Source organism: Nothobranchius furzeri, chromosome 13, assembly GCF_043380555.1.
Source record: "Nothobranchius furzeri strain GRZ-AD chromosome 13, NfurGRZ-RIMD1, whole genome shotgun sequence".
NCBI classification, from domain to species: Eukaryota; Metazoa; Chordata; class Actinopteri; order Cyprinodontiformes; family Nothobranchiidae; genus Nothobranchius; species Nothobranchius furzeri.
In genome coordinates, this window is record NC_091753.1 from 22,327,210 (window position 1) to 22,399,298 (window position 72,089).

The 72,089-nt window shown below is 43.8% G+C and overlaps 1 protein-coding gene across 1 annotated transcript; it reads right to left on the reverse strand.

Moving 5' to 3' along the window:
• Positions 1–17,069: 17,069 nt before the first annotated feature.
• On the reverse strand, positions 17,070–24,951 carry LOC129152253 (golgin subfamily A member 6-like protein 22). The gene is made up of 6 exons (XM_070543228.1): positions 24,909–24,951; positions 24,780–24,849; positions 23,674–23,881; positions 19,344–19,403; positions 18,925–18,938; positions 17,070–18,807 (listed from the first exon to the last, which is right to left on the reverse strand). Exons 1-6 carry the CDS (start codon positions 24,949–24,951, stop codon positions 17,070–17,072), a joined length of 2,133 nt encoding a protein of 710 aa, XP_070399329.1.
• Positions 24,952–72,089: the final 47,138 nt, after the last annotated feature.

Below are 72,089 nucleotides of genomic sequence, written 5' to 3' on the forward strand. Positions count from 1 at the left end.
CAGGCTGGCACGGCAGACATCGCAGGACAGCTTGGTCATGGCTCGCCGCTGTCATGTTGCGGCGTAGTTGGAGGGGGACCAACTACTGTGGTGGAGCTGGCCAGGAGGCAAAAAGGCAGGCATGGATAAAGAAAAAAGGATTTAATGGTAGATCAGGAACGAACAGCACGAGACAACGATGACAAACAAACCACAATGATCTGACACAGGACATACGAGACGGGAGGTAAAAATACACTGGGGAAAATCAGGAACACATGGCCATGTTAACAAGGGGCAGGTGAAACCAATAGGGACTAATCAAGGGCAGGGGCAGATCATGACAGCCGCACAACAAATCCTTAAATTACAATTACCAATGTAACAGCAGTGTTTCCCCTAGGAATTTTTCCAGCTGTGGTGGTGGTGGTGATGAAGGGGTGTGTAAAATTATGACACATCTCACCTTTATGTTAATATTGTTTTATTTGATGCATTCCACTTTGAACTGCACCAATCCAGCAACTACTGCATTTTAATAACTAGTATTAAAGGTGAATACACCAATATTTGCACAAGAATAATTTCTGTTTTAAACTCTCAGTGACACACTTTGCAGGGGGGATTTGGCATTTAATTTTTCTTGGCATCTGGGAAAAACATCTCCTTTTGCCCCCCTTTATTTGACTTTCTGCCCCCTGTATTTTGGTCCAAGATCATTACTGGGCTGGCCCCATTAAAAACATTCTACACCCCTGCTTAGTAGACTTAATGAAGTATTTTTAAGCCAGTATAAAAATGACTGAAACACAAATTTACATATTTGGCATTATTGACCAATATCTTTGATTTTATTCATTTGTTAAGAACATCAAGATGCATTACAGTGAACATTATAATAAAGTAAACTTTTATAGTGCAGAGAGGAGACAACCCATAGAAGGACTGATTTGATCTCATTTCAGAGAAAAATAGAACAGGTCAGATGCACCTAATAAATAAAATTACTAACAAACTCGGGAATATGTTTCTTTGCTTCATTGTTCTGGTGCTGAAAATATCACTAATGCAGATCAAAGGAGAAACACAAATGAATGCACCTCTTATTTATTATTTGGAAATTAGTGGGTGTGGTTTACATCAATACATTATTTGAAATCTGAAATTGATATGGATTGGTCAGAAGTTGTTTATTTATAGACTATTGTTTATTTGAAAACTATTTACAGAGCAACCTCAGAACTGGGATTAAATATTTTTGATCACAATAGTAAAGGAAGCCTTACAGAACACGCTTTTCAGTAAAATCAGAACATTAATATTTAAGTGCATGAATTAATGCATCTGAACTCGTGCAGTAGGAACTGGGAAATATGAAATACGAGAACCAGACACAACTTTTTTTTATTTGATTAAACTGATTTTTTCCTAACGTTGTTGGCATTTTTCCCCACACACAGTTAAACAAAACAATGTTGACTAAGGTGTGTGTGAGAGAGAGCGATAGAGAGGGAGAGAGAGAGAGAGGGAGAGAGAGTTAAAATAATTTTAAAAAACCCGACCGGAGCGGAGGCAGTGACCGACGCAGCACGAGCCGTTTTCAGCTCTGTCTTGTCAAATGCACCACGTACGTTACAAAAAAAGTAACTTTAAATATTGAACTGAAAAAGAGGCGAGCTGAAGAAAACGTAGGGAGTACCGAAGAAGCGTGGGCTACAGTGAAGCAAGCACAGAGAGATCTGTTACTGTCTGTGTGTGCGCGTGGATGCCTGGGCCGAGCAGACTGAGCTCCCATCCGGGCTGCAGAGTTTCGTGTGTAGGAAGGGGCGGGCGCTCAATGTGACTGGCCAATCACAGAGCGTGAAGACAGTCAGTTACCCAATGAGAATTTTCCTTCAGCACAATTACAGATATTTATGAGTTTTACACTCGTTTCATGTTCGTATTCGTCAAAAATGCTTTATCCGTACGCTCATCACTAGCTGTAACCACCCTGCCCTGGCTCCTCCTCCTTGCTGCCTGCCGGCTGTGATCACAAGCAACAACACAGTAGTTCCCGCTGCTTCTTCGGGAAACGGCGCGAAAAAAAAAAACTAAAGAAAGAAAAAAAAAAACAATAAAACTTGGGATCTTGTAGGCATGGCGGTGGGATTTCAGCCGTGGCGGGCCGCCACGGCTACACCTCTGTAAGGGAAACACTTAGGGCGTTTACATGCAGCCAGTAACCCTTTTAAAACCCGAATATTCACAATAACCCGGTTCCGCAGGTCCTTGTAAACACCGCCAAAAACCCGGCTATGCTCATAACCGGGTTTTCAAAAACCCGGTTACTACACCTGGGGTAACCCTTTTCTAACCCGAATGCTTGGTCGTGTAAACGCATACCGGGATATCCCCATTAAAGAGTGTGTTCTGCGCATGCTCTGTTCAAAAAGAATCTTGGTCTTTTGAGTAGCGAGACGTCTTGTACGCGCCAGAACACCGGAAGTAAACAACAAGTTGAGGGCAAAATGGCGAGTCGCGGCACAGCACCACACTTTGAGTGACGAGGAAACTAAAGCGCAAACAAACGCGGTCACTATCTCTTCCGAACTGGGAAACATGTTGTTGTTTTCACGGATACCAGAACAAGAAGAACCGGAAATGACGCATATTGCGTCTGGATGTAGTCCATACGTCCTGACGCTACCCCAACGTCCGCAGTTAAATCGGGTTATGCACGTTAGAGGTAACTCTTTCTATTTATGCTTGTAAACGAGTTATTCTGATCAACTCAGAAACCCGAATCCCGACCTTAACCCGATCATAACCTGGATATTGGCTGCATGTAAACGTACTGACTGAACTGGAGAGTGTGGTTGCCTTTATACTTTACATAGGCCTATAGAACAACATGATGTAAGGTGAGAAATCAGACAAGAACTATAGTTTGACTACCTAAAGGCAAACAAGTAATCATGATTAGTAAGTGTGGAATTTATTCCTTGCATTTATCAGGGGGATTTGATAAGCCAGCAGTTTTTCAAAAGTCTACAAACATCTGTCACGGTTTGCCTCCATCTACTGGTGAGGTGTTCAGCTCTGTGTTTGCAGGTGGGCGCGGCAGTCTTCACAGCTGTTGGGAGTTCCACTAATTGGAGGTGCAGAGGATTTAAGGAGTGGCGTCAATCAACCCCAGTGCCGTTTGATACTCTCACATGGGTAGCATCTAGCCTTGAATCTGCCTTTGTCTCTGCGATCCTGAACTAATGATTTTTGTATCCTGTCCTAGTATCCTGTTCTGCACCACCTACCTTGCCTGGAGTTGTCTCACGTCTCGCCACTCAAGGATCCTCCGGTCTCCATTCTCCACACCTGCCCGCCTGCCCACGCTCAGAACCATCTCACCCGGTCCAACCACTTCCAGTCTTGTCTCCGTTCAAATCCTGGCTTCAGACCACAAGAACTTTTAGTTAAGGACTCATATTATCCTGGTTCTCTGGTTCTGGCCTCGCTCACCTTCTGTTTTTATCTTCATAGATTCCGGTACCATCCTGTTCCTGTTCATAGAAGCAGCGCCCTTAGTTCTAGTTTTTTTCTGTTCACATTCAAAATAAAAACACTTGTATTTTTATTTACCTCTTCTCTCGTGTGATTCTTCATGTCCTGGGTGAAATACATTACCCACAACATGACAGAATCAACCGGCCACACAAACACCCTCACTGAAGAATCACTCCCTGCAGCTATGGCAGGTATCTTGTCCCAGCATGAAGGTTCCATCCGTTCAGCCCTTGATCAGTTGCCACTCGTTAATCAGCGCTTATTCCAGCTTGACTCTGCCATACGATAGGTAAACGAGAGACTTACACCGCCTCCTGCTGCTACTTCCGTAGCTTCATCTCCGGCTTCACTTCCGGTTCAGCAACACGGTCAGTTTCCGGGTTACGCAATCTCCTCAACCAGAAACATTCTCCGGCGCACCACGTAAATGCCACTGTTTTCTGTTACTCTGTCAGTTGGCTTTTGATAGATCACCTGATACTTTTGTTAACGATGCGGTTAAAATTTCTTACATCATCGGTCTGTTACGTGGTAGAGCCCTACAATGGGCCGAGGCTAGAAGTCGGCAATCTACTTTTCTACAGGGACCATTCTCAACATTCCTAGCCGAATTTAATCAAATCTTTGATCAGTCCGAATCCCCAGCCGAAATAGCTAAACAAATATGGAGTCTCCAGCAGGGTCAGCAATCGGTTTTAGAATTCGCCATCGAATTTCGTACTGTTGCTTCCACTTCTACACTAGATGAGCCTTCCCTTAGGGCCGCTTTTTCTCAGGCACTTAATGAAAAAATCAAGGATCAATTAGCGTTTTGCCGAGAACCGGAGAACCTTGAGCCCCTGGTCCAGCTGGCCGCTAACATTGAGAAACGTCTTAAGGAGAGATACAAGACACATACCTTCAGACCATTCCCTGTTGATGCTCCACAGCAATGACCTCACCACACCCACCAACACTCCCCTCCGGCTCACCTTGAGGAACCTATGCAGATAGGACGAGCGCATTTAACCTCTGAGGAGAAAGCTAGACGTCGTTCCCTAGGCCTCTGCCTTTACTGTGGTCAGCCGGGTCACTTGCTGCAAAATTGTCCGGTTCGGCCAAAAACCAGGGCCCATCAGTAGGACCGGGATTACTGATGGGTGGAATTCCTGGCACCCTGAATTCCCGGTGCAGTTTCACTTGTGCGGTCTCCTTCAACCAACAGACTGTTTCTACTCAGGCGCTAGTGGACTCTGGGTGCGAGAGGAGTGTCCTGGATCAAACCATAGTACAACAGCTCAACATTCCTACTATTCCTCTGTCTACCCCCATCCGCGCTTCCTCGTTGGATGGCTTTTTACTCACAACCATAACGCATTGCACTGTTCCCATTAACCTACAAATCTCTGGTAACCATCATGAGACTTTGAGTTTCTACATTTTTCCTTCTCCCCAGTCGCCAGTTGTGTTGGGCCATGAGTGGTTAGTTTTATACAACCCACAAATTGACTGGAAGACCGGGTTGGTGTCTGTCTGGAGCCCCTACTGTCTGTCTTACTGTCTCCTTTCAGCGCCGCTTCCTGCCCAGACCACCAATAACCCTCCTCAGGAACCACCCGGTCTTACTGGAGTCCCTGCTGAATATCACAACATTCAACAAGTGTTCAGTAAAGACCGAGCGTCCTCTCTACCTCCTCATCGCCCATATGACTGTGGAATTGACCTCGTCCCGGATGATATTCTACCTACCAGTAAGCTGGACAGTCTTTCTAAACCTGAACAGGCCTGTATGTCTGATTACATTTCAGAATTCCTAGCCTCTGGCATCATACGACCATCCACTTCTCCCCTGGGCGCTGGGTTTTTCTTCGTTTCAAAAAAAGATGGTTTGCTCCGCCCCTGCATTGACTACCGTGGCTTAAATCTTATCACCATCAAGAATAAGTATCCTCTGCCTCTACTATCATCCACATTCGAACCCGTTAATGATGCTTCCATTTTCACTAAATTAGATCTGAGCAACGCCTACCACCTGGTCAGAATTCGTGAAGGAGACGAATGGAAGACGGCATTCAAGACTCCTCTCGGACACTTCGAGTATCTTGTGATGCCGTTCGGACTCACCAACGCTCCCGCTGTGTTTCAATCCCTGGTCAACTCCGTGCTGGGTGATTACTTTAACAAATTCATAACAGTCTACCTGGATGACATCCTCATATTTTCAAGAAACCTACCTGAACACCGTCAACATGTCCGTGCTGTGCTCCAATGCCTCCTCGATAACCAGCTTTATGTTAAAGCCAAAAAATGTGAGTTTCACGTTCCCTCTGTTAAATTCCTCGGCTTTGTTTTGGAGAATGGGAAGTTGAGAACTGATCCTGACAAGATCGCTGCCGTCCTGTCCTGGCCCACTCCTACCACACATAAGCAGCTCCAGAGATTCTTAGGTTTTGGTAATTTCTACCGCAGTTTTATTAGAGATTACAGCCGGATTGCAGCACCATTAACCCAGCTCACCTCCATCAAGAGACCGTTTTTATGGACCAAGGAAGCTGACCAAGCATTCCTCACTCTCAAGGAGAGTTTTGCTCATGCACCCATACTTACTCGCCCAGATCCATCAGCTCCATTCACCTTGGAAGATGACGCCTCTGACACCGGAGTTGGGGCAGTCCTGTCCCAAATCTCCTCCTCTGATCAGTGTCTCCATCCCTGCGCCTTCTACTCTTGTCGCCTTTCCCCAGCTGAGCAGAATTACGATGTGGGTGATCGTGAACTGTTGGCAGTAAAGTTGGCTTTGGAGGAATGGCGCCACTGGTTGGAGGGAGCTGAGCATCCAATAACCATCTGGACTGACCATAAAAACTTGTCGTACTTAAGAGGCTAAGAGACTGAATCCCCGCCAATCTCGTTGGTCATTATTCTTCTCTCGATTTAACTTTGTCATATCTTACAGACCCGGCTCAAAGAACGTCAAACCTGACGCCCTCTCTCGACAGTATGCGTCCGACAGAGAGGTGGAGCCTACCACCACTTACCTGCTTCCTGCATAGTCGGCTCCATTGATTGGGATATTACCATCAAGGTCCTGGAAGCTCAGCAGCAGATCCCGATCCAGGTACCGGGCCCCCAAATAAGATCTATGTCCCTACCGGCACCCGTGGAGCTCTCATACGCTGGGCCCACACGGCCAGATTTTCTATTCACCCAGGCCTTGGCAGGACAATTGCTCTCATCAGAAGGACATTCTGGTGGCCCTCCATGTACCGTGATGTTAAAGAATATATCAGCGCCTGTCAGGTATGTGCCAGATGCAAATCCAGTAACCAACCTCCTCAGGGTTTCCTCCAGCCTCTGCATGTTCCCCATCGCCCATGGTCCCATATTGCTCTGGACTTTGTAACTGGTCTTCCCATGTCTAAGGGGTTCACTGTCATTCTCACTATTGTCAACCGTTTTTCGAAAGCATGTCATCTGGTTCCTCTGAAATCCCTTCCGTCATCCACCGAGACTGCCAACCTCCTCATTAAACATCTCTTCCGTCTTCATGGATTGCCCAGCGAGATCCTGTCTGACCGTGGCCCCCAGTTCATCTCTCGTGTGTGGTCTGACTTCGTCCATCACCTGAAGCCAAGGTTTGTCTCACTTCCGGCTTTCACCCACAGACTAACGGGCAGGTGGAATGCATGAATCAGGAACTGGAGGCTATGCTGCGCTGTATCTGTTCTTCCAATCCTGCCGGATGGAGTTTGCAGCTGCCATGGGTGGAATATGCACACAATTCCCACACCTTGTCATCCACAGGTCAGTCCCCATTTGAAGTCTCACTTGGATACCAACCTCCTCTGTTTCCCTCCGACTCTGCTTCCTCCACCTCTGTCCCTCAGTTTTTGCGCCAGGCCCGCCGCACATGGACTCAGACTCAAGCAGCACTCCAACGTACTGCTGAGCACAACCGCCGGATTGCTGACCGTCACAGACGGCCGGCTCCTACCTACACCCCAGGTCAGATGGTCTGGCTCTCCTCCCGGGACATCAAGGTCCGTGGGTCCAACAGGAAATTCTCTCCTCGTTTCCTTGGACCTTTTCCTGTGGCTGAAGTTCTGGGTCCGGTCTCTGTCCGGTTGGCACTGCCTCCATCCATGAAGGCACATTCAGTCTTCCATGTCTCCCTCCTCAAGCCGGTGGCGTCCAGCCCTCTGTGCCCTCCTGACGCTCCGCCTCCACCCATCCGCCTTGCCAACGGGGGTATCGGCTACCGAGTGCATCGCATCCTGGATGTTCGACCGCGTGGTCGCGGCCGGCAGTTCCTGGTGGACTGGGAGGGGTACGGTCCCGAGCACCGGCAGTGGATTCCTGGATCCTGGATTGAGGAAATCTCCCTGATTGAGGACTTCGAGGCCTCCCATGCTTCCTCCTCCTCCGCCTCCTCCTCCTCTGCTGGGCCGCCAGGTGGCATCCCTTGTGGGGGGGTGGGGGGGGGGGGGGGGCTGTCACGGTTTGCCTCCATCTACTGGTGAAGTGTTCAGCTCTGTGTTTGCAGGTGGGTGCGGCAGTCTTCACAGCTGTTGGGAGTTCCACTAATTGGAGGTGCAGAGGATTTAAGGAGTGGCGCGACTCAACCCCAGTGCCGGTTGATACTCTCACATGGGTAGCATCTAGCCTTGAATCTGTCTTGGTCTCTGCAATACTGAACTAATGATTTTTGTATCCTGTCCTAGTATCATGTAGCCTAGTGAACTAGACCAAATTCTTGCTTCGCAAAGATTGGTCTAGGCATGCTCCATTGGAACCTCCGCAGCTCCTACCAGGACTCTGGCTAGCCAATCACTGCTCTCTAGAGGGGTTTCAAACACATAAAGAGCTGTGATTGACCCATAATGGTGGGCCAATCATAGTGCTCTATCTGCTTAGTGAACAGATCACAGAGCTTTATCCGCTTTGTGGGCCATTCAGGGCACTCTATATGCCTGGTGGGTGGGATGGTGCAACAGAGTGAAACAAGAGTATGTCACATTCTTTGTCCAGTGGAATGCAGAGATAATTTGAAAGACAACGGTAGAACCCGCCCCACAACCGAGAGCCGTCAATGGAGCGTGGCCAGACTAAATAATACATTTATTTAGTATGGCTTGCCAGGCTAAGTATCCTGTTCTGCACCACCTACCTTGCCTGGAGTTGTCTCACGTCTCGCCACTCAAGGATCCTCCGGTCTCCATTCTCCACACCTGCCCGCCTGCCCACGCTCAGAACCCTCTCACCCGGTCCAACCACTTCCAGTCTCGTCTCCGTTCAAATCCTGGCTTCGGACCGTAAGAACTTTTAGTTAAGGATTCATATTATCCTGGTTCTCTGGTTCTGGCCTCGCTCACCTTCTGTTTTTATCTTCATAGATTCCGGTACCATCCTGTTCCTATTCATAGAAGCAGTGCCAATTAGTTCTAGTTTTTTTCTGTTCACATTCAACCTCTGTTCAACATTCATACCTCTTCTCTCGGGTGATTCTTCATGTCCTGGGTGAAATACATTACCCACAACATGACAACATCTTTTGTGTTTTTCTTCTGACTGCATTTTTAGGTTCTTTTTGAAACACAGGGAAGGTTTTTTACCTTGCTGACAGTTTTGATCATGACGCCACTGAGCGTCAGCTCTGAGGAAGATCGCAGACACTTCTTAGGGCAACTTCCCACTACCTCCTTCTTTCTCCATCTTTGGGAAATCTTAAACAAGTGACAAGATGTAGGCAGCTTTAAAAATCATTGTAAATAGTTTACAGCCTTTTCCTTTAACAAGAACATAAGACAAACCATAGTTAAACAAAAGGTGTCAAGACAGAAACATGCAATGATTGACTAAACAAGAAATCTTGAATTCAAGCAATGAAACTTTTTAAAATCACAATTAGCTAATAGATCTTAAACTTTACCATCACTGTCATTTTTAAAAAGCAGTTTTCTAATAATAGTTCAAAAGCAAAGCAGATGACAGAGACTTATCAGCCTAACACAGTTGAATGTTTGTTATTGTTAAATCTTACGAGTGAAAGGTGGTCCCACGTTGTTGTGATTGAAGACATTGTCTATTAGAGCATCCATAGGCAGAGAATTTCAGGAGGTTGTCAAAGGTGGTTCCCAGATCTTGTACTCCTCCACTACCTCCACTGGGTTCCCATGGATAATGCTTTCCAGGAAGGCACAGTAAAATGTCATCATGACTGAGGAGCTGACTCCAAAGGAGTTGAGCTTCCTAAGGAGATATAGCCGTTGGTGGCACTTCCTGAGAATCTCCTCTGTGTTAGCAGAGAATTTCAGGAGGTTGTCAAAGGTGGTTGCCAGATACTTGTACTCCTCCACTACCTCCACTGGGTTCCCATGGATAATGGTGGTTACTGAAGCAGCCGGATCCCTCTGCCTCCTGCAGAAGGTCACCACAATGTCTTTGGTTTTGCTCACATTCAGTTCAAGTTTGGAGCTGTCACACCACTCTACAAACTCCTGAAGAGCAGGTCCGTGGTGTTGTGAGCAGCCTGACAGCATTATTTTGGAAGGCAACATCAGACTGAGTTGAAAATTCACAGGGCTTTTACTTTGAAATCCAAAATAAGATGGCCTTGATATTGACAGGCCGCTAATAGTGAATAAGCCTAAATTATATGTTATTATGTTCTTAAAATATCTGTTAATTCACTCGAAGTTTAGTTTTATTTTGAAATCCGGTTTCCACATCCCTTCCCGTAATACTTTGAATAGACGGGGAACCGGCAATAAACTGGAGGCTGGCTTGACACAAGTTCTCTAAGCCAAGTTAGACAGCTAATAAACACTAAAACATCCACCAAGACAACCATTTAGACAAACATTAGGTTTACGTACACTTCTTAGTTCCGTTGAACCATTCAAACCCTATAAAAATATTGACTGTGGTCTCTAAGTACTAATACTTACTACTTACCTTTTTTCCTGCAAATATGACAATGGAGTAGCATTCCCTTTTTGTGTTGTACGCATGCGCACACATGCTCAGTAACAACGGGTAGGACGGTTTAGGGTAGGAGAAATTCCCAGAACACCGGGACACATTGTTCACAAGTATGTCGTGTTTCAAAAGTAAAAGTGGTAATTTCAACATGTGTAAATATCCCGCGTCAAGTCTATGTATCATACGGTTTGTAATAAGGCAAACCGTTTGTAAATCCGTTAATATTTCATCGAGTTCTAAGTATTTTTTTTTAGCCGTGCACTCACCCTCAGCTAGAGAACGGTTAGCGTCCGAAGTAAGATGGCCGCCGTGAGGACGCTGTCGATTGCCACGTCAGGCTTAGGATGATTTGAGATGAAACAGCGCCTCCTGTGGAGGAAGACTGATGCCAGCCCCCCTTTGCTTTAAATGGAGACACTGCTCTCTAGTGGTGGACTACGAGATTGCCTCGTTTTCAACCGGAAACATCAAATTTTTAATTAGAAGTTTTAAATACTGTTTAAATACGTCTCAGACTTAGCACAAAGTGTCCAAAAATTTGCAAATACTGGGCAATTGCTCACCATTGTGTAATGATAGTAATTTACATTTAATTAAGGACCGTGAGACGTTAAGATTTCATATTGAGTATGAAATCCATCTTACGGACCACTGGGTTATTTAATCAGAAGATTGGAACTTTTTAATGCAGGGATTAGATAACACTTTGTATTAACTGAGAGACAAGAGAAGAGAGAGAGTACTTCAAACGTTTAAGATGATTTATTACTAAATAATTTTAAACAATTTAACAATACTAACTCTCTAATGATGGATGTTCTGTTTGAATGAGGTGTGAGATGGATGGTGTGTGTGAATGAGTGTTATTCAGAACTCTCGTATCCGGAGAAGCAAGTCTGAGTGGGATGATGTTTTGCTTCTAACTGATAAGAGTTTGACCGGAGTAGTCAAAAACACGTGAGACGCCATTTTGTCGCATCCACACATACCCTCAGGGAGACCTCCAATGATGGACCCAGAATGTCAGGTTCACGGACCTTCCTTTCGGTACTGGAGCCAGTGGTACAGCGTCACAGCACGACAAACTAGTCCTTGGATTGTCTCCAGGTAAAAAGCGACAGGTGGTTCACAGCGTCAAAAGGGGACCCTCCTTGGGTCAGCGAGTTCAGCTTTAATTCTGAAAGGAACCGTTGCTTGGTTGGTAAAAACAACAGATTTTTCCAGCTTGGTGGTTCTCAGCTTTTAAAGGGAAGTACAGATGGCCGGTCCGATATTTCGCTTAGCATGCGGTGAACTCAGTGAGATCTTGAGAACTGAACTAAGATGGCGTTGGAACTAGTTTTATTAATCTGGATGTTTTGAATTCTGGTTGAATCAAAGCTGGCAGATTTATAAGCACCACAGAGACTATGCCACGCTTCAGACTAGGAAGGTTCTGATTGAATCAGTACCAATGTGTCATGTGTTTTCATTACGTGTGTCAGTGTGACTAGTGAACTAGATTAAGTCATTCACTTATTAAAACATATTTATCATAACATTGTGATTTCACAGATCGGTCACATTGTATTATTGACTAACAGTTGTTTTGATTAGCTTAATTAAAAATAGAGTTCTTTGATTTAATAAAAGAAAAGAGTCTTTTAATCTTCTTTCTTCTCTTGCTGGAAAGTAAAAAGTTTAGAAGCAAATGCATGACCTATACCATACCATACCATACCATACCATACCATGTTTATTTATATAGCACATTTAAAAACAGCATGACAGCTGACCAAAGTGCTGTACAGTAAAAAGGACAAACCCAGACCTTGAGGCTGTCTCATGCACTCTAGCACTGTGTCAGAGGCAACTGTGGAAAGAGGTTAAATCCTTGGTGGAAACAGTTCCTTCATCACGTTAAACATGTGAGTTTCCAGTTCCGGCAAAAGCATCTAAGGAAACATGTCCGAGGGGAGGAGTGAGTGTTCCATGACAGAGTTGCATTCAATACGTAGCCTATTTGCAGATTTGCTATAACAGCTTTAAGATTGCATTATACACCTTTATTTTTATTTACACCTGGCTGCAATATTAGGTATGTGTTCAATATATGTGCAATACCGGATGTACATTATTACGTCTGTGTCCCTTATGCTGCATAGTTCTGGAAATACAAGTTTTCTTTTATTTGTTGTTTTTAGTAGTTGAATGTTACAATAATAGCTTACGTTTGACATAAACATAAAAGCAGGAAGGTATACTAAAGTAAAGACTTTGATACATAATATTTGGATAGATTAAAAAAAATTGTAAATCATCATCTCTCCTAAAAATTAAAACACAACAATATTTTATATCTTTCTAACAAAAACATCTAGTTCTGCAATTTATAAATATTAGATCATTGTATACTTACCAACTAAATGTTCTGAATTCAATGGCTAGAAAAATTAATTAGTTCACTAACCATTTAAAGCAGACTTTAATTAATGGAAGAAGTGTGTTACTTGTTATATTCTACAACAGCCTGCCTGAAGAGAGTCGGCCCACTCACAGCAGCTGCAAACTAACTTAAACTATTTAATATGGACCAGAAATTTTCTACCTGTCAAAACATAAAGCACAAAACATGAAGACGTTTATACTAAAGATCTTAGGTGTCATTTTACATGCATCAGCTTTCAATCTGAAATGTGATTAAATGTAGTAGAATGAAAGGGGCATTTGCTACAAAGAGGAAGGGGTTCCTGGTCAGGCTTCTAAAAGTGGTCCACACCCTTTTACATATGAGCAACACCCTGTTTATCAGCACAAGCGTCTTCCAAAAGGGACAATCAGCAAAAGCTCCTAAAAATACATCCCATTCGAAAAAGAAAGACAATTTTCGCTGGGAAGCACTTTGTGGATGTATTCATGTGTCACCTGTCACATTCGCATCACGGCCGTGGATGGCCACCCACTGCAGCCAATCACCATTAAGGAGCAGACTCAGCCCAGTGTCCATGTGTATCGGCGACCACCAGTGTTAAACTGGACAGCATTAATGTATTTGGATCACAATGAATGAAAATAACTCAAACACATAAAAAATCAATTACCAAAAGTAACCAGTAACTTCTTTTTACCTTTGATCTTTCTTACCTTTGATCTTTGACTAAATTTTAATTGTAATCTGTTTATTTGATTGTATGTACCATTTAGGTCAACTGGATGGAAACACTTCAGGCTGCCACCGCCACCATTTGAGCGTGCTGTCTGTCAAAAACACAATTGCTGAAAAAATAATGTCTAAAAATTAGGGATGCATCAATATCGGCGGATGTTACCTATCGAGATTAAAACTGCTTGAGATGGCTGTGACATCTCGCTTTCAAACAGGTCCTATCATAAAGAATAAGAGAGCAGAGTCGTCACACCCCCATAAACTAAAAATATTCTTGAAAAATGCATCTGAGGACATGTGCAGCCAGCTCCAGTGACTAAATAAACAAAGGGATCAGGATTAGGACCCAGGCACCAGTCTGCGTAAAATACAGATGCGTGTCTCATTGAGACTTTAGATTCACACAACCCAAGAAAAAATACTGTAACGTAATGGTAATGAAATGTGCTTCTTTTGGAAGCAGTTTCTAACGCGATTTGTTTTACCAACTCATTAGTTACGAAATTAGTGATTATTGTCAAATAATTCAAAAGAAAGCAGAGTACTGCACCCCTACATAAGACACACGAAAACAACGTCTCGGTCTTGGAAGTGTGATGTATCACCCCAACGTCACCCCAAGATTCATTTAAGCCCCATTCCCACCTGTACCGGGTCGGCCCGGGCCGGGTAGCCCCAGTCGGCCCCAGCCTGGCCCGGTTGATTCCACACATCCTTGTCTTAAGCCCATGTGGGCTGATTCTACCCACCAATCAGAGGCTTGCTCTAATGGAAGGTGTGAATGGGCTGATTCTACCCACCAATCAGAGGCTTGCTCTAATGGAAGGTGTGAATGGGCTGATTCTACCCACCAATCAGAGGCTTGCTCTAATGGAAGGTGTGAATTTGCTGTCAGCAGTGGGCGTGTTGGCCCTGGTCGGCCTGAAGCAGTACCCCTCGGGAAGAGGGCCGAGAATGAGCCTTGGTTGGCCCGGGAAAATTCCAGGCCACCCAGATATGTAAACAACCTACGCTACCCGGCCCGGGCCGACCCGGTACAGGTGGGAATGGGGCTTTAGTAATGTATTTAGTGAAAAACACAGCAAGAATACCTCTCTAATTGGCCTGCCATTTAATGAATTAGTTAGTTAATTATTCATTCAATTATGTCATCGAAGGGGGTGGGTCGAGGTGCGCTTTAAAACACCACAATAAAATGTCTCAGTGTCAGATGGCAGGTTGCTTTTAAAATATCTTCAGGAATTATCTAGTTATTAGAAATTACAACATGAAAATGATGCCTAAACTATATAATAACCTAGCATTAGTGGCCGTGTGTCATGTAGGGAGCCTAAGTCTCCTCCCTTTCCGGTCGGCTCACGGTTCACCGGAAGAATGAAAAAATGGATGCAAGTCAACGGGGCTAAAAGAGCTATTTTCTAATCCACTTTACCTGAATCGCACATATGTTATATACTGCAATTTAAATGAAAAGTAATGAAGTGTGTTTCGACCACGCCAGTCACGTACTTTGAGAGTAGCTCAATAAAATTCGTCAATAGCATGACTGCAAATCAAATGTCGGTGCGTCGCATGTATGACATCACCACAGAATCTCCTCTCCCCTAGCTTAGCTGCTACTTACCAAATCTCAAGTTTTATGGCATGGTCGAAACACACATCCTACTTTTCATTTAAATTGAAGTATGACGTGTGTGTGACTCAGGGCATTAGGCAAAGCGGATTAGGAAATGTCTTTTAGCCCCGTTCACTTGCTTTCATTCTTCCTGGGAACTCATGAGCCGACTGGAAAGAGAGGACACTCAGGCTCCCTAGAAGAATACTCTCATGTGGGAGACAAAAAGTGTGAAATAAAAACATGTTTTTGTTTTGTGTCACAAATGAAACCCCTCCTCTTTTATCCAGGCTTGGGACTGGCAGACTTGACCCAAAAGGGACACTCTGGCAGAGTTAGTTTTTTTTTTTTATGTATTTTTTTTATTTTATGTCATTTTTATTAATTTATTAATCAAATGTAAATGTTTTCTATCTAAAGCCGGGCGTACACTGTGCGACTTTTTCACTTTTTTGAGCCGATTTTCCACTCGTGCGAGAATCCACGAGATCGGGGCGAGTTTTGCGCTGAGCGTCGTGTAGTGTACAGGGGGTTACGAGAGGCGATTAACACCACGTGACCAGCTACCGATCAACAATCGTGAGCTCGCACGGACTTCTGGCGTGTTTAATATTTTGCTCGTCCCTCATGAGGGTATCTTACTGTTGAAGCGGCGCTGCGAGCAGCTGCGACCCAAAAAGTATCAGAACCGCTCACGGCGCATGCGCAATCCTGCATCAACACCGCTCGCCCGCTATTTCCCTAATAACACACGTTGTTCGTTTTAATTTCTACACGTTTTTTTACTCACAGAGATGGTCAAGAAAGCGTGTTTGTCGTGTTCATGTCAAATTAAACTGATCACAAAACAAAGATTTACTTTCTTTATTTCGTTTTCCTCATCCAACCCCCATAAAACCCTGTGTGTCCTCCTGCAGCACTCCCGAAGGACAACAGGCAAAACAAGACAAAAAAGTCTAACGTGTTGAGTAAAAACTGCTATTTTTAGCATATTTTTAGGTCCGACGTGTTGCTACCAGACGCACTTTTTGACTTGATTTCTTTCAAATTTTATAAATGGTTTATTCTTCCAAAAAAAAAAAGTTCAAAATTCATTCAAAATGTTCTACTTTTCATCCAACGAAAATTAACCTTAAATTAAATTATCAGGTCTAAAAAATGGTCAAAAAATCATTTAACCAAATCCTCCCATCTCCCCTGACACTTGGCAAACGAACATTTTCCACACGCCTCCCCATGTGCTACTAATCAGCTTAATGACTAAGGCGTGTCCAAAAAGTTCACAAATACATCAATTTACCAAAAAATTAAAATTAACACATTTAAATTGCAAACTTAACTTATTAGAAAAGGAATGATAAGAAATTCTAAAAGAAATTTACAACTAACAGATTTATGCTACTTTACTGAAATGGCCACCACAATGCCAGAAGTCCGTGCGAGCTCACGATTGCTGATCGGTAGCTGGTCACGTGGTGTTAATCGCCTCTCGTAACCCCCTGTACGCTACACCACGCTCGGCGCCAAACTCACCCCAATCTTGTGGATTCTCGCACGAGTGGAAAATCGGCTCAAAAGGTGAAAAAGTCGCACAGTGTACGCCCGGCTTAAGGGTTAGGGTAACTTAGACGTAACCTGCTGAACCAAGAGCTGCTGTGTAACGCAGCCTGTGTGCAGCTAAATTAATTCAGTAATTTGCTTTGCATTTCAATTCACTCACCAGCTGCTCTGTCTCCATGAATAGCTCATGTTTCTGATCTACTGCTCAGAGCTTTTCTTTGTCTCGTCGAACACCTTTTTCTGTCCTTCTAGACTTCCCATCATCTGCTACATTTCTGCTTTGTTAGTCTTAAACTTCTGGATGTTTTTCTTCAGTTTAGCTTTACCTTTCAGCAGTTTGTCGTAGACCTGATCCAATTTGATTTTTGTTTCCTCTAGTTTCTTTTTCTCATCGTTTTGTTTAATAGTTTGTTCCTGAAGTTCCTGCTTTTCCTCCTCAAGAGTAGCCTCCTGCTTGTTCACGAGCTGGTATCTGGCTTTCAGCTCGCATATCTCTTCGTTTAGACGTCCAGTACTAAATTCTATATACATTTTCTCCTTACCCAGCATTTGAATGGTGTCTTCTATCTCCCGTTCAGCTTCAGCCTTTTTCTGTTCGAACGCAGTTCTCTGCATATTTAGGTTTTCTTTACTAGCTTCAAGCAGAAGTTTCTCATCATCCAGAGCTTTTCTCATATTTATTAAATCCTGCTCAGAGCTGTTCTTTGTCTCGTCGAACACCTTTTTCTGTCCTTCTAGACTTCCCATCATCTGCTGCATTTCTGCTTTGTTAGTCTTAAACTTTTGGATGTTTTTCTTCAGTTTAGCTTTACCTTTCAGCAGTTTGTCGTAGACCTGATCCAATTTGATTTTTGTTTCCTCTAGTTTCTTTTTCTCATCGTTTTGTTTAATAGTTTGTTCCTGAAGTTCCTGCTTTTTCTCCTCAAGAGTAGCCTCCTGCTTGTTCACGAGCTGGTATCTGGCTTTCAGCTCGCATATCTCTTCGTTTAGACGTCCAGTACTAAATTCTATATACATTTTCTCCTTACCCAGCATTTGAATGGTGTCTTCTATCTCCCGTTCAGCTTCAGCCTTTTTCTGTTCGAACTCAGATTTTTCTTTGTGTAGATGTCCAATTCTAATTTCTAGATCCATTTTCTCATCATTCAGCATTTGAATGGTGTCTCTTATCTCCTGCTGTGATTCAGTCATTGTTTTCTCAAACTCTGTTTTCTCACAGTCAAGCTGACGTTTCTCATCATCCAAAGCTTCTCTCATAGTTACAAACTCCAGCTCGGAGCTTTTCTTCGTCTGTTCAAACAACGTTTTATCTGCTTCGAGTTGAATTTTCATGTTTTCAATCTCTCTATCAGCGTCTGCTTTGGCTCTCTCGATATCCTTTATGTGTGTCTTCAGTTTCTCATTTTCCTCCTGTAGGTTTTCATAAACCGCTTTCATTTGGAGCTTTGCCTGCTCGAGATGATGCCATTCCTCTTGTAAGCTTACTTTTTCTTCCTGCAGGTCGTTGCTCTGAACTGCTAAATTGTATTTCAAATGTTCAATCATTTCTCTTTCATGTTGTTGAAAAGTCTGAATTTCATTGATCTCGTACTCTGATAGAGATCTTTCCTCTTCAAAGTATTTTCTCTGCTCCAGTAGACAATATTTCATACCCTCTATTTCCTCAATTGATCTAACTTTGCTGATTTCAAAATCTTCTCGATCTTTTTGAAGTTTAAACATTTGTTCTTCAAGCCCTTGAATCAGAGCTGCGAGTTTAAACTTTAATCCTTGAATAATAGAATTGTCCTTCATCCTGGCTTCTTGGATTTGCTGTTTAACTGCATCACTGACAGAGGGAAACATGAATTCAGTGTCAAGGCTCTGAGTACTGGGCTCAGATATGACTTGGTGAAACGGGATTTCCTCAAATCCTTCACGCTCCCTACAGATGTTCTCGTTTAAGGCTTGAATTCTAGTGTATTGGTTCATTCTGGATTCCTGGATTGGCTGTTTAACTGAATGGCTGACAGTGGATAAACTGAATTCAGTCACAAGTCTCAGGTTACTGGGCTCCTCAGACATAAAGAACTTTTGAGTTTCTTTAGAAAAAAGCTGAATTTCTGCTTTTAAAAAAACTCACCTGAGGTTAAACTGCTAGTTATCAGAAGTGAAACAATCCAGAAAAACACGAAACTCCTTTGAAAAGTTTGTTTCCCCAGCCGGTATCCGAGGTGCAACGCCGACCAACCACAAGGCTGAAATGAGCCAAAAGGTATAGCAGTGACGTATTAAAGCAGACCCGACGCTTAGGCTTGGTCACGTGATTGACGTGCAGACGCTGGCCGAGCGTTCGTTTATGCACGCACACACACACACACACACACACACACACACACACACACACACACACACACACACACACACACACACACACATATATATATATATATATATATATATATATATATATATATATATATATATATATATATATATATATATATTAGCTAGATCCCCCACCCGCGCTGTTTTTTTATTTTATTATCAATATATGCGTACTACAATTCTCGTGGAGACAACAACACATAATGGAAACATGCGAGGCATCCTTAGTTGGTACTAAGGATAAAAGAAAAACAAATAAGAAACTTAAAAAGAGGCACTTATATCACAAAGTAAAAACAGTGTTTCAATATTAAACAATTTTCTTCAGCATGACAAATGGCTTTTGCAGTTACATTGGAATTTTTTGTACGAATCAAAGTGAATAAGAACATACGGAATTCATTTTTGAAACAGTTCATGTTTGGCAGTTGCTTTTTTACCATTTGCTTTTGTGGATGTGGTATTTACCCATAATAATAATAATATTAACAATGAATTATTCCCATTTAGTTTAGAATTGTATTTAAGAATATCTTCATTTGTAAAACGATCAAGTTCTCTTATTTCATTTCTTAAACAACAATGGACTTCTTCCTAAAACTTCTTACTGACAGGACAGCTGAAAAATAAGTGTTCTATTTCTTCAGGGCTTCCCTTACAGAATTCACAAGGGTCAACTTCAAAACCAAATCTCTTCCTCAGTGTCTCTGCTGATGGATAGTAGTTGTTAAGAATTTTAAATTGCGTTTCTTTTACTTTTGGCATCATAGGCCATTTTAGAAATTTTAATTGTTTTCCTTCAATTATTGGATTTCCTAATATTTTTAGTTTAATCTTTATATCATAATCATGATAGATATTTTTTTAAAGTCTCCATTTAAAATTTATTTTCATATTTTCTTTCTGTGATGTTCAATTCTCCTATTAATAAATTAGGAAGTTTTGTTTGAACATTAGAGAAGAGGATTGTGTTTTTTATCATTTGTATCAAAGTCACTGAATAGTCTTACATACTTTCTCATATTCCTGGAGAGAACATTGAATGTTATTAAATTTGTATTTAAAATTCTGTAGCTGTAATATTTCACCATCTTTATCCATAATATCGTGTACAAAGATAATTCCTTGATCAAACCACTGCTGGTTAAACAAAGACTTTCTGTTTGAAACAATTACTCGATTATTCCACAAGGTGGCACAATGAGGAGTAAAATTATGGGTACATTCATCTTCCTCACCGGCGCTGTTCGTGAGAAGGGGAACTGGTATTTTGGTAATTTAAGAGAACATTTTAGCATCTTTTTATAAATTAAGCTGGAATTAAAACCACAACTCTTGTTTCTGTCCTATGCATTTTAATATCGAAGCAGGTAGAGGAGGAGGAGATGGAGCCATATAAGCCTACAAACTCAGGTAATGGTCTCCCTCTGCTGGCAGAAAATTGGAACTACACATTCGATCTGTTTAAAGTTGCTATCCAGAGTTTTCCCTTTTCAGGAATAATGAATGATTTTACAGAAATCCATAAAACAAATTTGGTATTGTGTATTGCGATATAATGTAGGAAAGATGTCTTTTCCCCTGCTAAGCCCGCCCCTGTCCCATAGAGCTCCATGCCATATGAAGTGAGCGTCGGTCAGCAAGTCTTAGACTTTATGACAAAAATGCATTTTAGTTTTAGTCAGCTTTAGTTGACTAAAATTCAAAAAGGTTTTAGTCAACAAAGATATTTGATTTTAGTTTTAGAGTAATAGTCTCTAACAAATTATTTTGTAGGCCAGACGTGTACTCTGAGCTACTGGAGTGACTTTCATTCCAACATAATTTATTTTAGGCTACGGGACACAATCTTAGCTGCCCCAGGTGTTGTCCAGTAAAACAATAATCCCCAGACTGGCATCTTTTTCAACTTTATTTATAATAAATATAATGTACATAAATTACTGAAGAAGTTCTCTGCATCATTTTCATTTTCACAAAATAAATTTATGATTTTCTTTCCTTAACAGAATGGACTCTTAGGGAGCATACAGAGTTCTCTATGCAATGTTTAAATAAAAATAACACATATTGTTTGTTTAGTTTATAATTTGAGTTATTATACCTCTACCTTACTTTTGTTATGCATATTTTGGCAAAGTCCACCCACTTAAATGCAATAATGTTTTTCCATAACACTGCAGTGTTGTGAGTTTTCATGAGCCTACAGAATTAATTATAAAAATAACCCAATTCTGCTCTTGAGCATCAACAGAGATGCTCATAAACATTTAGTTGGGCTTAAACTGTGATGCTGTTGGGTTAAAAAGCGGGAATGTGACCCGTCATTAGGAACCAGGGAGCAGAGACAATAATCCTGACACACTGACTTTAACCCTCCCACTGTCCTAATGGGTGACCCCGCGAGGAAAGTTGACCATTGAGCAGGATTGATGGTTTATCCCTTGAGGTCCACGTGGCAGGGGTTAGGTGGTGCTCACTCCTCACCCCTGCCACATGGACCTCAAGGGATAAACCATCAATCCTGCTCAATGGTCAACTTTCCACGTGGGGTCACCCATAAAGAGAGTGGGAGGGTTAAAACATTTGTCTTTAACATGTTCAGATAAAACCTGTTACTTATTTGCCCCAAATCAGGCCATTTTCAGGATGCATATGGATAAGAAATATGATAATAAAATTCTATTTAAAGGTTGCAAAGTTGTCGTGTTAGTTCTAATCATTTACTTTTACAATACTCAACAATTATTTATTTATAAAGAAAGAAAGAAAGAAAACAATCTTTTATATAGCAACTCTCAAGACAAATTAATGAGATGCTTCACAAACAGAAATTTAACAAATAAAAAAGATAAAAAAAATATTGACTCAGTAATTCAGTTGTTCACCTTCTTTTGACTCAAACTGACAGACTGTTAGCTGCACTTCTTTCTGTGGGGTATTCCAAGGTTTTCCAGGTAAATAAATTCACCCAATTTTCCAGGTCGTCACTGAATGAGTTTATTGGAAGACCAGTTTACAAACTCCTACATACCTTTTACAGTTCAGCATGTCACACAGTCAAAATTAGTGGTAAAGATACCAATTAAAATAACTGAACACTCCTAAATAACACTTTAATTCATAAACCAAGAAAAAAGCAACAAAAAGTCTTTCTTTTCTTTAGAGCAATGAGGGTTATGTAATAAACAGTACTACTACTACCACCGCTACTCCTGCTGCTACTACAACAGTAACAATAATAATAATCCATCCATCCATTTTCTGACCCCGCTTGTCCATGTGGGGTCGCGGGTGGGTGGTGGTGGTGGTTGGGGGGGGGGGGGGGCTATCTCCAGCGGTCAATGGGCAATCAGGCGGGATACACCCTGGACAGAGAGCTAGTCCATTGCAGGGCAACACAGAGACACACAGGACAGACAATCATGTACACACACATACACCTAAGGACAATTTAGACAGACCAATCAACCTAACAGTCATGTTTTCAGACTGTGGGAGGAAGCCAGAGTACCTGGAGAGAATCCACGCATGCACAGGGAGAACATGCTAACTCCATGCAGAAAGATCCCAGGCCGGTAAGCGAACCCAGGACCTTCTTGCTGCAAGGCAACAGCTCTAACCACTGCGCTACCCTTAATAACAACAACAACAATAATAATAATAATGATAATGTTTATGATAATTATAATAATAATAATTATTATTATTATTATTATTATTAACATAGCCATGGTGATGAGGAAAAGTGAGACCAATGAGTACCAATCTGCTTATATTTCTGACATTTCACTGAATAAAGTTTTTAATTTCACATTTAATAAATCTACTAAATCAGTGCACTGAAATGTTAATACCACATGCTGTTAGAACAATAAAGAAGTTTCACATTCATACATGTACAATTTTAGTCAACATTTCGAATAGCACCAAACGTGACTGCAGTAGACACTAAACACAAAGTAAAACTGGAACTGCATGTATATATTTAGAATAACATGGATTCTACAGGACATTATGCAGCTGAACAGATGTTATGGTGAATCAGATTATAAACATCTTCGGTTGTTTTATTGAGGTACAAACTGCTTGTTTTCTTAAACTTTAGTGTCCAGATTATAAATACATCTTAGGTTTTGTCTTTTTCAACTTTGAGTTAGGAGACACAGTAAATCACATTCATGTAACAGTTATATTTTGTGTCTATAGGGCAGATGTAAACGCATGATTGGTCACACAAAGTACCAAGTAGAAAATTACAAAGTCCCAAACCTCCGACAAATGTCAGCCTAGTGAAGAGAAGCCTGTATGCAGATAAATACTGAATCTGCAGACAACACGCCAACATGAGGTAAGACTGAAGGTGGTGATTTACGACATTACCATATCATGGTCCATACTATCGCAGTTTGCTGGAGGAGCAGAATCAAGATCTGAGTTGTGTAGCAGCAATGAGTGTGATAGACATCCTCAAGGAACGCAAAGCTTATCTCTCAGACTTGACCTTATAGCGGAGGACCAGATAGGTGGCCAGTCGTAGGATGATGAAGAAAACACCCAGAACAATGAAATCGACGTGAAGCTTTGCATCTTCTACATCTAAGAGCTGAAGAACCTCTTCAGGCTTCTGGAACTTACACACCTTCCCTGGACACTCCAGCTCTGAGCGGTTCATCCCGTAGATCGACAGGATCACACCTTCAAAGCTGTACCTGGAAAACAGAAGTCCATCTTCACTCTTAGTCACCGTTCAAATGTTTCCAATTATTTTGACACAGATTTGAGGGTTAATGTTAAACGGTCAGTTTAAAACACTCAGCAGCTTTATTTGTATAGCACATTTCACATACGGGAGAAATTCAGTGTGCTCTCCAGAAGCATGATCAACAGGAACATGAAACATTAAAATCAACGTGACAACATAAAACAGCAGATTTTAAAATCAAGTTTAAATTTAGAATCAACTAAGTACAGAAATAAATTGATATGAGTGTCGGCCCAGGGAGACGAGGGTTCAAATCCTGGTTGGGGTCATACTTTGAAAAAATGGGACCCAATGCCTCTCTGCTTTATATTCAGCATTAAGGGGTTGGATTGGGGGGATAAACCACCACGTGGTTCCCAAGCACTCTCTTAGATCTGGGTATCATCTGCATAACAATGATAGGCAATGCTGTTATAGTGCACAACCTGACCCGAGGACAGCATGTAGAGATTAGCTGTTTTTACAAAACAATGGCGTCAATTTTTCACAACGCTGTGGCAGCACTGGGACCCTTAGGTCATTTATAAGTGGTCAGACCGTGGCGGCAATGTGGTGCAATCGTGTCCTTTTTATAAAAGATTAGGCGATGGCGGCATAAAGGGGGTATGAGGGCGGTCTCTGCGCTGCCGCAGACTTCCGTTGGTCTTGGACATAACTTGCTTTTTATTGCGATTGAACCGCGATTGTTACATTTTTTTAACAAGCCGCTCCTAAAGATGTCTGTCCCCATCAGTCCCTGTGCAGTCTCTGATGATCTGAGCTTCAGCTCTAACAGAGACACTCATGGAGCGCTGCAGCGCTCCTGTTTGCCGTCTAAGCTGATTTTGTTCAAAAGCAAAACCTACGGCCCGTGTTTACTTTCATATTCAATATATTTCTCGGCATTAACTTCCCATGTCATCATGATACCTCTCTCTGTTGCGCCACGGCACAATAGCCGTTTATTAGACAGACCATTACCGCAATATTACTACCAAGCGAGGCGGAACGACTGCTGCAAAATTCATACGTCGTCATGCTGGCATGGCGCGTTTATAAGACACACCGTTTCTGTAATATTACACCAGCACGGTGTGTCTACTCTTGTTAGAAGAGCTATTGAAGAGCAGTGGTCCAAGAATTGAGCCTTGGGGGGCCCCTCATGTTATGCTTGATAGTCCCACCCAGTTTATGAGCCTATCAAGAAGGGAGTTGTGGTCCCCAGTGTCAACAGCTGCTCTGAGATTGAACATCACCAACACAAATGTTTTGCCTGCATCTGCATTGGGTAATGGCGTCAAGGACTTCTCAAGTTTTACAGTTCAAATGATGTAGAAGTGAATAAACATGATTAGTCAGACTTGTTGACATATTTATATGTTCTATAGAAACTGAAGCAGTATGATCACTCAGATGCCATTTTGAGAACAACTGAAGTGTGATGGGTAGCAGGTGAAATCGACATCAAATAGTACACAGAAATGGTCAGAGACCCACATCCTTGACAGCATCTGAGACACCTTTTGCTTGTCTAGTCTGTGACCATGAATGTGTGCGTTGTTCTGTGGATTCGTCTTCAAAATGATTTAACGATACTGAAGTCACCAGTTATGAGAAGATGTTCAAAGTCTGTTGTGATAATAGAGGGAAGGTCAGAGAAGTTTTCTAAGAAATTAGTGCATAACCCCAGAGGCCTATAAACCATTAACACTAAGATCTTAGTGTTAATCGGAGGTCGTAGACTTTATAGGAAGCCTAAGTAAGGCCCATCTACTTCTGGATCACAGGTCCCCGGAAGAATAAAAAAGTAAATGCAAGTCAGTGGGGCTAAAAGAGCAATTCCCTCTAATTCTGTTATGTACCATGGATTTCATATATGATGCCCATGAATTTTAAAGACTCATTTTGATACCAAATGGTAAATGGCCTGTATTTGATATAGCGCCTTCTAAAGTCCTGGAATCCCCCAAGGCACTTTACAACACAATCAGTCATTCACCCATTCACACACACACACATTCACACACTGGTGGGGATGAGCTACAATGTAGCCACAGCTGCCCTGGGGCGCACTGACAGAGGCGAGGCTGCCGAGCACTGGCGTCACCGGTCCCTCCGACCACCACCAGCAGACAATGTGGGTTAAGTGCTTTGCCCAAGGACACAACGACAGCGACAGACTGAGCGGGTCTCGAACCTGCGACCTTCCGATTGCGAGGCGAGCACTTAACTCCTGTGCCACCGTCGTTGAATGGGGGGAAACTTTATTTTAGGTTTTGTGTGAAAATTTGTCCAGGACTACGTCACAAAAGTGACGCAATCAAACCAGACATGGAGACTAAACAGGGAAAATGGCTGTAAGTTCAGCGAACTTCAAATCCTTCCCTCAGGAGGAAAGAACCGCCATAAATCTGGCCATTTGGTAAGTAGCAGCTATGCTAGCGGAGAGGAGATTCTGTGGAGATGTGCTGATGTCTGATTTGAAGTAATGCTAATTTCGATTTTTTAAAAGCTGATAAATCTCACAGTACGCGACTGGCGTGGTCGAAAAACCCATCATTACTTTTCATTTAAATTGAAGTAAAACATATGTGCGATCCAGGGCGTAAGGCAAAGCAGATTAGAAAATAACGCCGGGGACACACCGGCTACGGAAGCGCTGCGAAACGGGGACCGCCTTCATTCGGCGCACTTGTTATCCTATTCTATAGACCACATGGGCCGCCGAAGCGCCGCGCGCCGGTGCTCCAGCCTGCGCTGTGCAACGATTGTTTCGGCGTCTGCTCTATTTTTTTCGCGAGCCGCGGGTGAACCGTGCCAATTCTGGCAGGAAGTCAAACCTAGACATAAGAGGCAGGCTGGTAAATTTAACAAAATAAAGCATTTCAAAATGCAATTCCGCGATAGTCAAATGTGTTCGTAAACAGACACTGCATAAAAACCACACGAACACACACACACACACAAGTTCACTCTGTGTGTGTGTGTGTGTGTGTGACCACGTGAAGGGATGTGGTTTTGGTGTCTTTCAACCGGAGCAAACAGAACAGAGAGGCAGACGTAGGCCAGCTATTAAAACTGGTTCACACACACACACACACGCAGACAAACACACACAAACAGCAAGGGGGAGGGGGTGTAGAGGAAAAGAGCAGAATAAAGGCAGAGAGGAAATGGAGGACACCAAGTGGTTAAAAGAAAAACTACGAGGCGCGCCTCAACTGGAGCGGAGAAACAAGCGTCTGGTCTGAACTGAGGAGCAGCGGCCGAATTTCCTGAGCGCTTCGCCTCCCGGCGCTTCGGCGGCCGGTGTGTCCCCGGGGTAGCTCTTTTAGCCCCGTTGACTTGCATTCATTTTTTTGATCTTCCTGGGGCCCATGAGCCGACTGGAAAGGGAGGAGACTTAAGCCTTGTTTATGCTTCTCCGTCAGCTCCGCAAGGGACAGACACGCACGAATTGACGGAAGCGTTTTGCTTTCATACTTCTCCGTCTCCTGGAGAGTGTTGCAAAGCAATTGCCCGGCAGGACAACAGAGGGCGTAGCGCTGTTCTGTGGTATCCTGTCATGTATCGGTCCAAGATAGTGTGTTTCTATTGTGTTTTTTGTATATATGAGAGACTTTTAACATGGACATATTTGTCTCTCACCCTCCTCCACCTCTTCATGCACTCGCCACCTCTAAACCCATGTTTTCTGTCATTTCCGTCCACAAATAAAACGCTTGCTGCGCATCTTTTCACTCCTCCAGTCACGGGAGAATTAAACATTCATATTTTTAGAGTTTTTTTGCGAGGTATTCTTCAAGCTTCTCCGTGTCTGCCTCTAGTTATCCTCGGCTCTCTTTGCAGTGGCGGCTCTGTAAACAACAGAGGCATCCTGACCAATCACAAGCTTGCGTAATCCGTCTCGGTTGACGGATGTTTAAAAAAGTGGGCTCGACTCCGTACGTACTTGTGTGCCTGCCGGAGCCCTACGCAAGGACGGATAATGGCGTTGCGTGTCTCCGCACTGACGCAGACGGAGAAGAATAAATCAGGCTTTAGGCTTCCTATTCTTTTTAAATCATCCGAATCCTTCACATACCTTTCAACTCAAAACAAAGATGCTCAAAAAAGTCTAAATCACTACACACAAAAAGACTTTATAAAACAGTCATTTACCCATACACACACGCATTCACCACCAGTCTATGTGGGTTAAGTGCCTTGCCCAAAGACACAATGACATTGACCGACTGAGCAAAGCTTGAACCTCCAATGAGGTTGGGTGGACACTTATCCCCTCTGACACTTGTTGCCCTTCTCTCTGTAATTATGGTGCTATAGAATTGGACTGTGTAAGGTTTTGGCCCAGAGAGAGCCTCTGCCTCAGGATGTTACCAGATGTTTGTCAACAGAAGAAAAAGCAAGAGTCCAGGATGTTGCAGAGCTCCAACTTTTTATCCTTTTTTTTAACGCAAACAATCCATGACATTGGGGCATGGATTCCCCTTAACAAGCAATCAACCAACCAACAACAGTGCCGAATCCACCATTTTAAAGCTAACTTAGAACCAACCATTATGACATGGGCAGGGGAAACAATTAGCTTGAAATCCTACAATCAATAAAGCACATCTCAACAAAATATTTCAAACAATCTATTTACATATTTACCTCCTACCTTAACTCAAAAGAACAAAAACAACAACAACTACACTTAAACAAACACAAGATAACCTCCTCTCCCCCCTCTCTCTTCAGTCAGTTAGTTTCTCCCTCAGTGGAGCTGATTAAGCACACCAGGAACTGATCATGGCTGCCTGTGGGCGCGCATCCATGGCAACACTTAAATGACCTCAGAAGGAAAGGAGTGATGATCACCAATAAATCAACTTAACTTAAAGTAATTTATAGATTACCAAGCTTATTTGACCTAAAACACACACAGAAATACAGGATTAAACAGAAACAAGAGACATAACTATTAGTGAGGAGATAAATCCCTCACACTTGCCTCCCTTTCAAATGACTCACTGTGCCCCCAGCGAGACAACAAGTCAGCCACCCCATTCTCCTTCCCTGGAATGTGATAAATCCTGAACCGGTATGGTTGAAGAGACAAGAACCATCTGGTGATACGACTGTTTGTGTCCTTCATCACCTCCAACCATTTGAGTGCCCGATGGTCAGTCTCCAGGGTGAACTCATGTCCCAGTAGGTAATATCTGAAAGAATCAATTGTCCACTTAATGGCCAGGCACTCCAGTTCTACTGCCGAGTATCGGGTCTCACGTGGGAACAACTTCCTGCTGACAAATGCCACCAGTTTCCACTCCTTCTCCCTGCAAGAGGACTCCACCAATCCCTCTAGTGGAGGCATCAGTCTGAACAACAAAAGGCAAGTTAAAGTTGGGGCTCTGAAGTACAACATCCTGACAAAGCACATTTTTCAGATCTTGAAACGCCAACTCTTGTTCTTCTCCCCACACTGTCTTTGTTTTAGACGTACTTGTGAGATCGGTGAGAGGGGCAGCTCTGGCAGAAAAATTCCTTATAAACTGCCGATACCAACCTACCAGGCCCAGAAAGAACTTCACCTGCTTCCTGGTGGTTGGTCTTGCTGCTGCTTTAATTGCATCAACTTTGTCTTTCACGGGCTTAATAACCCCTTGTCCCAGGGTGTGGCCCAAATACTGAAGCTCCTTCTTGGCCAAGCAACATTTCCTGGGATGGATGGTCAGGCCCGCCTCCTTTATCCTCTGCAGGACCTCCTTCAGTTGGATGAGATGTTCTTTCCATGTGTTGCTGTAGATAACCACATCATCAAGGTAAGCTGCAGCAAATGAATCCATACCAGACAGCACCTTGCTCATCAGCCTCTGAAAGGTGGCTGGCGCACCATGGAGTCCGAAAGGCATCTTTGTGAACTGCCACAGTCCTTGAGGGGTCCTAAAAGCAGTGAGAGGCTTAGCAGCATCAGTCAAAGGCACCTGCCAATACCTTTTACAGAGATCCAGAGTACTTATGTATTTGGCTTGGCCCACACACGCTATAAGATCTTCAAGTCTTGGCAATGGGTAAGCATCAAAATCTGACTGCGCATTCACCCTTCTGAAGTCAATACAAAAAGGAATACTCCCATCTTTTTTGATTACCAGAACCACTGGGTTGCTCCATTCGCTATTAGATGGTTCAATCACCCTGAGCTTCAACATGACCTCAGTTTCATCTCTGAGCACAGGAAGCATCTTCTCTGGGACGCGGTACATCTGTTGTCTGATGGGAGTGCTGCTCTTTAGGCGGATGTCATGTCGCACCAGATCTGTAGTTCCTGGTTGCTCTTCTCTTCTGGCACTCACAGAGTACAGTCGCTTCCCCTTTTGCTCCCTTATCTTTTTTCCCCAAGGCTCTTTGTCCTGTCTGCCTACAGAGCGCTTCTCTGCATTTCTTCTGGGATTCCCTATTTTTTTTAGAAATGGATTTAATTAATTGGTCATTCAACGCGATTGATAAGATCTTTTCCACGATGAGTACGGAGGAGGGGGCTCCCACCTGCCCTCAAGGGACACACGCAGCGGGATATGCGCTCGATTCCTGGAAGGTCTGGAGGATCATTTGTCTCTCTCAGCTGTCCATTGAGGACGTCGAAGATATGTGGATATTTGGCTTGATGATCACTGGATTTCTTCTGATTGGAGTGGGAGGATATCTGGTTTTCTGGAAATTTGGAAAATCGGGAGCGATTGGAGTGCGACCCGCACCCATGGCAAGCACCGCCCGGGCAGATGCCTCACAGACTGGGACGTTACTCGAGGTGAACCATAAGCTGGACAATGTCCTTGCTGCGTTACCGGTATTAGTGCGCAAAATGGATGTCATCACGGAGAGGGTCACTGGATGGTGTGGAGATGTTTAATACCTAAATTGGCTTCACTGGAGGACTTGAATGATCAATACAGACTTTAAGGCAGAGAGGAAAATTATCTCTGCCTGACCCAAACAAAGTCCTGTTATCCAATCTGACGCCATAGCAGCCTTGGAGTTGCGTGAAACAACCCCCACGATGGAAGGAATGCAGACAGATGCTGTGAAAACCCAACCTACCCTCCGCCTTCAGATTGTGGTCTCTGCATAGCGAGGTCATCAAAATGGAGGAACTCAATGTGCTCTGTGCTTTCCCATGACCTCCCACCCACCTGTGGGTACAGTTGGCCGAGCGCCACACAGGCTGCTCCCGCTGAGGAAAACAGGATCCCAGCCCCCTGCTGGGTGTAACTCTGCTCTGCCTTTTTTTCCCTCCCCTAATTCTCCTCATGTAATCCCCTCTTCATCTATTGAAATGAGCACCGTTATGGCTGCTCTCGTGGTCTGCCTGTATCTGTTCTATCTACATGTGTGTGTAACCTTGGTCAGGCTGTTCTGTGGAGTCAAGTTCCTATGCTCTGGTTCGCTGGAGCACTGGCAATAAAATTCTCTCTGATTCTGATTCTCTGATGATGGCCACCAGCTCCTGCTGCTGTGTGAGAGAGAGATGGGACAAATCAAGTGAGGCTGGACAGTCATTCACAGGTGGCAATGCTCTCTCCACCTCATCCTCTTCTTCCACCTTCTGAACAAAACATTGCTCACAAAGTGGGGGTTCACGAGATTTCCACTCTTTCAGAAGACTGATGTGGAAAACCTGCTTTGAGTTCCTCCTCTCAGGCATCTCAATCTCATAGGTGGTCCCACCTAGTTTCCTTAACACGGTATACGGACCCTGCCATTTCGCCAGAAGTTTATTATCAGATGTAGGAAGTAGTAAAATAACCTTCTGACCTGAGTTGAAGACTCTCTGCCTGGCTGTCTTGTCATACCCGGTTTGCTGTTGCTGTTGCACCCTTTTCAGTTGGTTCCTCACAAGGGTGGTTGCCTCCTCCATCTTCTCCGCCCCATAGCCATTTCCTGCTCCATCTCCTCCACCGCTTCCGCCTCAACAGCCTTGCTGCTCTTTGACTGCTCCTTTGGACCCATGATTACTCCTACTGGACAGCTCTTGACGTCAGCGCCACATCCCACCTCTGCCACCAACTGTACGGTTTTGGCCCAGAGAGAGCCTCTGCCTCAGGATGTTACCAGATGTTTGTCAACAGAAGAAAAAGCAAGAGTCCAGGATGTTGCAGTGCTCTGACTTTTTATCCTTTTTTTCTGAACACAAACAATCCATGACATTGGGGCATGGATTCCCCTTAACAAGCAATCAACCAACCAACAACAGTGCCAAATCCAACCTTTTAAAGCTAACTTAGAACCAACCATTATGTTATGGGCAGGGGAAACAATTAGCTTGAAATCCTACAATCAATAAAGCACATCTCAACAAATATTTCAAACAATCTATTTACATATTTACCTCCTACCTTAACTCAAAAGAACAAAAACAACAACAACTACACTTAAACAAACACAAGATAACCTCCTCTCCCCCCTCTCTCTTCAGTCAGTTAGTTTCTTCCTCAGTGGAGCTGATTAAGCACATCAGGAACAGATCATGGCTGTCTATGGGCGCGCTTCCAAGGCAACACTTCCTCAGGCCTGACCTCAGAAGGAAAGGAGTGATGATCACCAATAAATCAACTTAACTTAAAGTAATTTATAGATTACCAAGCTTATTTGACCTAAAACACACACAGAAATACAGGATTAAACAGAAACAAGAGACATAACTATTAGTGAGGAGATAAATCCCTCACAGACTGCTGGAGGACTTACTGACCACTTGACGACTCTTGTTGTGAATTGGCGCAATATAAACAAACTTTATTGAAATAAAGCATCAGGTGATGAATTGTTCTACTGAGATTCTACATAATCGTAAACACACCTGACATAAGATACATATGAGCTCCACTGCAGATAGTTGGGTATCGTGTCAAAGCTGACAAAGAATCCAGAGAATAGCAGCACAGGGATAGCTGTGACAGGTCCTATAAATGTAGCGACCTGTGGGACAGAAGACACAACCTGTTGTTCACGGACAGCATGAGACATGAAGTCCAACAGAACTACTACAAACTAGCAATACCTGGAGGGACGTGGAGGCAGCACCAACCAGTAGGCCCAGGGACTGGGCCACCAGGGCGGTGCAGATGGACAGGGCGATGAAGAGCAGGTACCGAGGGGCTTCAGGCGGCTGCTCTGTCATCCAGTACACAATGCTGCAGTACATTATGGGACAAATCACCTGCAACAGCAACTGTATTAGCTGCAGGGTTACCAGTTGGCAAGATGCAGCTAATGAACCTGAACTGACACACAAGGGAGGGCCTGTGCATGAATGTGTTGTTTTATTATGTGCAACGCTTTGGTCGGTTGTAATGCCATGTTAAAAGCACACTATAAATTAAGTGGTAATGTATGATAAATTTATTTACACACAGATCTGTGTATTTCGTGCATAGGAACTATTTTATGCATTGTGTTTTGTACTTGTGCATAGAAATGTTCCTAAATAAAAGAATAGAATAGAACAGAAAGCCTTTATTGTCACTATACACAAATATAATGAGATCATATGCAACAACTTCAGTGCAGCACAATAAACAATAAAAAAAACTAGCAGTACAAAGCTGCTCTATACCAACACATTCTCACTCCCAGCGCATCAAAAACAAACGCTTGGTCAGCCACCCTCCGCGTCAGACCCCTGATGCTAAAAGTGCCCTTTTTCATCACTTATGTGCGAAAGGGGTTTTTCCCTTTTCTGACTGCAGATCCCAATGCAGCGTAAAACTGACGCGATGGGATGTCAGCAGCCAGGGCACCAAACAAGCTCATTGTATCTCACCCTAACCTTATCTTGTTATTTAACCTTCCCCTCACCCCTATTCTAACCTGAACCATCTTATTAGCTAACACGTTAGTGATGTGTCAGTCGCTCTAAAAGCCGGCTCTATGAAGTGAACGGCGGGAGCCGCCTCGTCATTGGTCGGGTTTGGACTGAGGCAATGCGAGGGGGAGGTTTCAACTACCCAGGTGGAGGTTAAAATTAGAGTGTGTTTGTAACCTCCCCCTCGCCAGATGGTGCGGAGGTCACCACTGGCCACTAGGGTGTGCTGTAATCAAACCTCGAGGGAAAAAGGTGTATTCAGGGATGTGCCTGAAGTCACGTACATGTGACTATCCCCTGCAGGGACGTGCCTGAAGTCACGTACATGTGACTATCCCCTGCAGGGACGTGCCTGAAGTCACGTACATGTGACTATCCCCTGCAGGGACGTGCCTGAAGTCACGTACATGTGACTATCCCTGACTGTATATACTGCTGCTTCTCATTTGGATTGCTGCTGCTCAACCATCACATTGCTGTCTATCCATGGTACTGTTCGACTTGTATCTGTAAGTCTTCACCTGCTTCGAGGAGTGTTTTTCTTCATGAAGGAGCCATGGTAGTCGTCAGATGCTCCGTTCCAGCCTGCACGTTCGCCACCGACGATGTGTCCGAGGCTCTCACCGTGGCGCTGCTGGCAAACCATGGCCTGGCCCATCAGAGCTGGACTGAACCTGCTGCGCCCGTTCGGGCCCCGGGCCTGCCTGGCCCTGCGCTGGATCGACCGAGAGTGGATGTCGACATGTCCAACGAGGAATGGAACATTTTTACACGCCGCTGGGACCTCTTACGTGCTGGTTTGGGCAAAGGTGATGCCCAGGCCCCCTTCCAGCTGTTTCAGTGTGCCGGTCCGGAACTTGGGGACAGTTTGTTAAAGGCTAACCCGGATGCTGCAACTGGACCGGTTGAGACTCTGCTGGCTGCCATGCGCTCTCTGGCGGTGATACCGGTTACCACATGTGTTCTGAGGACTGAACTGCTTCAACTACCCCAGGATCGTGACAAGCCCTTTCGTGCATTTGCTGCCAGGGTGCGTGGCAAGGCAGAAACCTGTGCCTACAACGCTGTGTGCGGATGTGGGCAGTCAGTTGACTATTCTGATCATATTATTCATGATGTACTGATTAATGGGATTAATGACTCTGATATACGAAGGGACATGTTGGGGACTCATGATGTTCTGTGTAAGTCTGTGAATAATATTATAGCACTGTTGGAGAACAGAGAAATGGCTCGCAACGCCCTCCCCTCCTCCAGCCTGTCAGCTATGTCCTCGTTCAGGCGCAGACAAGCTATGCCACCATCAGGGCCTGCTTCCTCTCCGGCCCCACCAGACAGGTCTGCTAGGGCTATATGCCCTGATTGTAAAGTGTCTTTCTTTGTTTTTTCTGAGGGTTCTCGGGGTTGGAACACCAAGCCTCATCGAATGTGTGCAGACTGCTTCCGGGCCCGGAAGAGATGGGCACGGCACCAGCCACACATAGATGACAACAGGCTGCTGTAGGCTATGGCGTGATATCGCAGGTATCATCCGTCACGTCGGGCGTCTGCTCTAATGGGTGCCGCAGAGACAGGCACCGACCCCGCACCTTGGGGACGCATAACTGCAGTGATGGGCCCACGCCGATCAGGCTCAGCCATCACATCTTCTCCAAGGGCGAATAGCGGCGCGCAAAGCTCAGGGACCACCCTCGAGTGCCCATCTGCATCCAGGTTGATGATAAGGTGAGGTTCACTAGTGGAGCCGGTGCCAGATGCCCGGCTGTAGAGGCCACCATGTCCGCCATTGCAGACACGGGGGCTCTGTCAGACCTGTGGTCCCTGGAGGAGTTTCTGGCATGCGGTTTCGCACACAGCACCCTCCACCCAGTGGTCCTAAACCTATCAGCGGCAAACAGCTCCCCCATTGACATCGAGGGAGCCTTCTTTGCCAAACTATCCACTGCTGCCCCTGGTGGTGAGGTGGTGTCCTGCCGCGCAATGATATATGTTAGCAGGTCAGTTCACGCGATGTACCTCTCGTGTGACTTCCTGCTCAGCCTCGGCCTTCCGTTGCGGTGGGCTCACCAGAGTCACATGCCTGGGAGAAGTCTGCGACGGAGGCATGGCTTCCCATCATGTGGCTTGTTGCTCATGTCCTCAACACAGCACCCGGCCAGCGCGTCCCACGGATTTGCCATTCCCATGCTCCCCAAAAAATAATCACCGGATGAAGGCGTGGCTGCTTGACAGGTACGCATCTTCAACATTCAACACTTGCCCCCATCGGCCACTACCATGCATGGAAGGTCCACCCATAGAAATACACGTTGACCCGGCGGCAACGCCAAAGACGTGCCACACCGCGGCGGCCTTGCCTTTGCAATGGCATCAGAGGGTGCATGACGACCTACTTCGGGACGAGTCCCTGGGCATCATCGAATGTGTCCCGTATGGCGAACCAGTGACCTGGTGCCACTGGATGGTGGTCACCCGGTAGCACGACGAAACCCCCCGCAGGACCGTCGATATCTCACCTCTTAACAAATTCTGCAAACGTGAGACTTTCGCAACCGAGTCCCCATTGCACCTGGCGCGCCGGATCCCGAAAGGGACCTGGAAGACTGTCACTGATGCCTGGAATGGGTATCACAGCGTGCCCCTGTGAGAGTCAGACCGTCATCTCACTACCTTCATCACTCCCTGCGGCCGCTGGCGTTACACCAGAGCCCCACAGTGTCAGGTACTGGGTTTGTGGGTTCACATTTCCTCTTCACAGGTTGTTGGAGGGCTAGGGAGACTCATAAGGAGACTCCATCCAGCTAATTACCTCGGCTGCAGAGTCACCCTGCTCACCTGCAGCCCATCATGTAATTAGACGGGAGGAATAAAGGAGCCAGTGAACCATCCACTCAGCGCCAGATTGTTTGCCTTAGTGGTAACGTCCAGCCACCTGAATCTGTTCCTGTTATCCAATCTTATTCTAGTCTGTTCCCTGAAACCTCTGTCTGTCATCACAGGATTCCTAGAACCCGTTCTGGATTACACCTTTGCTTGGAAGTCTCATACCAGCCTCTGCAGCTCCCGGATCTCCTGAACCACGGCTGAATCCTCCCTGGCTCTGTTCTCCTCCCGTGCGTCTCCTGTTCACCCTCCAACAACCCGCCTCACTTCTCCGAACCTCCACATCTACCCACAGCCCCGGTACCGGCTCACCTCTCCCACGCTCCGCTACAACCAAATCTCAGTAAGAACTCTCCCCACTATCTACATAAATATCTCCCCGTCCCGATCATCATTTCATGTGTTATTTCTTCCAGTGATCCAATCTCTAGCTCCGGAACCAGCCCATCCCTGCTAGCCTCCGCTCACCTCTAATAAACTATTTTTTACTTCATCTCCTGGTCTCTTGAGAGTCATCTTGTATGTGGGCCAAATATCTAAATAGAGAAAAAACCATGACACACAGGGCTTTCTGTCGTCTGGCGATGGATACAATCGCCGCTTTGATGCGATCCTCTCCGACTTTGAATGGAAGAAAAGGTGCGTGGATGACACCATCCACTATGACACCGACATTAACAGGCATTGGTGGAGAACAATCGACTTCCTGATGCACGTTGGCCGATCTGGCATCGCGTTGAACCCATCTAAGTTTCAATTTGCCGAGAGGGATGTTGATTTTGCCGGTTTCAGGGTCTCCGATGCTACAATCGAGCCCCTCCCAAAGTACCTGATGACCATCAGGGATTTCCCCATGCCTACCTCGACCACGGATATCAGGAGCTGGTTTGGTCTGGTTAATCAGGTGGCGAACTACGCGCAGCTGCGTGATTTAATGGTACCATTTAAGCCCTTTCTGAGCCCTCGATGCAAATTTGTGTGGTCACCCGAGTTAGAGGCAGCATTTCAGGCATCCAAGCTGGCCATCATGGACTCTATCCGGGCAGGCGTAGAGATCTACGACATGGAGAGGCACACTTCTCTCCACCCAGACTGGTCCAGGCGCAGCATTGGATACTTCCTCCTCCAGCAGCACTGCACCTGCAGCTCTGGTGTCCCCGGCTGCTGTCCGGATGGATGGAAAATTACTCTGGCCGGCTCACGCTTTCTCTCCTCCGCTGAGTAGTGATACGCCACTATTGAGGGGGAGGCCTGTAGCATGGGGTCTGGAGCAGACCAGATACATCACGCAGGGATCCTTCTTTTCTCCATCCACAGCTGGAGATCCGATATGGACAATAAGGCATTAGAACCTGATTGTGTGACTCTCTCCATGGAGGAAACCGTCTTCTGTAATGGAGCCAGCCAACCTTTAGCTCTCCCTCAGCTGCCTCAGGACCCATCCTTGTTTGACCACATGAAGAAAGTTGAGAGCCAGATGACTGATGCTCAGTGTTTCTCACACCTACCTAAGCGCTCACCTGTGGACCTGGAGTTTATCAACGTCTCCTATACTATTCAGGAAGGACCTTGCTGGAAGAGAAGAGGTAATGCAAGCGTGGTGCACATGTTACAAACTGTCACAAGTACAGCTCAAAATATTAGAATATCATTTAACAAAGTGTAGCTCATATTAAAGTGCTCAGCATAAACGAGTACACTCCACTACATTTGTCAGAAAATCTTGAGTTTTCTTTCAGAATCAACATTTTTTATGAGACACCAAACTACAAAATACTCCCACAAATGTGGTCCATTGATTGCAAACAAGAAATATTCATTTGCAAACACAAAAAAGTGATTTTCCTAACAAATACTTTCAAGCCCATGTTGCAAAAATGAGTACACCCCAATTAGACGTCTTAGGAGAAAAGCCACACTTAAGACTACAAAATTTGAATGAACAGGCATTCAACCACAGGTGAGTCTGATGATTCATTTAAAGAGGGACTGCACACCATCAGAAAATGTAACTCCACCCCCAGTCAAGATTTGAAAAATACTATGAAAGTGGGCGTTGCCAGGAGGCACGGAGTGGCATGGCCAAGTGTGGGGAATTTCCATCCTGGGAGGGAGGGGGAGTGGGAGGAGACAGTACCGATGATGTCAAATTGTACCGGCACCAGTCGATCACAAGTTTAAAAAGCAGTAGCCACTTTTCTGCCACAGGGGGCAGCACCAAGATGTTTTTAGACCTAGATTCTAGATTTAATCAAGTTTACACCGACATGTCAAAAAAATGCACAGAAACAGAAAGATTGCATTTGTAAAGACCCAGTTATACAGTTTATAAGCAAAATATTATTTTTATTTATTTATTTATTTATTATTTATATAGCATGTTTAAACAGCGACTACGCCAACCAACGTGCTGCACAAGACGATAGGACACCAAACTAGAAGACAGCAGCATAAAATAGATAAAAACACTTAAAAACTAAAGTAACAGATCACCAAACTAGAAAACAGCGTCGTCATTAGATAAAAATAAGTTAAAAAAAAACTAAAATAACAGACAAAATTAAGAGTTAAACAATCTCAGCTGGGTAAGCCAGGGAATAAAAATATGTCTTCAGACGTACTTTAAAAGTTGGAGGGGGGGGGGGGGGGACAAGTTGGACCGTCAGGGGGAGTTGGTTCCAAAGCTTAGATGCACAAACTTAAAAAGCCGTTCGCCACGTGCCCTATAGCGAGCTGGAGGGACGAGCAGAAGGTGCTGGTCAGAGGACCTCAAGGTTCGCACCGGAACATAGGGGCTTAAATGCTGTGCCAAATAAATGGGTGCCATTTCATTCAAAGATTTATTCACCAGCAGTAGAATTGTAAACTTAATCCGAAACTGAACAGGAAGCCAGTGCAAATTTGCTAAAACAGGTGAGATGTGTTGCCATCGGTCTGTGTTTGTTAGAAACCTCACTGCAGCATTCTGTACCAATTGGAGGCGTACCATTAAAGAGGAGGGAACCCCATATAACAGAGCTTTAGCATAGTCCAAACGTGACGTTACAAAAGCATGAACAACCATGTGGAGATCTCTCTTGTAAAGGACCGATTTTAATTTAGTCAGCCGGCGAAGATGAAAGAAACACGACCTGACTATCTGGTTCATCTGTGTATCCATTTTAAAATTGGTGTCCAGTATGACCCCCAAACTTTTAATTGTCGGCTTCAGAAAAACTGACAAAGAATGAGGCAGAGATGGCTCAACAGCAGAGGGGGAGCAGGGGACAAAAAAATTGCCTCCAGTTTGGAGCTGTTTAGATGGAGGAAATTGGCAGAAAGCCATAACTTAATTTAATTCAGGCAGTCAGTCAGTGGTTGCACAGGGTCAGCCGCTTTAAGAGCCACATACAGCTGGCAGTCGTCAGCATAGAGATAATAATTCGCCCCGAATTTTCTGAAAATAGCTGCCAAAAGGTAAAATATATAGATTAAAAAGAAGCGGACCTTTAGTTACTCTTTAAGAGGTGTCCAGCAGACAGGTGGCTATAAAAGAACATTACTTAACAAAGCAAAGCCTTTCCCATTTCATGCTGTCAGCAACGGCTCCACACGGAAGAGAAATGTCACAAAATCTGAAAAAGGAAATTATTTCTGTACACAAAAGGTGAGGGCTGCAAGAAGATCAGAAAAGCTTTAGATATCACTCAGAATACTGTAGCAAAAGTGATCCAAAAGTGTAAGAAAGATGCAAGTGAAACCATCTTACAGAGACATCCATGCCATCCACGGAAGTTAACATCTCAACAGGAGCCTCTTCTGATGAGAAGGGTTGAAGAAAATCGCCATGTAAGTTCACTGCAGTTAGCTAAAGCAGTAGAAAGCCAAACTGGAGTGACTGTTTCCCGAGACATACGGTGCACACTGCAGAGGAATGGCATGCATGAGTGTCGTCCACGTAGGGAGCCTCTCCTAAAGCCCATGCACAAACACACCAAGGATTAGCTTGGGCCCATGCTGAAGGAGATGAAGACTGCTGAGAATCTAGACTCTGGAGTGATGAGACAAAGATCCCTGTTATTGGAACTAAGTGTTTCAAAACTGTATGGCATCTTCAAAGAGAAATGCTTGGTGCACACAATGAAGCATGGTGGTGGCGGTGTCCTTATGTGGGCTGCATGAGTGCTACTGGTGTTGGGGAGCTGCATTCCATTAATGGTAACATGAACTCAACAAAGTACAGCTGTTGTTGTTGTTGTTGTTTATGTGCTTAGCAGACGCTTTTACCCAAAGCGACTTACAATTTTTTTTTTTTTTTTTTTTTTACCTATAGGGCATGTTGTGATCTGTGGGGGAAACCGGAGTACCCGGAGAAAACCCACGCATGCATGGGGAGAACACGCAACTCCACGCAGAAAGGCGAGTTTTTGAACCTGCGACCTTCGTGCTGCGAGGCAACAGTGCTAACCACTGCGCCACCATGCAGCCCAGCTCTATACTGAAGGCAAAGATGCTGCCATCACCCCGTGCACGAGGTTGTCATGCACTTTTCCAACACGACAATGATCCAGAACACACATCTAAAGCTACTGTTGTATCTGAAGAATGGGGTGAAGGTGTTTGAATGGCCAAGAATGTCTCCTGATCTGAACCCAATCCAACAACTGTGGGGAATTCTGAAGCAGCAAGTTGAGCATCACTCTCCATCCAGCATCCAGGCTCTAAAAGAGATTCTTCTTGAAGAATGGAAAAAGATAGATGTTGCAACATGTAGCCGACTTTTTCCTTCCATGTCTAGAAGATTTGGTGCTCACTATCGTCATACAAAATACTAGATGTAGTAGTTTTTGTTGCAGGCTTCAACCAATATTAGTAAAACTGAAGGTTTTGTCCCCTTAGTTATATTAACTTAATTTCATGTTAAGGAGTTAAACAAGTGTTCAATAAAACCAGCTTTGTGAACATTCTGGAAATTGTCCTTTTGTTCATTGAGCTACTGATTAAATTCATACTTTTTAAAAGGGGTGTTCTCATTTATACTGAGCCCTGTATATAGATTCAGTACACAGAGTGACGTATTTCAGGCTTTTATGTGTTTTAATTTGGATGATTATGAATTTTAGATCATGAAAATCCAAAGTTCAGTGTCTCTATAACCCAGAATCTGGGATCTTGATTTCCAAATGACCTGTAGACTTAACTTTCATCTAAAAAGAGGACTTTAGACCACTGAACAACACTCTAGGGCAGGGACTCCCAAAGTGTGTTGCGCGCACCCCTGGAGGTGCGCGAGCTGCCGCTAGGGGGTGCGCGAGGTGAAAAGTGTAATGGCTGCGGAGCTCAGAGAAGTCTGTCATGTGTCACCATTATTGTAGAAACTCATTTGTGGGTGGGCCAAAGAAAAAGTAAGTGGGCCCAATAAATGTAATTGAAAACAAGTATATTTTTACGCGCGTGTCCTCCACATGTGCCCTAGCTTCATAATAACAATGCACCGAGCTTCAGCACTCTGGCCTGCGCACGCCGATATGTTCCGTATTTGATCATTTTTAACGGTGTTGGAGGGATCTGAAGGTGGCGAGTCATTCTGGCAGATTGTAATTAACACCCTGTCTCATGCAGGTGTTCTGACATTGTAAACCTCACACACAAAACATTGTGGATGTAACAAAATAACAAGAAATGATTCCCATTCAGGCTATTGACAGCGCGCTGAAGATCTGAAGTTCAGAGTGCGTCTGTCAGAGATCAGACGTGTTCCAGCGGAACCACTGCTCACGGGTGCACAAGTGAGCACATCTGGGCTGGGCAGAAGTAATTTTACAACACTGGTTTAAATAGCGCGAGACGCGGTGACTTGAGCGGCTGTGCCGCGCACGCGCACACACACAGATTCAATAAGCGCGCACGCTGCTTTAACTCCGGCGCGCCGTCAGACTGAAGGCAGAAATGAACGCTGCCTCCACCGTGATAAAAACTTTTAAGAGGTTATTTTTCATTCAAGGTCAAATTAAGATATTAGCTTCTGGGATGAGCCGGGTCCGCTCCAGCCAGTGACTCCTCATGAACCTGACCACAAGTCCTGTTACTGCAGCATTTGTTATTCCAGTCAGCGTGGCAGCGGATCGCAGATTCAGCCACACCATAAAAAAGCAATAAGTCGGTCTGAGGTAAAAGTGAACATCATGGCTATATCTTGTCCCCTATAGACATTTGATTACGCACAAGTAGGTGATCAGCTCAGGTTTACGCAGAACAGAAGGAAGGAGAGCGCTCTGGCCGCACAGGTTAAACGTTCCTACTTTAAGAAAACCATTAAATTGCATTGTTTATGTGCTACCTGGGCACTCTAAATATTTATTTAAAATGAAATCAAAGGAAGTTGTAATGGTATCGAATGTTTATTAATTACTATTTAAAAAATGAAAGTGATGGGGAATTTTTTTTAACCCTGTCTGTTTAGCTTGACATCTTATATATATATATATATATATATATATAGAGCCATGCCCCGATGTGGGGGGGGGGGGGGGACGTCGACATGGTCGGGACATAGAAGGGGGTGCGCGGCTAAATAAGTTTGGGAACCACTGCTCTAGGGGACTACAACTTGCCCACGCTGTCATGTTGAGAGCAAGGAGGAGGTTGTTAGGACCCAAGATGCAGTTACCCAGGATGACACGAGGCAAGAGTTGGTATAAAGTAAAAATCCTTTATTTAGGAGGAGAACCAAAAATCCAAGGGGGGCGAAGGCAAAAACCAAATAACTAAACTAAGACAAAAATCCAAAAGCTCATATTCTGAGCAGAGAACTAAAAACTGAGACTGGAGACAAAACAACGCTGACCAAGAAATACAATGGACCGACAACAACACAGAGACAAGACAGGGCTTAAAAAGACTGGGAGGAACAATTAGGGAAACAGGAAGCAGGTGTGTGGAGTGAGGGCTGGAGGGAAGACAGGTGACAACAATTATCTAAATGGGGAAGCAGAACCAAAAGGGCAGATGAACACAAAACTGAACTAAAAGACTGAGGGAAGGACTCACACACACACAATCACACCCAAATACATTCACACACACCAAATTGGGGAATGGACACACACACACACACACGCACACACACGCAAACAAACATTCACACACACACACACACACACACTGAGTTGGGGAATGGACACGCACACACCCAAACAGACAGAGCTGGGGACAAAGAGGCTGGAGCTACAACTAGAGGGAATGGGGATGATCGAATGCCCACAAACAGAAAACACAATAAATGAGACGCAGACAAAGGACACATGAGGGAATCTAGAGAGGGATGGAGGACACCAGGAGACACATAAAGGAGGGGGCAGACGCAGACCATGACACACGCAAATAAATAAATAAATAAATAAATAAATAAATAAAAGGGGTCTAAAACTTGTGTAACTTCCTTTGCAGACTTTGTGATAAGGACTTGTGACACCTGTGTATGCATCTCTGACATCCAGTCTAATATTTGCACTTGTATAATTAGGATTATATCATGTGTAATAAGAAAAGGTAAATGGCCTGTGTTTGATTTGGCACCTTCCAGAGTTTTACAACCCCCCAAGGTGCTTTACAACACAACCAGTCACTGACCCATGCACACACACATTCACACGCTGGTAGTGATGAGCTACAGTGTAGCCACACTTGCCCTGGGGCGCGCTGGTGCCACCGGTCCCCCAACCATCACCAGCAGGCAAGGAGGGTGAAGTGTCTTGCCCAAGGATATGACTACAACAGACAGGGCTCGAACCTGCAACCCTCCGTTAATGGGGTGGGCACTTTGCTCCTCTGCCACCACCGCCCTCACAAATGGAAAACAAATCATTTTGATATCTGCAGTAATTTGGTCAGAATAGAAGCTTTTTGATCACAGAACATTTTTTATTTTACATTTTATTAGAAATTGTGCGTCATTTGCTGGTTGAGCACAAATTATGTATCTTCAGTTTGACTAAATTATTTTAAAATACTCTTTATCAATGCAAGTAGTTCACAAATATATTTCAACAGCTCAACAAAAATTGTCAGTCTATGTCTGTGAACCCATCCTGAAATAAGCTTGGGTGCTAGGCTGACGTGAACAGATCCTACTCAGATTACTCAGCTCACCGGGTCACCTCGTCCACATAATCGACGTTTTTCTTTGTTTCATTAAGCAGTTCCATAAATGCACTTTTTAGTTTTGCTTCAGCAAGGAGATAAAAAGTTAAACTAATTAATAATTAATTCTGACATTCCCACATCCATGATCTGATAAAACAGCTCGACTGATGTCAGATATTGTGTACCAAAGGTGAAATGATTAGTAGCAGAGGCGGAGCTAGCCTAAATGGTGACCTGTACGAGACCCCCCCCCCCCCCCCCCCCCCAAGAAAATAAATTACACCTACAACGTTGTTTCAAATTGCGTGGAGTGTATTATATATAACAACGTTTGCTAACTGAATACAGCATCCAGCTCCTGGCCACCTTCTCACCACTTGTCAAAGTTCTACTGAAATAGTGATGATGACATCTGCCATCGCCTTCATTCCTGGGAAATATTAAAGTAGTTGGCACCTTGGTATGTCCTCTTCGAACTAGCTCTGTGCGTATGCTGTCAGTAATTGGTGATGGCCACTTGGCTGGGTCTGAAGAAAGAGGCTCATCATCACCTTCAATGGGACTAATTGGTTGATCGTTCAGGCTTCTCTATTGACAGAAAACAGAAGCATAACTCAACACATTGCTATGTGGACCATTTCACATATTCTATTAAAATACAATATGTGACATTCAAATTTCTCTAATGTTTGCAGGACACAAACACACACACACACACACACACACACACACACTTGTGCAAAACTTACCTGACATATCTTGTTGGGGAGATGTGGCAGCTGGCTGTCCCTCATCAAGTTATTTTTTTTGTGACTTGTACCATTTTGTTTGTTTTAATGTAGGTTTTGTGTTAGATTTAGTAAACAAGTAAAAATTACTTGTATAAAGGGGTAGGGATATATAAGTTTCCACTTCAGCCTACTCCTTTTCAAACACAGAAGAAGGGATGATATGTATTTTTTCTGTTTGTGGTATTTTTTTTAAAAAATGTATGTTTTCTTTGTTTGAAATAAACTAAACTAAAAAAAAATGTTCACATATACTGGTAGGTCTCTATTGACAGAAAATAGAAGCATAACTCACCACATTGCTATATGGAACAATTCCCATATTCTGTGAAAATACTATTTAAATGTCTATGGCTAAATGTTTGCTGGACACACACACATGTGCAAAACCCACCTAAAGTATCTTCCTGGGGAGATGTGGTGCCAGCAGACTGTCCCTCCTCGAGTTCAAATACTGGCCTACTGTATGAGCAGTGGAGGTAGATGGCTGTTCCTCAGTGGCAGCTGATGTCATCCCAAAATATCTGTGTAGGGCTCCTGATGCTGCATAAAACAAACAATACAATCTTCATGTCACGTCTGTTGCTTAAGCATTTTAATTAACATGTTACAATGAGCATTTACAGTTTTCAGCAGTGGTGGAAAGAATTCTGAAAATCTGTACTCAAGTACAAGTACTGTTACACTGCTAAAATATTACTCATTTACAAGTAAAAGTACTGGTGTTAGAGAAATACTCAAGCAAAAGTACAAAGTATTCATAAAAACCTCAGAGTATTATTTATTTTTAACGGCTGATGTCACCATCACTTCTCCAGACTGGGGCTGCCTGGAAATTGTGTGTTTTCCTTTACCAAAAGTTAAAACACCAACAATCTATTAATCATTAATAATTAATAAGATACAAAACAAGTGTTTTTCCCTAATTTTTTTTTTGTCATTTTAAGCTTTTATTTCCTTATTCAGCAAATGTCTCCGGCAGACAAAGAACTAAATGACAAGAGGAGCCACAACTATTGATTAAATATCCATGAATCCATTTTAACTGGTTAAATTCTTCAACTCTCCCACGCTGCTTCTTGGTCACTGTGAGTTTTTAACATAGCCGCAGTGTATAGCACACTTAACGCAACATGATGACATCATCGACTTGTACAGTACAGATGTGCTGAAAGGGGAGAGTCTTAACTTTCAGCTAAAAAAAGACTGCTCTAGCTATTATAGCTTTTATTTTATGGCAGTTTACAGCTTAAACGGGATCTTACTAGCAGGGCACCTCCAGCGGTCCGCTGCTGCTCCGTTTTTCGTGGGGTAAATAATAGCTCATTTCCCAATTCCAAAAAGAAAGGCGAATGGCACGAGAAAGCAGGACAACCTGCTGTGGTGAATGATCGATACTAATATCAATGTATTTCAGCAAAACTCTCGAAGACTCATTTTTATTTGATAGCTTTTAGTTATCAGCCTTTCGGTTTTCCCACTCTTAGCTTTTCATAAAAGCTCATTTGACAAAGAAAAAGTTAGCAGTTGGAAGTCGTTCTAAATACATGCAACGTAAGAAGCTAGCAAAAGACATTTGAAAGGATCATCATAGCACCATGCAAAACAGAGAAGTTAGTTAATCAATTAGTTGGGGGATAGGCGGGAAAAATACCAACTAAATAATAAAGACACTCATACCTACATCTTTTCCTCGTTTCTCCTCCTCTTCTTTTCTTTTTTTTCTACATTGGGCACCATATGGCGTCGACCGTTTCTTCTCCATTATGTTTGTGAGTGGTGATATGTCGAACGGTACCTGTATCCCTCCATCATCATTCTCCGAGATACTTCCGCCCCCACCTGATGAAGGGCGCTATAGAGCGCACTATCCCACCCTGCATCCACAGAGGCGCGGCGGACACAGGGGGTACAATAAAATCACAATATAAATGCAAACAATGACTTTGTTGTGCTTTTATTACAGAAATATTATTATTATCATCACACATCACTATTAATATTATGAAGAACATGTGATTTCTGTGTTTTGTTTATGTATTGGTTGATGCTAAAAAAAATGAATAAATAAATAAAAATAAAAGGAAATTAAATGCCGCCCCCTCCAGACTGCCACCCTGCTCGGCCGCACATGTTGCACATATCAAGCTCCACCCCTGAGTATGGGCTTTCAATAAATTAACTAATTTAGTCTGTTGTTGTTTTTTGTTGTTTTTTGTTTTCTAATTCAAACGTTAGAATGAATGAAAATTCACCGTAGCTACCCCCTGTGCAAAGATCTAGTTTGGACGTCCTACAGACGTGGTGTGGACCGACAGACTCAATATAGACATGATCTGCACGTCCATGCAACGTTGACTGTTTGCAGGGTAAGCTTGCCTGGGTGGCCTTGTTTTCTAACGCTACAGTTTTATTAATGTGAGACACACTCAAACCTCCAAATCCATCAGCTGTCACAACAAAAATCAACCAAACTCTAAATTACCAATGTTTTGCTCCAGTTTATGAACAATAGAAAATAATTGTGTTAGCATTATGCCAGGAGTTGGTCACTAGTCAAAGGTCCCTACGTGGCTCGGCTCTGCCCATGAACACAATCAGTGTCTACTGCTTTGACTGAAACAGGTCGTGAGTCAGGCCAATAGTTAATTCAAGTCAGAAAATCAGAAACAGATTTTTTTTTAAACAAACAAATCTTACTCTGATTTTAGTAACACTGCAGTTAGCCTAGGGTTTGTTTACACTTTCAGTACAAAGACCTGTAGCGGAGTATTTCCACACTGATAGCACACACTGGATCATATCAATGTGTAAATGAAACACCCAAAGAATCTGGAAGGTTTTCTGCAGTTTAATAACTAAAACAAACAACTGAAACCAAAACAAAGGAACACCCAGGTATTAGTCTGAAAGAACAAAGACATCGAAAACTTATCAGTGAGAGAATGTGAGACGGAATCATTAACGAACCCTCTTAGAATGCGGTGAACTGATCTAAGATGGCGTGGGGACTGGTTTTATTAATCTGGATGTTTTGATTAATGGACGAATCAAAGTTGGCAGATTTATAAACACCACAGAGACCATGCCACGCTTCAGAAAGGAAAGTTCCGATTGGATGAGTAAAAGCAATGTGTCATGCATTTACATTACGTGTTGTCAGAATGTCTAGTGCAACCAGATTAAAGTCATATTACTTCTTATATTCTGTAGGATTATAATATCAAGCAATTAATATTTTCATTTCACAAATTGGTTCACATTTTATTATTGGACTAACACTTCTTTTGATTAGCTTATTAAAAATAGAGTTCTTTGAGTTATTAAAGAAAGAGTCCTTTGTCTTCATTCTTCTCTTGGGCTGGTAAGGAAAGCAGTTTAGAAGCAAATGCATGAGACCTTGAGGCAATCTCATACAGATTAGTTCTGTGTCAGAGGCATCTGAGGAGAGAGGGTAAATAACCTTCGGTGGAATAGCCCCTTCATCACGTTACACATAAAAGTTTTTATTTTCCTGCAACTAAATTACCAACATAAATAAAGTTGGGCAAAACAGCTGCACTTACTCCATTTGTACCGCCTACTCACCTGCCCGGAAGTGCCACCTTCTAGCCTGGCTAAGGGTCCTACTTACTGTCGACTATATGAACATACCTATACTGTATTGTAACAGTCTAATAACTAGTTCAAGCTAAACATTTAAGACATAGAACTACAGTTACTGTAGGTACATAAATATTTTTCGGACATCAACACAATGTGATACAACTGCAGATTTTCAGCTTTAATTTGAGGATTTATTTTGTTTTTGTTTGACCTTTATTTAACCAGGAATGGGCCAATTGAGATTAAAAACCTCTTTTCAAGGGAGTCCAGGAAATGTATATCCAAATCAGGTGAACATTGTAGGAATTATAATATATGTACCTTCCAACTGTTAAGGGACCAAAAGTAATGGGACAAAATAATAATCATAGAGCAATTCTTTACTTTTTATTACTTGGTTGCAGAGGTGTGACCAAGTCACTGCTTTGCAAGTCACAAGTAAGTCACAAGTCTTTCCAGTTGTTTCGAATCAAGTCCAAGTCAAAGACAACCAAGTCCAAGTCGAGTCTAAAGTCAATGATGTGGAAGTCCAAATCAAGTCCAAGTCCTTAAAGGGACTTTACGGAGTTTTGAATTTTTATGCTCGTGATTGCCCCCTCAGGCCAAAAGTGTAATGGCAGCTTCATTAGTAGGCTCGTGAACGAGGCACGCATGCGTACGTGCACACTCCTTAATGAAAATAACAGCTGAGGTAGTCCCGTGTGTGTGTGTGGCCCGGAGGACAGAGGACAGGAGAACATGCAGCTAATTAATTAAATAATTTGGTTCTGCACCTTTCTCTTCAGCACAGCTGACAAAGGTTTATGATGGGTCAGTTTTCCTGCATGCAGATCATGCCCTTCCTTTGCTTGAAAAATTGTTCCAAAATGAAAGTTGAACCCACATCTTTTTTATCTGTGAATTCAATGCCGTTCGGCGAGTCTCAAATAAAAATTTAGGCATCTTACTGTAAAAAAAAAAACCCATTAATGTAAATAATAAACTCTAAACAAATTATGTTCACATCGAGAATCAAACCCGGGTGTCCCTGCATGATAGTCCATCGTCTTATTAGATGAGCTAAAGCACCAGTGACATCTTTTGTATCTGTAATATTTGTATCCTTGATGACAGCTGAAACGACGTTCGGAGAACAGTTCGGAGCAAAAATGGCTATTTTGTTGCTAATTTGCAGGAAATATTTAGAAGAAAGTGGCTAAGTGTCCTCAGAAATGTAGCTAGGTTTGTCACTAGGCGTTAGGAACAACGACAAAGTCGCTGAGTTGGCACTACCTCTCTCTCTGCTGCTAAAGCTACGGATAGCAAATGCTACGGGCTACGCCTGAGCGTGAACGCGCATGAAGCAGCCTGCTCGACCCGAGCAGCTCTCTTTTTTTGTGATTTTACAGAAAAACAGGCAATCACAGTAAAAATGCCAGGGCTCATTCTACAGGACCAGGGCATTGCAGGAGAATGTATGAAGAAGACATTTATTATTTCTATACATGTTTTGGCTGTCAAACTTCCATAATGCCCCTTTAACTTTGAATTTTCAAGTTATAATCAAGTCATCTGTCCATTTTCAATTTAATGACAATGATGACAAATAAATTCTAGAAATAAAGCTTCTTAAAGCTTCATTTATTTTCTCAAACAAGCAGGAAGTGCAACTGAAACCGATTATAAACAAAGTGCTGCTGCATTTAACAGAACAAGATCAAACCCAGAACCAAGAATGATTTATGGTTTTTGTCCATGTCATGCCACTTTTGTGCTAAAATATCAAAAATTCTCGTCATCATCAAGTCAACAGATACAAGTTTGATTCAAGGTGCAAGTCATTAGTGTTCAAGTTCGAGTCAAGTCGTAAGTCTTTGTAGATTTTATCAAGTCAAGTCAGAAGTTAATAAATAATGACTCGAGTCTGACTCGAGTCCAAGTCATGTGACTCAAGTCCACACCTCTGCTTGGTTGCAAATCCTTTATTGTCAGTTACAGCCTGAAGCCTGGAAGGCATAGACATCACCAGACGCTGGGTTTCATCCTTGGTGAGGCTCTGCCAGGCCTCTACTGCGACTGTTTTCTGTTCCTGCTTGTTCTTGAGGCATTTTCCCTCAGCAAGTGAAGTACAGTTTCTATGTGAACAACACATCACAAGGGGGAGCATCTAACTGACTGTCCATATCCACCAGTCTAAAAGATGTACAATATTTATAAAATTGCTCTTTGGTCCTGGCTCATGAAGTTATCAATGTTACTTTCATAAAAGCTCAAATTTACTGTTCATATGAGCTGCTAATGTGCTTATCTCTGTTATCAGTGGCTTGGACAGCGTGTCATGTTACCAGGTGGTGTCTCTGATGCGATCTCTGGCACTAGGAGGACGTACAATCATCTGTACCATTCACCAACCAAGTGCCAAACTGTTTGAGATGTTTGACAAGGTGTGTGTCCACAAAGGTCCAGTAGAAACTGAATATTTAGCCACCAATATGTAAATATCCTTTCAACAAGTGCCTTTATTTTTTGCTTTTTTACAGCTTTACATCCTCAGTCAAGGTCGGTGCATCTACAAAGGCTCAGTACCGTACCTCATTCCCTACCTGAAGACTCTCGGCCTCCACTGTCCCACCTACCATAACCCTGCAGACTTCAGTAAGTCAACTCCTCATTCACACCCCCCACATACGCACAAACACACAGCTCTGAAAGAGTGTGTGTGTGTGCGTCTGTGTGCGTGCGTGCGTGCGTGCGTGCGTGTGTGTGTGTGTGTGTGTGTGTGTGTGTGTGTGTGTGTGTGTGTGTGTGTGTGTGTGTGTGTGTGTGTGTGTGTGTGTGTGTGTGTGTGTGTGTTTGGGGGGCATCTCCTGTTGTTAGTTTACTGTCTTTAATTCTCTGATTTAGTCATTGAGGTGGCATCAGGAGAGCATGGGGACTTGAACCCAGTGCTGTTTGAGGCAGTCCAGGGTGGAATGTTTGCATTGGAGGAGAAGAAGAACCACTGTGACAACGGCACAGTAGTTTGTCCAGATAAGTATCCACTGGTATGTATGAAATTATCCTGTCCGAGCACAGTTTGCCACATTACCAGCTGGACAAAGTCAGTCATTATCTGTGGTCATCTGTTAAAGCTGTTATAGCAAATCTGCAAACAAGCTGTGTTTAAAACGCAAAACCAGTCATGGATCACTCACCCCTCCCCTCGGATATTTTCCCTGGATCTGTATCCATCGGAATTGGAATCCCACATTTTCAAGAAGAAAGGAGATAGTGCTAAACAGCAGTTTCTATTTTCTAGGTCCAAACATCTTTTGTTGTCTGTGACCTCAAATGGTGTTTTTCTTTTTGGGGCTCTGGTAGTTTGTCCTAAAGCTGAAGTGTGGCAGCTGGCTGTTTCATCTTCTCTGATATTATTGAGATTATTGAGTGGAGAATCTCTCACACCAGTGGTGTTCTGGTGCTGAATACACGAGTGTGTAATGAGTGGAGGACCCAGGGAATTGTAGCGGTTCAGCAAGATCAATAACCAGATGGTACAGCAGTTGCTTCTGTGTTATTGATGGAGATTTCTAGACAACTGAGAGAGAACCGTTTTATTTCCACAATGTATTTACAGCTATACTATGTTAGAATGTTGTTGAGAGGCACGAAAAAGTTGTTTTAAGCTCATTTGTTTTCCAAATTTGCTATTGCAACTTTAAAGCTGCAGTCTGGAGTGTCTTTTATTGACTGCACCATCTAGTGGCAAACAAATGTATAGTGCGTTGTTTTCATTTCCATATTTACAACCCAAAGCAACGCCTCTTTGTGAACATGTACCTCTAGTGGTCAAAGAGAGTCAGTTATTTTCTCATGTTGTTTATTCGTATAAATATTCATATTTTAAAGACTTAGAGAAAGGTTGCTAACTCTGCATTTGTCTAGGAATGTCCTCAAATGCTCACGCACACTCTGTGACTGACATCCAGAGGCGCACGGGTAATCTGTGAGTTCTGTAGAGTCCCAGAACAGCTGGTGGGTGTGCTTCGGGCATCGTTGCACACAAACACACCCACGTTGTTACCTGCTGTTACCTTTTGTTGCAATTTCAGAAATCTTTCCTTGCCTTGCTTTTCCATCATTTTATCCAGCTGGTTCATTTGTTCACGATAAGAAAAGGAGAAGGCCATAGTTCCATGTAAAGTAGGGAATAAGTTGGTTAAAACGTATGATCTGTGTCTGAGGAAGAGACACTTGTGTAGAAATGTTAGTTTTGCTTGTTCCAGAAATAAATGTATTAGCCTTGCTACTTTGCTGATTTCACATCCTACTTCTGTGCAGCACCTTTAGCAGTTTTTTGTTTGGATTATGAGGAGAGCGCTCTGAATCAAGAGTATAATCTGTGTCTGAAGGTACATAAGTGTGGTCTCTGCTGCATTTAAAACTGGTTTCATTCTGTTGTTGAATTTCTGCATTCTACATCTTGTGTGCCTCTCAGAAGAAAACAGACAATGATGTCAAATTAACATTGGTGTGTTACAGAAATCTCAGCACATAGAGAGCCATTCTTTTGCCACAAGCACACTCACACAGTTCTGCATTCTCTTCAAGAGAACCTTCATAACCATATGTCGAGATCAGGTTGGTGACCTCACAGAGATGAAATAAAGACAGCTTCATGTCAAACTTTCAGAAGTTTAATCAGTCTGACCCTTGTTTAGGTTTTGACCCACCTTAGATTGATGTCCCACATCTCTATCGGCGTTATAATAGGCTTGCTCTATTTGAACATTGGGAATGATGCAAGCAGGGTGTTCAACAACACTGGATTTCTCTTCTTTTCTATGCTCTTTCTCATGTTTGGAGCACTCATGCCAACTGTGCTGACATGTGAGTATCATACAGTAATTTCTCAATTTTTGGCACATTTTTGGGATAACAAGTAATGTCAAACTTCAGCCTCCTTATTCACAAGCTGGTGTATTGTTCTATGTGTAAACATATGATCCAACAGTTCCTCTGGAGATGTCGGTGTTCCTGAGGGAACATCTGAACTACTGGTATAGCCTGAAGGCCTACTACCTGGCCAAAACTATGGCTGACATCCCATTTCAGGTGAGCTGGATCAACCTGACAAAGCTGTAAAACTGAGGTCAAGGGTTTGGTGAATGACTCAAATATCAGTTGAAGCAACACTTAATAAGTTTCTCACTTCTCTATGGTTGAAAGTGGGGTTTCTTCTTCTTTGTATTCTTCTTGCATTTGAAAAGAAGATGGCCAAGGAGATTGACTCATTCACAGTTTAGTCTCAGAACATCCGTGAATGAAGAATAGTACCAAACATCCTACCAGAGAACCTCTTTTAACCATTCAACAAATGTTAATTAATGAACAACATCTTCGCCAGCATGATGGAGCACTGGGCCAAAAGGCTAAAGTCCAGAACTAAATCAGGAACAAAGCATCAACACGTTGGGCCCAGGGCCCTCATTTATCAAACATTTGTAGAAAGTGTCCTATTCCTTCCTACAAATGAAATTTAACGCTTATACACAAGTGCTAAATCCTGATTTATGAAACATGCTGTGTCCTCTCGTACGCATGTTCCTCCAATCGACCATTGAATAATCTCAGCCTATATGATTATTACCCTGGGCACTCACCCTGGTAATCATGAAATTAAAGTTTAAAAGTTAAAGTCCCATCAGTTCTCACACACACTGATGTGTGTGCGAAATTTGTTCTCCACATTTGACCCTTCCCCTGGGGGAGTGGTGAGCTGCAGACACAGCTGTGCTCAGGAACCATTTGGTGGTTTTACCCCCCCCCCCAATCCAATCCCTTATTGCTGAGTGTCAAGCAGGGAGGCATTGGGTCCCATTTTTTTCTAATGGGCCATTCCCATCTGTACTGGGTCGGCCCGGGCCGGGTAGCCCCAGTTGGCCCCAGCCTGGCCCGGTTGATTCCACACATCTTTGCCTTAAGCCCATGTGGGCTGATTCTACCCACCAATCAGAGGCTTGCTCTAATGGAAGGTGTGAATTTGCTGTCAGCAGTGGGTGTGTTGGCCCTGGTCGGCCTGAAGCAGACCCCCTCGAGAAGAGGGCTGAGAATGAGCCTTGGTTGGCCCGGAAAAATACCAGGCCACCCAGATATGTAAACAACCTATGCTACCCGGCCCGGGCCGACCCGGTACAGATGGGAATGGCCCATAAGTCTTTGGTATGACCCGACCAGGAATTGAACCCTGATCTCCCAGTCTCAGGGCGGACACTCTACCACTTGGCCACTGAGCTGATGAAGTTCTTTGAGAAACTAGTGTGCCAACACATCAAAGTCTATCTCCCCCAGGACAAGTTTGCCTACCACTCAAACAGATCCACAGACGCCATCCCCATATCCCTCCACTCTGTGCTGAGCCACCTGGAGCAGCGGCAGAGCTATGTCCGGATGCTCTTTGTGGATTACAGCTAAGCTTTTAACACAGTCATCTTTTCTGCCGGCGTCTCCTGGACAGACAACATCACAGCTGTGATCAAGAAGGCTCAATAGCAGCTATACTTCGTGAAGGTCCTCAGGAAGCACAACCTTGACTCCAACCTGCTACTGACCTATGCATTGTATGGTAAGGCAGCTGCACCATGGCAGACAGGCAGGGGCGTCGGACTGGGGGGGGGGGGGAGGGTACCGTTTACCCAGGGCCCACTGCAGGGAGGGGCCCTGAGACAGCTTTGAATAAAAATGTTTTATTGTTGTTGTTTTTTTCCCCCAACTTACTTAATGTCTTAATAAGCTTCCCTTTACCTGGATAAAGGGGTTAAGAAACAGAATTTTGCCTTAAAAATAATAACTGAATAATCTCTGAGGCATCTATCACCCCTTAAAAATGTGCAAAGTGGTTTAGTCCACACCAGCGGCCAGGGGCTGCCCGGCCGCATGTACAGCTAATGAGACATCGCAGATGCCGACAGCCAGAGCTGGAGGCAGGAGAGTCAGTCATGTCTTTTCCCAAGAAAGGGAAATCTGGCTTCCAGAAAAGAAAAGAAAAGAAAAGAAGGAGAAGGAGGAAAAGTTAATTGAACAGAAGCAAGTAGAAGGACGGTGAGCAGCAGCAGCAGAACACAGTTTTAGCTGATATTAGCTAGCTGTCAGAAGCTGCATTCATGTGAGGAGTTCAGTGTTAAACGCCTTTAGTTTCACCATCAAGATCAAATATAAATTAATTAGTGTTATCAGTGAAAACACTAATTAATATATATATATATATATATATACATATATATATATATTTATAAATCCGAATTATTATCGCGGGCGGCCGCCGCCAATTAATTCGCGGACCTCGCAGTAAAAACAGGTTCACTCTGTGTGGATATTTCAGCTCCTTCCCAGTCATGGACCAGGACAAACTTGGTATCGATGGATTCGTGGTAATCTCAGGAATGAGAAGCTGCCACTGTTTTTCGTATAGCATGATGACACTGGTGTTAGAGGATTGTTATTGACTTGGTTAGATATTTTAAGCCTATTTTAAATTTCTTTATATTTGATCATGAAAACGGACAATCTTATAATTTGGCTGATAATGCAGGGATTATAAAATTTAGAGTACATTACATTCACAGAGAGAACCTGGTTTATTTCATGTCATATGTATTTAATATATCAATATATATCAGCAAAGCTTAACATCATGAACCATGACAGACATGACTGAAGAGCAGATGAAGATATCATGCCAGGCACTAATGAGAAAACATTACAAGGATCTCACAGCTGAATTTGAGAATGAGATGCTACACCTGAGAACAATATATGGTGCCACATTTCCACACATTCGGTCTCCACTTGAGCTGCTTAATGCTATCTACAGGATGCAATTACAGAGCATTTTTGGAGAAGTTTGTATGGGACTGAGGATATTTTGCACACTACCTGTGACTGTTGCTGGGGGTGAACGGGCTTTTAGCAAACTGAAACTGGTGAAAAATTATTTGAGATCAACAATGTCCCAGGATAGACTGAACAGCCTAGCTCTTCTTTCTATTGAAAGCCAATTAGCCAAAGGATTGGACTTTAAAGATCTCATAAGTGATTTTGCTAACATGAAGACCCGTCAGTGGGCATTTACTGGAAAATAAATTCCAGGATTTTTGTTTGAACACATTGTTGGCAAATAAAAATAATTATATGTGAAGTCTGGGCATTTCACTTTTATTATGCTGGCATATGTATTTGCTCAATATAGAGGTTAAACTAAGATCATATTTATTATCTTGTCTTATAGCATGACAAAAAATGTGTAAGAGAGATAAAGTAATTGAGCATGGGGCCCACCTAGAAGACTTGTATCTAGGGCCCAGAATTTGGTGCTACGCCCCTGCAGACAGGAAGAGGTTTCAGACAGATTTAAATGCAGCAAGGAGGATCATCGACTGCCCGCCACCCTCCCTAATGGATATTTACACCTCCCACTGCCTCAACAGAGAAAAAACATAATCAAGGACAGCTCCTCCTTGAACCGTCACCTTATCGTGGTGGAGGAGTTTGAGTGCCCTAATGATCCTAGGAGCTATGTTGTCTGGGGCACTTAGTGCCCCTGGTAGGGTCTCCCATGACAAATTGGTCTTAGGTGAAGGGTGAGACAAAGAACGGTTCGAAGGATCTTTCATGGCGGTGAAAACGAAGAGTCGGAGTACCCGGCCCGGAGGGTTACCGGGGTCCAACCCTGGAGCCAGGCCTGGGGTTGGGGCCCGTGAGCGAGCGCCTGGTGGCCGGGCTTTCGCCCATGGGGCCCGGCCGGGCCCAGCCCGAACCGGATACATGGGCTCGTCCAACTGTGGACCCACCACCCGCAGGAGGAACATGAAGGGTCCGGTGCAATGTGAATCGGGTGGCAGACCAAGGCGGGAGCCTTGGCGGTCCAATCCCCGGACAAGGAAACTAGTTTTTGGGACATGGAACGTCACCTCGCTGGCGGGGAAGGAGGCGGAGCTTGTGGCAGAGGTTGAGCGGTACCGGCTAGATATAGTCGGACTCACCTCGACACATTGCATTGGCTCTGGAACCCGAGACCTGGAGAGGGGTTGGACACTCTACTTTGCTGGAGTTGCTCCGGGTGAGAGGCGGAGGGCTGGGGTTGGCTTTTTGTTAGCCCCGAGACTCTCTGCCTGTGTGTTGGGGTTTACCCCGGGGGACAAGAGGGTAGCTTCCTTGCGCCTTCGGGTCGGGGAACGGGTCCTGACTGTTGTTTGTGCGTATGGGCCAAATATCAGTTCAGAGTACCCACCCTTTTTGGAGTCCCTGGGACGAGTGCTAGATAGTGCTCCATCAGGGGACTCCATTGTCCTGCTGGGGGACTTCAATGCTCACGTGGGCAATGACAGCTTGACCTGGAGGGGTGTGATTGGGAGGAACGGCCCACCTGATCAGAACTCGAGCGGTGTTTTGTTATTGGACTTCTGTGCAAGCCGCAGTTTGGCCATAACGAACACCATGTTCGAACATAAGGATGCCCACCGGTACACTTGGTACCAGGGCAGCCTAGGTCACAGGTCGATGATAGATTTTGTAGTCATATCATCTGACCTGCGACCGTATGTTTTGGACACCCGAGTGAAGAGAGGGGCGGAGCTGTCAACTGATCACCACCTGGTGGTGAGTTGGATCAGATGGCAAGGGAACATGCCGCGTAGACCTGGCAGACCCAAACGCATAGTGAGGGTCTGCTGGGAACGCCTGGCAGAAGAACCTGTCAAGACGGTCTTCAACTCCCACCTCCGGCAGAGCTTTGACCACGTCCCGAGAGCAGTGGGGGACATGGAGTCCGAGTGGGCCTTGTTCCACTCTGCGATTGTCGAGGCGGCTGTTGCTAGCTGTGGTCGTAAGGTGGCCGGTGCCAGTCGTGGTGGCAACCCCCGTACCCGCTGGTGGACACCAGAGGTTCGGGGAGCCGTCAGGCTGAAGAAGGAGGCCTACAGGGCGTGGCTGGTCTGTGGGTCTCCGGAGGCAGCAGACAGGTACCGGATAGCCAAGCGGGGTGCAGCAGTGGCAGTTGCCGAGGCAAAATCTCGGGCGTGGGAGGAGTTTGGTGAGGCCATGGAGAAAGACTATCGATCGGCTCCAAAGAGGTTCTGGCAAACTGTCCGGCGCCTCAGGAGAGGAAGGCAGCAACTCGCTCACACTGTTTACAGTGGGGATGGGGAGCTGCTGACGTCAACTGAGGCTACAGTCGGACGGTGGAAGGAATACTTTGAGGAGCTCCTCAATCCCACCAATGCGCATTCCGAGGAGGAACCAGAGCTGGGAGGCCTGGGGATGGACTGTCCGATCTCGGGGGCAGAAGTTGCTGAGGTAGTCAAACAACTACACAGCGGCGGAGCCCCGGGGGCGGATGAGGTTCGTCCTGGGTATCTCAAGGCTATGGATGTTGTAGGGCTGTCATGGTTGACACGTCTCTACAACATTGCGTGGTCATCGGGGGCAGTTCCTAGGGAGTGGCAGACCGGGGTGGTGGTCCCCATCTTTAAGAAGGGTGACCTGAGGGTGTGTTCCAACTATAGGGGGATCACACTCCTCAGCCTCCCTGGAAAGGTCTACTCCAAGGTACTGGAGAGGAGGGTCCGATCGATAGTTGAATCTCAGATAGAGGAGGAGCAATGTGGTTTTCGTCCTGGCCGTGGAACTGTGGACCAGCTCTATACCCTTGCAAGGGTGATGGAGGGGGCATGGGAGTTTGCCCAACCAATCCACATGTGCTTTGTGGATTTGGAGAAGGCTTATGACCGTGTCCCCAGGGGCACCCTGTGGGGGACGCTCCAGGAGTATGGGGTGGGTGGCTTTCTGTTAAGGGCCATTCAGTCCCTTTACCAGAGGAGCGTGAGTTTGGTCCGCATAGCCGGTAGTAAGTCGGACCTGTTCCCAGTGAGGGTTGGACTCCGCCAGGGCTGCCCTTTGTCACCGGTTCTGTTCATCACATTTATGGACAGAATTTCTAGACGCAGCCGTGGTGTGGAGTGTGTCGAGTTTGGTGGCAGGAGAATCTCGTCTCTGCTTTTTGCGGATGATGTGGTCCTCCTAGCTTCATCCAGCTCTGACCTTCAGCTCTTGCTGGGTAGGTTCGCGGCCGAATGTGAAGCGGCTGGGATGAGGATCAGCACCTCCAAATCTGAGACCATGGTTCTCGACCGGAAAAGGGTGGCTTGCCACCTCCGGGTCGGGGGAGAGGTCCTACCTCAAGTGGAGGAGTTTAAGTATCTTGGGGTCTTGTTCACGAGTGAGGGTAGGAGGGATCGGGAGATCGACAGGCGGATTGGTTCGGCGTCTGCAGTGATGCGGACGCTGAGCCGATCTGTCGTGGGGAAGAGGGAGCTGAGCCAGAAAGCCAGGCTCTCGATTTACCGGTCGATCTACGTCCCAATCCTCACCTATGGTCATGAGCTTTGGGTAATGACCGAAAGAACGAGATCGCGGATACAAGCGGCCGAAATGAGTTTCCTCCGTAGGGTGGCCGGGCTCAGCCTTAGAGATAGGGTGAGGAGCTCGGACATTCGGGAGGGACTCGGAGTAGAACCGCTGCTCCTCCGGATCGAAAGGAGCCAGTTGAGGTGGTTTGGGCATCTGGTCAGGATGCCTCCTGGACGCCTCCCTGGGGAGGTGTTTCGGGCATGTCCTGCCGGCAGAAGGCCCCCGGGTCGACCCAGGACACGTTGGAGAAGTTACATCTCCAATCTGGTCCGGGAACGCCTTGGGGTCCTGCCGGAGGAGCTGGTGGACAAGGCCGGGGAGAGGACGGCCTGGAGCTCCCTAGTTGGGATGCTGCCCCCGCGACCCGGACCCGGATAAGCGGAGGAAGACGAGACGAGACGAGCTCCCACCCTGGCTGTGACCAGTTTGACCTGTTGCCCTCCTGGAGCTGATACAGATGTGTCACAACCAGGACAAACAGGCTCAAGAACACTTTTTTTCTGAAAGCCATGACCACCTTAAACTCAAACATGCACGGACACCCAACCTCATGTCTCCCATCTGCCCATCAATCTGTGCAATATCCAATATGTGTATACCCAACACATTCTCACTCCCAGCGCGTCAAAAACAAATGATTGGTCAGCCACCCTCCGCGTCAGACCCCTGACGCCAAAAGTGCCCTTTTTCGTCACTTATGTGCGAAAAGGGTTTTTCCCTTTTCTGACTGCAGATCCCAATGCAGCGTAAAACTGACGCGATGGGATGTCAGCAGCCAGGGCACCAAACAAGCTCATTGTACCTCACCCTAACCTTATCCTCTTGTTATTTAACCTTCCCCTCACCCGTATTTTAACCTCAACCATCTCATTAGCTAACACGTTAGTGATGTGTCAGTCGCTCTAAAAGCCGGCTCTATGAAGTGAACGGCGGGAGCCGCCTCGTCATTGGTCGGGTTTGGACTGAGGCAATGCGAGGGGGAGGTTTCAACTACCCAGGTGGAGGTTAAAAGTAGAGTGCATTTGTAACCTCCCCCTCGCCAGATGGTGCGGAGGTCACCACTGGCCACTAGGGTGTGCTGTAATCAAACCTCGAGGGAAAAAGGTGTATTCAGGGATGTGCCTGAAGTCACGTACATGTGACTATCCCTGACTGTATATACTGCTGCTTCTCATTTGGATTGCTGCTGCTCAACCATCACATTGCTGTCTATCCATGCTACTGTTCGACTTGTATCTGTAAGTCTTCACCTGCTTGTTAAGCTAGTTCAAGGATTGTTCACATTGTCAGTATGCATGCTAAGCCGCGCTGCATTTATTGACCTATTTTACCGCATTGCTTAGCTTTGGCCTTCAGCCCATGCTGCTGCTTCACGCTGCCGTTAGCTTCTGTTCACTCAGCTTTGTATGTCGCCGCAGGGCTCCTTCCTCCTTGTCAATAAAGCCATTAGACATCGAGGAGCGTATTTCTTCAGATGGTATGTTCTAACATTCCCCTTGGGCGGCAAATTTGAAAACTCAGTCAGAATGCATGGGAAACAAACGCTTGATTACAGTGAGAGTAACGTTTTAGGTAGCAAGAGGGTTAAGGTTAGGATGAGGACGAGGGGAAGGTTATAAATAGCAAAACGTTAAAGTTTAGGTGCGGTTAAATGAGCTGGTTCGGTGCAGCATCAGCGGACATCCCATCGCGTCAGTTTTACGCTGCACTGGGATCTGCAGTCAGAAAAGGGAAAAACACCTTTTCGCACATAAGTGATGAAAAAGGGCACTTTTGGCGTCAGGGGTCTGACGCGGAGGGTGGCTGCCCAAGCGTTTGTTTTTGACGCGCTGGGAGTGAGAATGTGTTGGTATAGCGCAGCTTTGTACCGCTAGTTTTTTTTATTGTTTAGTGTTTTGACTGCACTGAAGTTGTTGCATATAATCTCATTATATTTGTGTATAGTGACAATAAAGGCATTCTGTTCTATTCTATTCTTTTATTTAGGGACATTTCTATGCACAAGTACAAAACACAATGCATAAAATAGTTCCTATGCACGAAATACACAGATCTGTGTGTAAATACATTTATCATACCGTAACACTTAATTTATAGTGTGCTTTTAACATGGCATTACAACCGACCAAAGCGTTGCACATAATAAAACAACACAATCAGGCACAGGCCCTCCCTTGTGTGTCAGTTCAGGTTCATTAGCTGCATCTTGCCAACGGCCCTGCAGCTAATACAGTTGCTGTTGCAGGTGATTTGTCCCATAATGTACTGCAGCATTGTGTACTGGATGACAGAGCAGCCGCCTGAAGCCCCTCGGTACCTGCTCTTCATCGCCCTGTCCATCTGCACCGCCCTGGTGGCCCAGTCCCTGGGCCTACTGGTTGGTGCTGCCTCCACGTCCCTCCAGGTATTGCTAGTTTGTAGTAGTTCTGTTGGACTTCATGTCTCATGCTGTCCGTGAACAACAGGTTGTGTCTTCTGTCCCACAGGTCTCTACATTTATAGGACCTGTCACAGCTATCCCTGTGCTGCTATTCTCTGGATTCTTTGTGAACTTTGACACGATACCCAACTATCTGCAGTGGAGCTCATATGTATCTTATGTCAGGTGTGTTTACGATTATGTAGAATCTCAGTAGAACAATTCATCACCTGATGCTTTATTTCAATAAAGTTTGTTTATATTGCGCCAATTCACAACAAGAGTTGTCAAGTGGTCAGTAAGTCCTCCAGCAGTCTGTGAGGGATTTATCTCCTCACTAATAGTTATGTCTCTTGTTTCTGTTTAATCCTGTATTTCTGTGTGTGTTTTAGGTCAAATAAGCTTGGTAATCTATAAATTACTTTAAGTTAAGTTGATTTATTGGTGATCATCACTCCTTTCCTTCTGAGGTCATTTAAGTGTTGCCATGGATGCGCGCCCACAGGCAGCCATGATCAGTTCCTGATGTGCTTAATCAGCTCCACTGAGGGAGAAACTAACTGACTGAAGAGAGAGGGGGGAGAGGAGGTTATCTTGTGTTTGTTTAAGTGTAGTTGTTGTTGTTTTTGTTCTTTTGAGTTAGGGTAGGAGGTAAATATGTAAATAGATTGTTTGAAATATTTTGTTGAGATGTGCTTTATTGATTGTAGGATTTCAAGCTAATTGTTTCCCCTGCCCATGTCATAATGGTTGGTTCTAAGTTAGCTTTAAAATGGTGGATTCGGCACTGTTGTTGGTTGGTTGATTGCTTGTTAAGGGGAATCCATGCCCCAATGTCATGGATTGTTTGTGTTCAGAAAAAAAGGATAAAAAGTCAGAGCTCTGCAACATCCTGGAGTCTTGCTTTTTCTTCTGTTGACAAACATCTGGTAATATCCTGAGGCAGAGGCTCTGTCTGGGCCAAAACCGTACAGTTGGTGGCAGAGGTGGGATGTGGCGCTGACATCAAGAGCTGTCCAGTAGGAGTAATCATGGGTCCAAAGCAGCAGTCAAAGAGCAGCAAGGCTGTTGAGGCGGAAGTGGTGGAGGAGATGGAGCAGGAAATGGCTACGGGGCGGCCGGCCGTAGCTACGCGCACCGGAGAGGAGTCCCCAGCTTCAGGGGATATGAGCTCTATTGTTGCCATGCTGCAAAAATGCCTACAGTCCCAAAGTGAGTTCACTGACAGATGGGACAAGAAAGCAATCAAGCAGGAAAGGAGATGGAGCCAAATTCAAGTTCAAGTTTATAACCTCCAAGATGACCTGGACGGGCAGCGGGGAAGTGAACATGATCCTCAGCCGGACCCTTCGTCTCAGTCAGATGGGGGCTCGAGTCCCTCACAGCCGGATGACGAACCCTCCAGTGGTGAGCCAGCAGCAAGAGGATGGTCTCAGCCGGCGGTGCCAAAGCTGGAGGAGGGGAATGATATTGAACATAATCTGATGACCTTTGAACAATTAGCAACGGCATACCTGTGGCCGGAAAGGGACTGGGCAGTGAGGCTGGTACCACATCTTCCAGGAAAAGCCCGCGCAGCATATGTGGCCATGGCTTCAGAGGACTTTTCTGAATATATCAGAGTAAAAGAGGCCATCTTAGGCCTAGTCCACACGTAGCCGGGTTTTTTTAAAAACGAATATCCGCCCCTCCAAAAACTTGCATCCACACCACCTCGTTTTAAAAACAAACTCTGTCCACACGTACCTGGATAAATGCGTTGTTAAGAACATGCCAGACCTGTAGGCGGCAGTACTTCCCCCGTTCTTAACCTCGTCCTTCCTCTGTGGTCTTCCGCAAGGAGCAGTAATTCTGCTTGCAAAAACAAACAAGCAAAAAGCGCTTGGACAATTGATAAAGCCAGCGCAGCTCTGAGGGCATCCATGCTGTCGGCTAGTGTAAACACAGGTCGCACACGTGATGTCAGCATTTTTTTTTTGTCGCGGAAAGTGACGTTGCAGACCTTAAAACTCCGGTTTTGTCCGTCCACATGCAGACACCCAAAACGGAGAAAACGCAGATCTTCACTTTAGCCGGAGTTTTTTAAAAGATCCGTTTTCGTGTGAAAAAACGCCGTTTTCGTGTGGATGACAGGCCAAAACGTAGAAAAATATCTATGTTTTGGCAGATCCCCGGCTACGTGTGGACAGGGCCTTAAAGTATGATCACACTTCAGTTGTTCTCAAAATGGCATCTGAGTGATCATACTGCTTCAGTTTCTATAGAACATATAAATATGTCAACAAGTCTGACTAATCATGTTTATTCACTTCTACATCATTTGAACTGTAAAACTTGAGAAGTCCTTGACGCCATTACCCAATGCAGATGCAGGCAAAACATTTGTGTTGGTGATGTTCAATCTCAGAGCAGCTGTTGACACTGGGGACCACAACTCCCTTCTTGATAGGCTCATAAACTGGGTGGGACTATCAAGCATAACATGAGGGGTCCCCCAAGGCTCAATTCTTGGATGGCTGCTCTTCAGTAGCTCTTCTAACAAGAGTAGACACACCGTGCTGGTGTAATATTACAGCAACGGTGTGTCTTATAAACGCGCCATGCCAGCATGACGACGTATGAATTTTGCAGCAGTCGTTCCGCCTTGCTTGGTAGTAATATTGCGGTAATGGTCTGTCTAATAAACGGCTATTGTGCCGTGGCGCAACAGAGGGAGGTATCATGATGACATGGGAAGTTAATGCCGAGAACTATATTGAATATGAAAGTAAACATGGGCCGTAGGTTTTGCTTTTGAACAAAATCAGCTTAGACGGCAAACAGGAGCGCTGCAGCGCTCCATGAGTGTCTCTGTTAGAGCTGAAGCTCAGATCATCAGAGACTGCACAGGGACTGATGGGGACAGACACCTTTAGGAGCGGCTTGTTAAAAAAATGTAACAATCGCGGTTCAATCGCAATAAAAAGCAAGTTATGTCCAAGACCAACGGAAGTCTGCGGCAGCGCAGAGACCGCCCTCATACCCCCTTTATGCCGCCATCGCCTAATCTTTTATAAAAAGGACACGATTGCACCACATTGCCGCCACGGTCTGACCACTTATAAATGACCTAAGGGTCCCAGTGCTGCCACAGCGTTGTGAAAAATTGACGCCATTGTTTTGTAAAAACAGCTAATCTCTACATGCTGTCCTCGGGTCAGGTTGTGCACTATAACAGCATTGCCTATCATTGTTATGCAGATGATACCCAGATCTAAGAGAGTGCTTGGGAACCACGTGGTGGTTTATCCCCCCAATCCAACCCCTTAATGCTGAATATCAAGCAGAGAGGCATTGGGTCCCATTTTTTCAAAGTATGACCCCAACCAGGATTTGAACCCTCGTCTCCCTGGGCCGACACTCATATCAATTTATTTCTGTATTTAGTTGATTCTAAATTTAAACTTGATTTTAAAATCTGCTGTTTTATGTTGTCACGTTGATTTTAATGTTTCATGTTCCTGTTGATCATGCTTCTGGAGAGCACACTGAATTTCTCCCGTATGTGAAATGTGCTATACAAATAAAGCTGCTGAGTGTTTTAAACTGACCGTTTAACATTAACCCTCAAATCTGTGTCAAAATGATTGGAAACATTTGAACGGTGACTAAGAGTGAAGATGGACTTCTGTTTTCCAGGTACAGCTTTGAAGGTGTGATCCTGTCGATCTACGGGATGAACCGCTCAGAGCTGGAGTGTCCAGGGAAGGTGTGTAAGTTCCAGAAGCCTGAAGAGGTTCTTCAGCTCTTAGATGTAGAAGATGCAAAGCTTCACATCGATTTCATTGTTCTGGGTGTTTTCTTCATCATCCTACGACTGGCCACCTATCTGGTCCTCCGCTATAAGGTCAAGTCTGAGAGATAAGCTTTGCGTTCCTTGAGGATGTCTATCACACTCATTGCTGCTACACAACTCAGATCTTGATTCTGCTCCTCCAGCAAACTGCGATGGTATGGACCATAATATGTTAATGTCATAAATCACCACCTTCAGTCTTACCTCGTGTTGGCGTGTTGTCTGCAGATTCAGTATTTATCTGCATACAGGCTTCTCTTCACTAGGCTGACGTTTGTCGGAGGTTTGGGACTTTGTAATTTTCTACTTGGTACTTTGTGTGACCAATCATGCGTTTACATCTGCCCTATAGACACAAAATATAACTGTTACATAAATGTGATTTACTGTGTCTCCTAACTCAAAGTTGAAAAAGACAAAACCTAAGATGTATTTATAATCTGGACACTAAAGTTTAAGAAAACAAGCAGTTTGTACCTCAATAAAACAACCGAAGATGTTTATAATCTGATTCACCATAACATCTGTTCAGCTGCATAATGTCCTGTAGAATCCATGTTATTCTAAATATATACATGCAGTTCCAGTTTTACTTTGTGTTTAGTGTCTACTGCAGTCACGTTTGGTGCTATTCGAAATGTTGACTAAAAATGTACATGTATGAATGTGAAACTTCTTTATTGTTCTAACAGCATGTGGTATTAACATTTCAGTGCACTGATTTAGTAGATTTATTAAATGTGAAATTAAAAACTTTATTCAGTGAAATGTCAGAAAGATAAGCAGATTGGTACTCATTGGTCTCACTTTTCCTCATCACCATGGCTATGTTCATAATAATAATAATAATTATTATTATTAATAATAATTATTATTATTATTATTATAATTATCATAAACATTATCATTATTATTATTATTGTTGTTGTTGTTATTAAGGGTAGCGCAGTGGTTAGAGCTGTTGCCTTGCAGCAAGAAGGCCCTGGGTTCGCTTACCGGCCTGGGATCTTTCTGCATGGAGTTAGCATGTTCTCCCTGTGCATGCGTGCGTTCTCTCCAGGTACTCTGGCTTCCTCCCACAGTCTGAAAACATGACTGTTAGGTTGATTGGTCTGTCTAAATTGTCCTTAGGTGTATGTGTGTGTGTACATGATTGTCTGTCCTGTGTGTCTCTGTGTTGCCCTGCAATGGACTAGCTCTCTGTCCAGGGTGTATCCCGCCTGATTGCCCATTGACCGCTGGAGATACCCCACCCCCCCACCCCCCCACCCAACCACCACCACCCACCCGCGGCCCCACATGGACAAGCGGGGTCAGAAAATGGATGGATGGATTATTATTATTGTTATTGTTGTAGTAGCAGCAGGAGTAGCGGTGGTAGTAGTAGTGCTGTTTATTACATAACCCTCATTGCTCTAAAGAAAAGAAGGACTTTTTGTTGCTTTTTTCTTGGTTTATGAATTAAAGTGTTATTTAGGAGTGTTCAGTTATTTTAATTGGTATCTTTACCACTAATTTTGACTGTGTGACATGCTGAACTGTAAAAGGTATGTAGGAGTTTGTAAACTGGTCTTCCAATAAACTCATTCAGTGACGACCTGGAAAATTGGGTGAATTTATTTACCTGGAAAACCTTGGAATACCCCACAGAAAGAAGTGCAGCTAACAGTCTGTCAGTTTGAGTCAAAAGAAGGTGAACAACTGAATTACTGAGTCAATATTTTTTTTATCTTTTTTATTTGTTAAATTTCTGTTTGTGAAGCATCTCATTAATTTGTCTTGAGAGTTGCTATATAAAAGATTGTTTTCTTTCTTTCTTTCATTATAAATAAATAATTGTTGAGTATTGTAAAAGTAAATGATTAGAACTAACACGACAACTTTGCAACCTTTAAATAGAATTTTATTATCATATTTCTTATCCGTATGCATCCTGAAAATGGCCTGATTTGGGGCAAATAAGTAACAGGTTTTATCTGAACATGTTAAAGACAAATGTTTTAACCCTCCCACTCTCTTTATGGGTGACCCCACGTGGAAAGTTGACCATTGAGCAGGATTGATGGTTTATCCCTTGAGGTCCATGTGGCAGGGGTGAGGAGTGAGCACCACCTAACCCCTGCCACGTGGACCTCAAGGGATAAACCATCAATCCTGCTCAATGGTCAACTTTCCTCGCGGGGTCACCCATTAGGACAGCGGGAGGGTTAAAGTCAGTGTGTCAGGATTATTGTCTCTGCTCCCTGGTTCCTAATGACGGGTCACATTCCCGCTTTTTAACCCAACAGCATCACAGTTTAAGCCCAACTAAATGTTTATGAGCATCTCTGTTGATGCTCAAGAGCAGAATTGGGTTATTTTTATAATTAATTGTGTAGGCTCATGAAAACTCACAACACTGCAGTGTTATGGAAAAACATTATTGCATTTAAGTGGGTGGACTTTGCCAAAATATGCATAACAAAAGTAAGGTAGAGGTATAATAACTCAAATTATAAACTAAACAAACAATATGTGTTATTTTTATTTAAACATTGCATAGAGAACTCTGTATGCTCCCTAAGAGTCCATTCTGTTAAGGAAAGAAAATCATAAATTTATTTTGTGAAAATGAAAATGATGCAGAGAACTTCTTCAGTAATTTATGTACATTATATTTATTATAAATAAAGTTGAAAAAGATGCCAGTCTGGGGATTATTGTTTTACTGGACAACACCTGGGGCAGCTAAGATTGTGTCCCGTAGCCTAAAATAAATTATGTTGGAATGAAAGTCACTCCAGTAGCTCAGAGTACACGTCTGGCCTACAAAATAATTTGTTAGAGACTATTACTCTAAAACTAAAATCAAATATCTTTGTTGACTAAAACCTTTTTGAATTTTAGTCAACTAAAGCTGACTAAAACTAAAATGCATTTTTGTCATAAAGTCTAAGACTTGCTGACCGACGCTCACTTCATATGGCATGGAGCTCTATGGGACAGGGGCGGGCTTAGCAGGGGAAAAGACATATTTCCTACATTATATCGCAATACACAATACCAAATTTGTTTTATGGATTTCTGTAAAATCATTCATTATTCCTGAAAAGGGAAAACTCTGGATAGCAACTTTAAACAGATCGAATGTGTAGTTCCAATTTTCTGCCAGCAGAGGGAGACCATTACCTGAGTTTGTAGGCTTATATGGCTCCATCTCCTCCTCCTCTACCTGCTTCGATATTAAAATGCATAGGACAGAAACAAGAGTTGTGGTTTTAATTCCAGCTTAATTTATAAAAAGATGCTAAAATGTTCTCTTAAATGACCAAAATACCAGTTCCCCTTCTCACGAACAGCGCCGGTGAGGAAGATGAATGTACCCATAATTTTACTCCTCATTGTGCCACCTTGTGGAATAATCGAGTAATTGTTTCAAACAGAAAGTCTTTGTTTAACCAGCAGTGGTTTGATCAAGGAATTATCTTTGTACACGATATTATGGATAAAGATGGTGAAATATTACAGCTACAGAATTTTAAATACAAATTTAATAACATTCAATGTTCTCTCCAGGAATATGAGAAAGTATGTAAGACTATTCAGTGACTTTGATACAAATGATAAAAAACACAATCCTCTTCTCTAATGTTCAAACAAAACTTCCTAATTTATTAATAGGAGAATTGAACATCACAGAAAGAAAATATGAAAATAAATTTTAAATGGAGACTTTAAAAAAATATCTATCATGATTATGATATAAAGATTAAACTAAAAATATTAGGAAATCCAATAATTGAAGGAAAACAATTAAAATTTCTAAAATGGCCTATGATGCCAAAAGTAAAAGAAACGCAATTTAAAATTCTTAACAACTACTATCCATCAGCAGAGACACTGAGGAAGAGATTTGGTTTTGAAGTTGACCCTTGTGAATTCTGTAAGGGAAGCCCTGAAGAAATAGAACACTTATTTTTCAGCTGTCCTGTCAGTAAGAAGTTTTAGGAAGAAGTCCATTGTTGTTTAAGAAATGAAATAAGAGAACTTGATCGTTTTACAAATGAAGATATTCTTAAATACAATTCTAAACTAAATGGGAATAATTCATTGTTAATATTATTATTATTATGGGTAAATACCACATCCACAAAAGCAAATGGTAAAAAAGCAACTGCCAAACATGAACTGTTTCAAAAATGAATTCCGTATGTTCTTATTCACTTTGATTCGTACAAAAAATTCCAATGTAACTGCAAAAGCCATTTGTCATGCTGAAGAAAATTGTTTAATATTGAAACACTGTTTTTACTTTGTGATATAAGTGCCTCTTTTTAAGTTTCTTATTTGTTTTTCTTTTATCCTTAGTACCAACTAAGGATGCCTCGCATGTTTCCATTATGTGTTGTTGTCTCCACGAGAATTGTAGTACGCATATATTGATAATAAAATAAAAAAACAGCACGGGTGAGGGATCTAGCTAATATATATATATATATATATATATATATATATATATATATATATATATATATATATATATATATATATATATATGTGCATATATATATATGTGTGCATATATATATATATATATATATATATATATATATATATATATATATATATATATATATATATATATGTGTGTGTGTGTGTGTGTGTGTGTGTGTGTGTGTGTGTGTGTGTGTGTGTGTGCATAAACGAACGCTCGGCCAGCGTCTGCACGTCAATCACGTGACCAAGCCTAAGCGTCGGGTCTGCATCTTCTTTCCTAGTCCTTTAATACGTCACTGCTACCTGCCAGCGTCTGCACGTCAATCACGTGACCAAGCCTAAGCGTCGGGTCTGCTTTAATACGTCACTGCTATACCTTTTGGCTCATTTCAGCCTTGTGGTTGGTCGGCGTTGCACCTCGGATACCGGCTGGGGAAACAAACTTTTCAAAGGAGTTTCGTGTTTTTCTGGATTATTTCACTTCTGATAACTAGCAGTTTAACCTCAGGTGAGTTTTTTTAAAAGCAGAAATTCAGCTTTTTTCTAAAGAAACTCAAAAGTTCTTTATGTCTGAGGAGCCCAGTAACCTGAGACTTGTGACTGAATTCAGTTTATCCACTGTCAGCCATTCAGTTAAACAGCCAATCCAGGAATCCAGAATGAACCAATACACTAGAATTCAAGCCTTAAACGAGAACATCAGTAGGGAGCGTGAAGGATTTGAGGAAATCCCGTTTCACCAAGTCATATCTGAGCCCAGTACTCAGAGCC

Coding starts and splice junctions, on each gene's coding strand:
- LOC129152253 (XM_070543228.1), bottom strand. CDS start 24,951: ATGACGACGTATGAATTTTGCAGCAGTCGTTCCGCCTCGCTTG. Junction 23,882..24,779: donor TATGAAAGTAAACACGGGCC/GTAGGTTTTGCT, acceptor TCTGTTTTCCAG/GTACAGCTTTGAAGGTGTGA. Junction 19,404..23,673: donor ATCTGGTCCTCCGCTATAAG/GTCAAGTCTGAG, acceptor TTTTATCCTTAG/TACCAACTAAGGATGCCTCG.